Below are 72,089 nucleotides of genomic sequence, written 5' to 3'. Positions count from 1 at the left end.
GGGAAAAAAGTATTTAGTCAGCCACCAACTGTGCAAGTTCTCCCACTTAAAAAGATGAGAGAGGCCTGTAATTTTCATCATAGGTACACGTCAACTATGACAGACAAAATGAGAAAAAAAATCCAGAAAATCACATTGTAGGATTTTTAATGAATTTATTTGCAAATTATGGTGGAAAATAAGTATTTGGTCAATAACAAAAGTTTCTCAATACTTTGTTATATACCCTTTGTTGGCAATGACACTGGTCAAACGTTTTCTGTAAGTCTTCACAAGGTTTTCACACACTGTTGCTGGTATTTTGGCCCATTCCTCCATGCAGATCTCCTCTAGAGCAGTGATGTTTTGGGGCTGTCGCTGGGCAACACGGACTTTCAACTCCCTCCAAAGATTTTCTATGGGGTTGAGATCTGGAGACTGGCTAGACCACTCCAGGACCTTGAAATGCTTCTTACGAAGCCACTCCTTCGTTGCCCGGGCGGTGTGTTTGGGATCATTGTCATGCTGAAAGACCCAGCCACGTTTCATCTTCAATGCCCTTGCTGATGGAAGGAGGTTTTCACTCAAAATCTCACGATACATGGCCCCATTCATTCTTTCCTTTACACGGATCAGTCGTCAATGTCCCTTTGCAGAAAAACAGCCCCAAAGCATGATGTTTCCACCCCCATGCTTCACAGTAGGTATGGTGTTCTTTGGATGCAACTCAGCATTCTTTGTCCTCCAAACACGACGAGTTGAGTTTTTACCAAAAAGTTCTATTTTGGTTTCATCTGACCATATGACATTCTCCCAATCCTCTTCTGGATCATCCAAATGCACTCTAGCAAACTTCAGACGGGCCTGGACATGTACTGGCTTAAGCAGGGGGACACGTCTGGCACTGCAGGATTTGAGTCCCTGGTGGCGTAGTGTGTTACTGATGGTAGGCTTTGTTACGTTGGTCCCAGCTCTCTGCAGGTCATTCACTAGGTCCCCCCGTGTGGTTCTGGGATTTTTGCTCACCGTTCTTGTGATCATTTTGACCCCACGGGGTGAGATCTTGCGTGGAGCCCCAGATCGAGGGAGATTATCAGTGGTCTTGTATGTCTTCCATTTCCTAATAATTGCTCCCACAGTTGATTTCTTCAAACCAAGCTGCTTACCTATTGCAGATTCAGTCTTCCCAGCCTGGTGCAGGTCTACAATTTTGTTTCTGGTGTCCTTTGACAGCTCTTTGGTCTTGGCTATAGTGGAGTTTGGAGTGTGACTGTTTGAGGTTGTGGACAGGTGTCTTTTATACTGATAACAAGTTCAAACAGGTGCCATTAATACAGGTAACGAGTGGAGGACAGAGGAGCCTCTTAAAGAAGAAGTTATAGGTCTGTGAGAGCCAGAAATCTTGCTTGTTTGTAGGTGACCAAATACTTATTTTCCACCATAATTTGCAAATAAATTCATTAAAAATCCTACAATGTGATTTTCTGGAAAAAAAATTCTCAATTTGTCTGTCATAGTTGACGTGTACCTATGATGAAAATTACAGGCCTCTCTCATCTTTTTAAGTGGGAGAACTTGCACAATTGGTGGCTGACTAAATACTTTTTTCCCCCACTGTATATAACATGAGCTGCTCAGATAATCCTTGCTACTGCAGATTTTTTTCAAGATATAGCCATGGAGCACTGCAAAAGTGTTGCTACTGCTCTCAACATTGCTGCCCTGAATTTAGCAGGCGCTTTCGACAAAGATCAGTGGGAAAAAGTTGTGATGGACTACTTTCTGGAGGACGATTGTGCCATGCTGACTCTCTCTGACTGAAAATGAATCAGATGACTAGATTGTAGAGTCTTCTGATGACAGGGGAATAAATAGAGTTGACTGAGTTTTGAAATCAGTGGAATGCCCGGTGGAAGCAGAGTATGAGAAGGAGATGGTGAAAATTAGGCAGTTTGAATGCAAATGCAGAGGGAATCGAAAAGAGAACACAGAAGAAGGCTGTTGTATAAAACAGCTGTCTCAGGATTACATCTTAAAACTAAGGGCAACCATGGCCTTCATCCATGTATAGGGGTAAGAGTCTAGCTACATTTTCCGATATTATATGTTTCTCATTTTGTCAAAGTCGTTTTCATTGCAAGTTAAAGTGTACTGTTAGCTAGCTAGCTAACGATAGCTACTACTTTCACCATTTAGTCTTCAAATCTTTGGTTGTTTACTACACTACCTTACTCACACTGTTTAGCACATGACCTCACATGTGTACCTTAAAGAGATGGGTGGGGCTAAGGCTTAAGAGGGTGTGAACGATGCTGAATGGGTGTAAACAATGAAGTGTAAAAACTGAACCCAAAAGGTGCCAAGACTTGAGAGAGAGCAACTTGACAAATTCACAGTGACTATTGTTAGTGGACAATTTGATGCTTTAAAATACCTTTTTTACACACTTGAACCATGTTTCTTTGCTTACTGTTCTAAAAAAAAATTAATTCCGATTTATTTTTTTATATGGTATGACTTTACTCGCATAAAAACTGTGGATGGTAACAGTTTTAATGCGAGTAAAGTCATTGACTGAGAGAACATCCAAGTACATATTCAGAATATTACCTAAAACGTTGTCAATATACATGTTACTCCCGAGTGGCGCAGTGGTCTAAGGCACTGCATCGCCGTGCTAGCTGTGCCACTAGAGATCCTGGTTCGAGTCCAGGCTCTGTCGCAGCCGGCCGCGACCGGGAGACCCATGGGCGGCGCACAAGGTAGGGGAGGGTTTGGCCGGCAGGGATGTGGGTTCGTTTCCCACGGGGGGCCAATATGGAAAAAAGAAAAAGAAAAAAAAAACGTGTATGCATTCACTAACTGTAAGTCGCTCTGGATAAGAGCGTCTGCTAAATGACTACAATGTAATGTTACAACCACAGACTGGCTGCACTGCCCTCAACTCATTGTAATAATTGGTAAATGAGACTAGCAATAGTCCAGGCACAGCCTCCCATGTCGAACAATCATAATTATCCTGCTAATTCTGCTCCTAGCATAACACTGCAATTATCCTTACTGCTCACAGCAACCTAACGTGCATGATTGATGGCCTGTGTGTGCATATTTACTGCGATCTAGAACTCTTTAGTGATCACAATAGAGACGTTTCCTCCTACACACTGTGTCCTCCGCTCCCCCACTCAGTCAGTGACCTAGTTCCATAAATCATGTTATTAAGATAACGTCAGCAGCTGGTCTGAGGGTTGTACATTACAGCACTGACTAAAATCGCCACTAGCCCACCCAACCACTCTCTCCTCACACAAACTGCTTATTAACAGGTAGCCTACAGTCCTCATTTATGCAAACATAAGATATCTATCAAATGGCACAATATCTCCTTTGAGACAAATTAACAACCAATTTACTGCAAAAAATGTTTCGCTATAAATCATGACACAGAAACAAAATTTCCCAAACAATAACATCAGTACGTCTCACATCCAAGACGGCATGAGTTGGTATTTTTACTTAAAAACATGCAGTATTTCAGCTTTGCCCATTTTAGCTGGATATTATACCTATAAGACCACTAGGATGTATCAGATCTTTTTTAGGAAGCACAGGGTCCATGGGTCCATGCTACATTTGTTCACATTACACTTCAAGCCTGGTTGCAGTCAACTTTTTCCCGCCCATTCTAAAATCTAAATGAGGGAGTTTGTCAATTACCCTAGGCTACACACAACCAAATGGCCCCCTATTTGGTCATGTGGTGCACTACTTTTGACCAGGGCCTATGGGACTCCAGTCAAAAGTAGTGCACTATATAGAGCTCCACAGTGGAGGTGTCATAATACCCATAAAACCTAGCGGTCAAACAGGGAAATGGTTCCAATCGTTTTTCCACCATACATTTTTCCCATAGGGAATTTTAGAAACACTTAAAAATAAGGGCTGTGTTTCGTGTAGGGTTACCCTGGCATGACGTTTTGATAACCATGTAAATCTCTCTCAGACAAGGTGACTTTTAACTATATATATATATATATATATATATATATATATATATATATATATATAGATAGATAGATAGTTAAAAGTCACCTTATCTGTATATGCGCCTCTATTTACTCTCAGATTCGAAAATGCTAATCAGGGTCAAAGTAGACATCATGCAAAACTACAAATCCCTGTAAGCTCCTGCACGTCATCTCTAGCTGACACCTTTGCTAACAGATATTGTGTCAATTTAAAACTTGCACAAGACAGTTCACAGAATTGTCAATTTAAAGAAATGTAGCCAATTTATTAATTACTAAATTTAGCTAACATTAGATATTTAATCCAGAGATTCTTTATTTTGCTTCGATTCGGCAGTGTCGTCCAGATCATCAAGGCATTTGTAGTTTTTTATGATAGCCACATTAGCAGCTAATTAGCATTTCATTATTTTATTTTATTTTATTTATTTATTTATTTTTTTGGGGGGGTTGGGTATATACAGGCGAATATATTGATAAAAGTCACCTTGTCCTGGAGAGATTTACACAGTTATCAAAACATCACGCCAGGGTAAGCCTACATTAAACACAATCCTTATTTTAAGTGTTTCTAAAATTCCGTATGGGAAAAATTAAATGGTGGAAAAACTATTGGAACCATTTCCCTGTTTGACCGCTAGGTTTTATGGGTATTATGACTCACACTGTGGTACTCTATAGGGAATAGGGTGCCATTTGGGACACAACCAGAGTCAACAGAGTAACATGCAATAGAATGGCTGCTTCATAAAGGAAGAACATCAGAACACTTTGTAGTCTGGACATCTAATCATCTGTAGATGGCATTCACACAATGTGGTGTTTGTTAGACAAGTCTTTCAGAACTATGTTGATGGTGTGTCATATGCCTCAGTAAGACACAGACACACACACACACACACACACACACACACGAAAATACATATAATACATCACATCCTTCAAGACTGTCATGCTTAATTTTCACCCAGCCATCCACAACCCTACTGACATCTGTCTGTCAAATAAATCTGTTCAGAAACGTAAATATCTCCTCTTCCTCCCTGAGCCGAAACACCCCCCACTCGACTGTCTGTGACCATTCTGAAGGATGTACCTCTCCCCGCCCTCTCTGTCTGAGAAACACAGTCTAGCGAAGCGCTTTGGGGGGTTCGGAGGGAAGGGGGTTGATTTAGAGAAAGAGCGAAGCAGCACCCATTCCAAAATCAACATTACTTCAAACATGAGGTCATCTAAACATCTGTCTACAGCATGTCCGCCGGGAGTTCAATCAAAGCGCCCGCTTAAACATGTACAATTGTTTCTGGAAATAAATATTAGGCCTAATTCAGCTCTGATTGTGGCAGCCAATCCAATCGCGGGCCGGGTCCCGTCTGGAACTGGAAGGAAAGAGAACGCTCATTTGTAGCGACCATCTCTCTCTCTGTCAGTTGAACGATACTCAGACTTCCACCACTCACTCTGTTTATTATATTGATGATATTTTCCCTCTGTTTCTTCCTCTTCTTTATTTAAGCTAAGTGGGATTTATTTGTTCAAATGCCGCCTCATCTTAGGTTCACAGTTTAAAACCAATTAAAATTAAGAGAGTTGGAGTTCGTTTTAAACGAGGTTCTGACAGTCTACTACACAGACGTCGTCGGGGACCGTATGTAATCATACTTAGGGCGTCTGTCTAGTATCGACACACTCCGTTTTCTAGGGAAGGGTTGGTTTACTCAGCCACTAACGAAAAACAACAAATGTTATGAAGTTCCATTGTCAGGTGGGAAGGAAAAGGAAATAATCAATACTAGAATAACAAAATGGCAGCTGATATTTTTTTCCTTCAGACATACGAGTAGTTATACAATATTCACTTCTGGGGGCACCTTGGGGGGCAACATTGCTACTTCTGTTATAACATCAATATTTGATATATAATATTATCAGTAGTTCTCACATCATACATTTGCATTACTTCAAGTCAGACAAAAGTCAATGTAATTTTGCAGTTTGTACAACCACACAATGATCCTGCACAAACATATAGCTATGCTATAGACATGAACTTAGTGTCAATTTTGAAAGGCCAAACTCTCAGCTTTTAAGAATCAGCAGAAAGTTGTCCTGTATCCTCATCTGTTGTGAAAAGTGAAAGAGTAGGTTACTGCTGCCCCCTTGTGGTGTGAAGACTTAATTGAAACCATGCCACTTCTAGTTGCCAGAACTTTGGCGACTAGTAGTATTTTCTTTAATGTCAATGTGTAGTTCATACATCTATGAGCAGAATTACCTCAATTAGCCACGAAATCCCTACTTTGAAAGCAACTGTTTTTCTGGAAGCTATAATGCGCCATTTATATAATTATGTGACGTAATAAGCAATTTTAGGGGACCACCTTTGGCTAGTGAGTGCTACTTTCAGAACTACTGGCTAAAAAAGTATACAAAATTACCAGATCCCTTTAAGTCAATCTACAGCAGGGCTCACTAACCCGGTTCCTGGAGAGCTACCTTTGGCCTCCTGTAGGTTTTCACTCCAACCCCAGTTGTAACTAACCTTATTCAGTTTATCAACCAACTAATTATTACAATCAGGTGTGCTATATTAGGGTTGGAGTGAAAATCTACAGGGCGGTAGCTCTTCAGGGACAGTATTTATTAAATACATCTCCCCAGTAGCCTACATAAAAATGTGTCAGGGATTACACAATAAAGCCAATTACTTATTTCCATTGTGGTCCCTTAAAGTGCATGGTACAATAGCCAATAGTTTCACTGTATCCTTTTTAGACTAGAGGCACAGTTTGGAGAACAACCAATCAGAATAAACCCAAGTGTTGTCAAGCACTCAGGACAACATGGAGGAATCTAAGTTGTACATGATACAGTGAATCAATGAATGTATAGAAACTAACCACATTACTCAGTCACTATATAAACCTAAGAGGGGCTGATCTCTGTCCGAGCGTTGACCTCAGCCTCCAAAAGGTCAACATAACCAAAGCTTGTCCAGACTGAATAGACAGCCAAGAGTACCAAAGTCCACACGCATGCAGATTGCAAAGAGTACCAAAGCCAAGACAGATTGTATAGAGCACCAAAGCCAAGACAGATTGTGTAGAGCACCAAAGCCAATAAAGATTGTGTAGAGCACCAAAGCCAAGACAAATTGTGTAGAGCACCAAAGCCAAGACAGATTGTATAGAGCACCAAAGCCAAGACAGATTGTGTAGAGCACCAAAGCCAAGACAGATGGTAAAGAGCACCAAAGCCAAGACAGATGGTAAAGAGCACCAAAGCCAAGGCAGATGGTAAAGAGCACCAAAGCCAAGGCAGATGGTAAAGAGCACCAAAGCCAAGGCAGATGGTAAAGAGCACCAAAGCCAAGGCAGATGGTAAAGAGCACCAAAGCCAAGGCAGATGGTAAAGAGCACCAAAGCCAAGGCAGATGGTAAAGCGCACCAAAGCCAAGACAGATTGTATAGAGCACCAAAGCCAAGGCAGATTGTGTAGAGTACCAAAGCCAAGGCAGATTGTATAGAGCACCAAAGCCAAGACAGATTGTATAGAGCACCAAAGCCAAGACAGATTGTGTAGAGTACCAAAGCCAAGACAGATTGTGTAGAGTACCAAAGCCAAGGCAGATTGTATAGAGCACCAAAGCCAAGACAGATGGTAAAGAGCACCAAAGCCAAGGCAGATGGTAAAGAGCACCAAAGCCAAGGCAGATGGTAAAGAGCACCAAAGCCAAGGCAGATTGTAGAGCACCAAAGCCAAGGCAGATTGACTAAATGTATTGTATACACCACACACCTCCTCTGGGTCTGTGACCGGGCCGGTTTGCACATAAATTAACACTGATCTCTGCTCCAACCTCGTTAACAAGGAAGTCAGGACGCTAACGACACTCACGGGAGGCACACACACACACACCGTGGTCACACACACACACACCGTAGTCACACACACACCTTGGTCTCACACACACACACCGTGGTCTCACACACACACACACACACACCGTGGTCACACACACTCTCTGTGGTCACACACACTCTCTGTGGTCACACACACTCTCTGTGGTCACACACACACCGTGGTCACACACACACATCGTGGTCACACACACACACCGTGGTCACACACACCATGGTCCCACACACCATGGTCCCACACACACACCATGGTCACACACACACCGGGATCACACACACACCGTGATCACACACACACACACACACACACATACACACCGTGGTCACACACACTGCAGTTAGGGAGGATTACGGAAGGTGAGAAGGGGAAACACTGAGGTCATTCTACTCAAGGTGCAGCAGTGCAGCCTCCTAGAGTCCAGCTCCTGGCTTACTAAGTCCTCTAGCTACATGGAGGATAGTGACAGGACTCCAGCCCCTGGGCGAAGGAGGCCCGGCCAGGCAGGACAGGGTCCCTAAGGCAACGTTTTCCAAACTCAGATCTGGGGACCCCAACAGGTGCACATTTCGTTTTTTGCCCTAGCACAACACAGCTGATTTGAATAATTGACTCATCATCATCGAGCTTTGATTATTTCAATCAGCTGTGTAATGCTAGGGCAAAAAATGAAATTTGCAGCTTTGGGGTCGCCAGGACTGAAAACGCTTCCCTACGAGTTAGTGAGTTTTGTGCAGGGAGAGCGACATGGCAGTGATGCTGGAGTATACATAAGACTTAATTTGTTATAAAACAGAGAGGAGAGGAAGAGCCGGCCCTGCTTCTTCATGACTGAGAGGCTCCACACTAGCTGGACCCTGTTTTCCCTCTGGTTGGCTACTTTATTAACAGCCTGTCCTCTTCTGGTAGGCTACTGTATTAACGGGCTGGGGCCCCGTCTGTCCTCTGGTAGGCTACTGTATTAACGGGCTGGGGCCCCATCTGTCCTCTGGTAGGCTACTGTATTAACGGGCTGGGGCCCCGTCTGTCCTCTGGTAGGCTACTGTATTAACGGGCTGGGCCCCGTCTGTCCTCTGGTAGGCTACTGTATTAACGGGCTGGGGCCCCGTCTGTCCTCTGGTAGGCTACTGTATTAACGGGCTGGGCCCCATCTGTCCTCTGGTAGGCTACTGTATTAACGGGCTGGGGCCCCGTCTGTCCTCTGGTAGGCTACTGTATTAACGGGCTGGGCCCCATCTGTCCTCTGGTAGGCTACTGTATTAACGGGCTGGGGCCCCATCTGTCCTCTGGTAGGCTACTGTATTAACGGGCTGGGGCCCCGTCTGTCCTCTGGTAGGCTACTGTATTAACAGGCTGGGGCCCCGTCTGTCCTCTGGTAGGCTACTGTATTAACAGGCTGGGGCCCCGTCTGTCCTCTGGTAGGCTACTGTATTAACAGGCTGGGGCCCCATCTGTCCTCTGGTAGGCTACTGTATTAACGGGCTGGGGCCCCATCTGTCCTCTGGTAGGCTACTGTATTAACGGGCTGGGGCCCCGTCTGTCCTCTGGTAGGCTACTGTATTAACAGGCTGGGGCCCCATCTGTCCTCTGGTAGGCTACTATAATAACGGCCTGGCCATCAAATGATCTGATCATTATTGGTAGGTACAGATAACTCATTCTTCCATGTCATGAGATGTTACATTGAACATACAGCAATGCAACATATGCTAGGGGGCCTCGCAAGCGCACATTTTCATAAACCAGCCAGCAGCCTATGATTGTAGACCTACAGTCTAGGAGAAGGAATTCGGGAAAGAGGAACAAAACAACTATTCAGATAGACATTGTGGAAGGTGATATTTCCACGGAAACAGACATTTCTACAGCAGGCATGTTCGATAAAAACTTAATCAAGCGCAGCCGCTCATTCATTTGAATCAACCCATATTAGACAATCTTTGATAAACAAAATTGTTACAAAGTCTAGTCTTACCTGCTGATCCACCGGCAATGATCTGGTGAAAAGCCTCCCGTAATAACCCTTGCTTTTTGGGGGAAGTCATTTTCTTATTTCTCACAAGGCTACCTGCAAAAGCAAGCACACCTGTATCAACATGAGTTCACTGCCTAAACGCTATTCATGCCGTCAAATGGATCAAGATTAGATTATGTATTTATTATTATGTTTATTAGATTATCAAGAGCCGCTCGAGAAAATCTAAATCGGTTGTTGAATATATGCCTAATTCAACATAGGGAACTGTGTCAATTCGATATGCAACCGGTAGCTAATTGCATGACCAGTCTTTTGTCAGGGGAAGGCTACTTTGTTTCGCAGCCGAGGTAGGTAGGCACAGCACAGGAGGCAAAATTACTAATAGATGCAGGATTTATTAAATAAAGGTGCAGAGCGTTATCATCATCGACTACTGCGTTCATGTGCTCACGTGCCTGTACTGTTACCCCTCTCATCGGTAACTCTCGAACTAACTGACTTGTGTCAGGAAGCTCGCGCTATTGGAATATAGGCCTACCAGAGGAAGAGGCGAAGCGAGAGGTTTTACTCCGCCAAAACTCTGTCCACGAAAATAAACACACGAAGTGGGGAATTTTGTATTGAGGTCAATGAGAGTGTCGAATTTGGTCAACAAAAAATGTAATTGCTTAATTTGCTACGTGAGGCTTATTTGATCAAATATAATTTTCGTTATGGTTAGGTTGTTATAAATGCACTGATATAAGTCAAATTTGAAAAAAACGAGCCTACTTTATTTCAGAGTTTTGCCTGTTGTCATAGAGATAGAGGAGTCATCATGGATATAACCTGTTTTAACATGGACATTGCCATTGAGGGCTTCAACCATTTTTAAAGTAGTCAACTGGGTGGGGATTTGTATGAGTTGGAAGCAATCAGGCAATGAAGAAGAAGAAAATGTACTACTTTAAAATGTAGATAGCCTCAATGGCGCTGCCCATGGTCACAGACGCTATAATGGCAGAGACAAAGATGAGTCCTCTATCTCTATGGCCTGTTGTTCACACACATATCTGCAATTTCATTGGCTAGGATGGTCCCAACCTGGTGTCGGCTCCTCTCGCCTGCCTTCCCTCTTTGAGGACATTAATTTCCATTGTTAGAGTGGTCACTTGACTACCTTGTCAACATAATAGACACTCTTTGGGTCTACTATCCCCATATATAAACAGGTGGCACCTGGTCCCACTGTTACATTAAGTTGTTGGTACAAAACCACTCAATACATGAATGTGTGCCTGAAAAGGACAACAGGTATAGGTACAGTGCAGAACCCAATGGTCACTCTGACAGAGCTCCAGAGTTCCTCTGTGGAGATGGGATCTCTGCAGCAATCCACCAATTATGCCTTTATGGTAGAGTGTCCAGACGGAAGCCACTCCTCAATAAAAGGCACATGACAGCCCGCTTGGAGTTTGCCAAAAGGCACCTAAAGACTCTCAGACCATGAGAAACAAGATTCTCTGGTCTGATGAAACCAAGATTGAACTCTTTGACCTGAATGCCAAGCATCACCTCTGGAGGAAACCTGGCACCATCCCTACAGTGATGCATAGTGGTAGGAAGGTAGTGGGTTCGATCCCCGGGACCACCCATACACAAAAATCTATGCACGCATGACTGTAAGTCGCTTTGAATAAAAGCGTCTGCTAAATGGCATATTATTATTATTATAAGCATGGTGGTGGCAGCATCATGCTGTGGGGATGTTTTTCAGTGGAAAGGACTGGGAGACTAGTCAGGATTAAGGGAAAGATGAACGGAGCAAAGTACAGAGAGATCCTTGATGAAAACCTGCTCCAGAGCGCTCAGGACCTCAGACTGGGGTGAAGGTTCACCTTCCAACAGGACAACGACCCTAAGTACACAGCCAAGACAACGCAGGAGTGGCTTCAGGACAAGTCTCTGAATGTCCTTGAGTGGCCCAGCCAGATCCCAGACTTGAACCCTCTGAAGAGACCTGAATATAGCTGTGCAGCGAAGCTCCCCAGTCAACCTGACAGAGCTTGAGAGGATCTGCAAAGAATGGAAGAAACTCCCCAAATACAGGTATGCCAAGCTTGTAGCATCATACCCAAGAAGACTGGAGGCTGTAATCGCTGCCAAAGGTGCTTCAACAAAGTACTGAGTAAAGGGTCTGAATACTTAAAATGTACATTTCCAAAAATAAAAAAAAATGGATACTTTTGCTTTGTCATTATGGGGTGTTGTGTGTAGATTGACGAGGGGGAAAAAACAATTTAATCAATTTTATAATAAGGCTGTAACGTAACAAAATGTGGAAAAAGGCATGATATTTTCATCTGTTGTCAGACAAATCACTTCACAAAGTAGGCCACCTGTGCATGTTCCTCCATTCCAAAATAATTACAGCATCCAAACTGAATGGAAATAGACATCTGTTACAAAACACCAAAAAGTTTGCCTAATGACATTCAGCGCATGCCATTTATTAGGCTTACATTAATTGATGTGTCTTGCTGACAAATGTACCTTTTTTGGTGGGCTGTGATGCAGAAAAAAATTGACCGTGCTAGTGTGAAAATTGTTTAAGTAAATGTATTTCTATGTGAGTGTTTACCAGCATTCGTAACTTGAGTCTGATAATTATCTGTACAAAACAGTTAATCTGATAATACTTGTGGAATAGAAAAATACTTGCTTGATATATGTTTTCCAGTTTCTTGAAATACTTTGCAATTGCAATTTATTCATATATGAAAACTGAAATAGTCTATTCATTATTTTTACATTTTAGTAGAAGCTCTTATCCAGAGCAACTTACAGTAGTGAATGTATGCATTTTCATACTGGTCACTGGTGGGAATTGAACTGACAACCCCATGCTCTAACAACTGAACCACATCATCACAAACCACTTGATGTCTCAATATACTCAATTACTGTATTGTGTATTGACTTTCAAGGTGATGGAAAGTCTACAGGTACAAACCTAGATGACCAGCCTATGTATGTCCAATACAATAAGTGGTTTGTAAGGATGGTAAATTAATGCTCCACAAAAAGTGATTTCCTATGTTATTTTATCAAGAAAAATATTTAATTTGATGTGGATAACTTTGCACCCTTTGATGTAAATGTTTGAGGACAGGGTTTTCTTCTTTCTGGATTCCATTAGAATGACAATCGCAGAGAAAGGGACAGGGCAACAACTCTTACAAATCCAAATACTGAATCCTACAAGATACTGTTCTTAATTATACAACTATCTTTTTTTGCCAAAGTGGAGATGCTGAAATTATTTTTTTTGCCCCGGCTACAGACGTCTATATAGGTCCGCTAATACAGGTTTATGGCTGAGGCATTAATATTTTTGGCCAAATAGCAGCCTGCTGTCAAAGTGCCTGCATTCACAAACTGCATTGGCTAAATGTATGCAATGCTGCTTAATCTAGACATGACTATAGAGCAGGGATGGGGAACAATTTCACTTTTATTATTTTGATTTTTTTTACTCAGTCTGGGTCTCAATTTACTGTTGAGATTTAGAATAGGAGAATACACAAGATGCAATTTCGAAATTTGGATGTGCATCAGCAGTTTTTCTGTTGTTATGTCAGTGACTGACAGTCAAACAATTAGCCCATGTCAGTTAACATTTTTTAGATTGGTAAGTTAGTCTAGCAAGCTATCTGAACTTGTAGTAGCCTAAACACTGTCATATTACTGACCGGGGCCCCCATTGATTTTGTTAGACACTTTCTCTCAGATATCATACTAAAAACTGAAAACATTTCTCTCCACTCTGTCAAAAATGTGTAGAATTGCAGGATATTAACTGTAAAACTGCCACTGCGGCCCCTCATTAGTTAAGCATTTTAGTGGCCCCCACCCCAATCAAAGTTGCCCATCCCTGCTTTAGGCAACAAACAATGCAAAACACTTAACAATATTTTTTCAGTGTGGGACGTAAAGAGAATGTCCGACTGCCTTTGGTAACGTTAAGAGAGTTTCCATGGAGAGGAACTGGCGGGCTACCTTCACAGGGCTCATCGTCACAGCCTATATGAAGGCCCTAGATTACTGTGTTTCTTGTTCCAGTGCTCTCGCTCAACCTCTTACCAACTTTCTGCTCCCAAATAGGCTTACACCTGTTGATCTACTGAGTTTTCCAAAAATCAACAGCTCACCTATTTCCTGCTTTTTTTAAATAGGGACGCTGTTAAACAGATAAATAAATTATGCCCTTTGGTGAATTTATGCTGTGCTGTAATTTGTTGGAGGGCTTCAAAAACTTTATTTGAATTCACATCAAGCGTTATTTAAAATCTCAGAAGGCTAAAATAAAGATAAACATAAGCACCGTTAAGGAATGGCCAAACCTCAAACAAGCCATGCTACCCTTCTCTTCAACATTTTTCCTGAAGAGTAACCGTAGGCCCTAGGGCAGGGGTAGGCAACCCTGGTCCTGTTTTTGGTTTAACCGACCTGGAAGACCAGGTGTGTTGAATTTAGGCAATCACTGAACTGATCAATTAGCTCAGTTGGTCAGGTGTGATGCCTAGTTGGAACAAAATCCTGCAGTACCTGTGGCACTCCAGGAACAGGGTTGCCTACCCCTGCCCTAGGGCCTATGATGCACAACAAGTTAGCAGAGTTTCCAATAATGAGTATTTTTGTTCATAATAGAGTAACTACAGTTTTTGAGAAATCATTAAAAAAAGAAAAAATGTGTATAGCAATACTGTTGGCAGGAAAATATCATTACCACTTTGATCCGTTTGGATGAAGCAAGTCAGCGCAACTAGCATCCTAGCTTTCAAACCCCACCTACATCAACATACGCACAATGCTGAGCCTACCTGACATCACACTGGCACATTTGCCAAAGTATGGGGATAGTCTGTGTGTAAAAACATAATGAGAGAAAATAACAAGCATATTGTAAGAGCTTTAGTATTCACCAGAATGTTGAGTGTAAATGTTTATAGGCCAAAGCCATGCCAAATACCACCATACTCTACTGTATATATGCACTTTTTTATTCATTTCATTTTAAAACACAACATTTCATAACAGCTAAGCACATTGTCTATAATCTGTTTCATTAACCTAACATCCCTATTTCACAAATCATACAGCATCCATACAGCGTAAAACTGTCAAGTTAAAATATTTAGCTACTTGAGACAAACAAAGTCAAGGCCATTTTGAATGTTTCAGTTCAACATTTAACAGTTCTGCCAAACACTTTTCAGCATACAAAAAAAGTCACAAAATACCAGGAAATTAAATAAATAACACGAAAATGACCAAGACAGTGGTTTGATCCAAAACAATTCATGTCACTAATAACATTTGAATATCTCTAATCATACCAGTCCACCCTTATGTGGCTGGACCTTTCCATGTAATCAGTCCTACCTGGCTGAGTTCCCAGTACCTTCCACTGTGTTGTCAACAAGGTTGGAGGTCAAATTCCATTTAAATTCAGTCAATTCTAAGAAGTAAACTGAAATTCCCATTTCAAATTCTCTAATTGAAAGGCAATGTGGAAAACTGGATTTGGAAATGACATTGACATTTCAGTGTAATTGAATTGAATTTAAAATGGAATTGATCCCAACCCTGGTATTAAGTGGAGGAGTAGGAACATGCCACCAAATGAGTTCATACATCTCAGACTAAGGCTGTCATACAGCGGACAGTATTCCATTTCTATTCATCTCCATCATCTTAAAAAATAGTGTTACTCTGTACTTCACAATAAAAGTATGTGGTCAAAATTGTTATAAAACATTGCTTGGTCAAAACGTTACCATCATCACTTGTACCATAAGTAATAGTACCTTGCCTCCCACTGGGCACAGATGTCAGTTCAACGTCTAGTTTTGATTTACATTTGGTTAAGTTGTCAACTAACTTGAATTCAACGTGTAATCAACAAAAAAATTCAACTTGTCATTGGATTTAGATTAAAAGTTGGTGACTTTTTCCAAATCCAATTAGTTTTCCATGCCGATTCAATGTCATCACATAGATTTCTTGGGGGTTCAAATGTTGTGGAAACATTGATTCAACCAGTTTTTGCCCAGTAGGCTGTTCCTCCTCAGGCCCTGGCCTTCTGTGATCTATAAGTCAAACATTTTGTGCAATTGTTTGATGAAAAAATCAAGTACAATTTGATGTCTCAAATATAAGTATTATTTTGTACTGGCTTAATGCATTGTCTTCTGTCAGATGGCGTCATTCTAACGTGACGGCGTCATTCTAACGTGACGGTGTCTCCAGGAGCCAGTCAGGAGAAGGTAGTGAGCAACGACTAGTGCTCTGTAGTCGAATAGCTTCCCTCAGAAACCGGTTAACCTCTTAAGGATCTGATCTTTTTTTAAATTTTCGCCTAAAATGACATACCTGCCTGTAGCACAGGACCTGAAGCAAGGATATGCATATTCTTGATACCATTTGAAAGGAAAAACTGAAGTTTGTGGTAAGTTTTTTGTTGTTGTGCACTCTCCTCAAACAATAGCATGGTATTGTTTCACTGTACTGTAAATTGTACAGTGCAGTTAGATTAACAAGAATGTAAGCTTTCTGCCCATATAAGACATGTCTATGTCCTGGAAAGTTTGCTGTTACTTACAACAGTCATACTAATCACATTAGCGCACATTAGCTCAACCGTCCTGTATACGGGACACCGATCCCGTAGAGGTTAACGCCACTTCAAGCCTCCTTAGTTTAAGGAATACGTAAATCTTCCTAGCTCCATATTAGGTACCAAAGAGCCAGAACAAAATCAAGTCTTTCCTTTTTTAACAGCTTTTTTTCCCTTTAAAAAAGACAGAGGGTATGTGAAATGGCACCCTATTCCCACAGGGCCCTGGTCTAAAGTAGTGCACTATAAAGGGAATAGGGTGCCATTTGGGACACAGATGTATCTGGAAGAGACGAGTGGCGGGGAAGAGTTGAGGCTGAAGGGAGAAGCTGCCAGATACTGAGGTTATTTCTCACTGTGTGGATAACGACCAGACAGCCAAGGTCAAGAAATAGGGTATGTATCGATCCTTTTTCAAGGCTAAACGGTTTTTAAAAACTATCTTCAGAAATGAAAATGTCCTGTGTATATGGAACAGAATCCACTTCAGGCTAGAGGGGATGAGAGTAACATAGAAGAAGTTTGACATATTCACAGTAGAGTGGGTCCCTTGGTGGTGTAAGTCATGGAGGGGAAGTGTCTGCTGTCCAGGTTCCACATCTTCGCAGCCCCTGTCCCGGCCCCGCGGGGCTCCAGAGGGGAGCCGGGTCCTGGGGACTGGTGCTGGGCTATAGGGGGGCCAGGGAGGCTGGGCGTCCAGTAGTTAATGTAGCTGGCCATCAACAGAGTCAACTCCAAGATCTGGGAGGAGTGGAGAGGAGAGGAGGGAGAGAGGAGGGGAGGGGAGGGGGAGAGGAGGAGAGGAGGGAGGACAGAAGGAGGGGAGGAAAGAGGAGGACAAAAGAGTACAGAGGGGGAAATTGTTTTACCATTTCATATTATTGTATTTCATTAGCTCCTAGGGAGCTGGAGGCCCATTTGCTCACATTTAGAAGTTCAGTTTAAGGCCAATGAGAAAACCATAGAAATGACTTGATACTGATCCGCCTGACATGAATACAGAGGGACCTTATTAGCACGTCCTACAGCTGTAATGTGACTCTATGCTTAGCCCGGGATTCAATACAACACAGATTAACGACTGGCGGCTCAAGCCAAAACCACCTTTTAAATTCAATTTCGGTGCACAGGTAATTTATCTGCAGTTTTTAAAATCTCTCCCTTAGGCTCCTTGGAGGCTGAACACATAAAATAGAGAATCAACCTGCTTTATACATCAGCCCAAGGCAGAGGGTAACCGTCATATATACATATATATATACATACAGTGGGGAGAACAAGTATTTGATACACTGCCGATTTTGCAGGTTTTCCTACTTACAAAGCATGTAGAGGTCTGTAATTTTTATCATAGGTACACTTCAACTGTGAGAGACGGAATCTAAAACAAAAATCCAGAAACGGATTGACATAAGTATTTGATCACCTACCAACCATTAAGAATTCCGGCTCTCACAGACCTGTTAGTTTTTCTTTAAGAAGCCCTCCTGTTCTCCACTCATTACCTGTATTAACTGCACCTGTTTGAACTCGTTACCTGTATAAAAGACACCTGTCCACACACTCAATCAAACAGACTTCAACCTCACCACAACGGCCAAGACCAGAGAGCTGTGTAAGGACATCAGGGATAAAATTGTAGACCTGCACAAGGCTGGGATGGGCTAAAGGACAATAGGCAAGCAGCTTGGTGAGAAGGCAACAACTGTTGGCGCAATTATTAGAAAATGGAAGAAGTTCAAGATGACGGTCAATCACCCTCGGTCTGGGGCTCCATGCAAGATCTCACCTCGTGGGGCATCAATGATCATGAGGAAGGTGAGGGATCAGCCCAGAACTACACGGCAGGACCTGGTCAATGACCTGAAGAGAGCTGGGACCACAGTCTCAAAGAAAACCATTAGTAACACACTACGCCGTCATGGATTAAAATCCTGCAGTGCACGCAAGGTCCCCCTGCTCAAGCCAGCGCATGTTCAGGCCCATCTGAAGTTTGCCAATGACCATCTGGATGATCCAGAGGAGGAATGGGAGAAGGTCATGTGGTCTGATGAGACAAAAATAGAGCTTTTTGGTCTAAACTCCACTCGCCGTGTTTGGAGGAAGAAGAAGGATGAGTACAACACCAAGAACACCATCCCAACCGTGAAGCATGGAGGTGGAAACATCATCCTTTGGGGATGCTTTTCTGCAAAGGGGACAGGACGACTGCACCGTATTGAGGGGAGGATGGATGGGGCCATGTATCGCGAGATCTTGGCCAACAACCTCCTTCCCTCAGTAAGAGCATTGAAGATGGGTCGTGGCTGGGTCTTCCAGCATGACAACGACCCGAAACACACAGCCAGGTCAACTAAGGAGTGGCTCCATAAGAAGCATCTCAAGGTCCTGGAGTGGCCTAGCCAGTCTCCAGACCTGAACCCAATAGAAAATCTTTGGAGGGAGCTGAAAGTCCGTATTGCCCAGCGACAGCCCCGAAACCTGAAGGATCTGGAGAAGGTCTGTATGGAGGAGTGGGCCAAAATCCCTGCTGCAGTGTGTGCAAACCTGGTCAAGACCTACAGGAAACGTATGATCTCTGTAATTGCAAACAAAGGTTTCTGTACCAAATATTAAGTTCTGCTTTTCTGATGTATCAAATACTTATGTCATGCAATAAAATGCAAATTAATTACTTAAAAATCATACAATGTGATTTTCTGGATGTTTGTTTTAGATTCCGTCTCTCACAGTTGAAGTGTACCTATGATAAAAATTACAGACCTCTACATGCTTTGTAAGTAGGAAAACCTGCAAAATCGGCAGTGTATCAAATACTTGTTCTCCCCACTATATATATATATATATATATATATATATATACATATACATATACACACACAGTGCATTCGGAAAGTATTCAGACCCCTTGACTTTTTCCATGTTGTTATGTTACATCCTCATTCTGAAATGGATTAAATAGCTTTTTTCCCTCATCAATCTACGCACAATACCCCATAATGACAAAGCAAAATCAGTTTTTTTTGTTTTTGATTTTTGTATTAAAAATATACAACTGAAATTAGGGTAACCTTCATATATATACAGTGCTCTGAAAAAGTATTTGCCACCTTTCTAATTTTCTCTACTTTTGCATATTTGTGATACTGAATGTTATCAGATCTTCAACCAAAACCTAATATTAGATAAAGGGAACATAAGTGAGTAAATAACACAACAATTACATATTTATTTCATAAACAAAGTTATGCAACACATCATTCCCCTGTGTGAAAAAGTAATTGCCCCCTTACTCAATAACTGGTTGTGCCACCTTTAGCTGCAATGACTCCAACCAAAAGAACGTTCTTCCAAGAGTCTTGATCATCATCCAGGTGCTTTTTGGCAAACTTGAGTCAACTTTTTGGACGAGATGGGTCCCATTATGCCTGGCGAAAGGATATAGATACTTTTGTACCTGTTTCCTCCAGCATCTTCACAAGGTCCTTTGCTGTTGTTCTGGGATTGATTTACACTTTTCGCACCAAAGTACGTTCATCTCTAGGAGACAGAATGCGTCTCCTTCCTGAGCAGTATGACGGCTGCGTGGTCCCATGGTGTTTATACTTGCGTACTATTGTTTGTACAGATGAACGTGGTACCTTCAGGCGTTTGGAAATCGCTCCCAAGGATGAACCAGACTTGTGGAGGTCTACAAAAAAAATTCTGAGGTCTTGGCTGATTTCTTTTGATTTTCCCATGATGTCAAGCAAAGAGGCACTGAGTTTGAAGGTAGGCCTTCAAATACATCCACAGGTGCACCTCCAATTGACTCAAATGATGTCAATTAGCCTATCAGAAGCTTCTAAAGCCATGACATCATATCTTCTGGAATTTTCCAAGCTGTTTAAAGGCACAGTCAACTTAGTGTATGTAAACTTCTGACCCACTGGAATTGTGATACAGTGAATTATAAGTGAAATAATCTGTCTGTAAACAATTGTTGGAAAAATTACTTGTGTCATGGACAAAGTAGATGTCCTAACGGACTTGCTAAAACGATAGTTTGTTAACAAGAAATTTGTGGAGTGGTTGAAAAAATAGTTTTAATGACTCCAACCTAAGTGTATGTAAACTTCCGACTTCAACTGTATAAACTCAGCAAAAAAAGAAACGTCCTGTCACTGTCAACTGTGTTTATTTTCAGCAAACTTAACAAGTGTAAATATTTGTATGAACATAACAAGATTCAACAACTGAGACAAACTAAACAGGTTCCACAGACATGTGACTAACATAAATTGATTGTGTCCCTGAACAAAGGGGGGGTCAAAATCAAAAGTAACAGTCAGTATCTGGTGTGGCCACCAGCTGCATTAAGTACTGCAGTGCATCTCCTCCTCATGGACTGCACCAGATTTGCAAGTTCTTGCTGTGAGATGTTACCCCACTCTTCCACCAAGGAACCTGCAAGTTCCCGGACATTTCTGTGGGGAATCGCCCTAGCTCTCACCCTCCGATCCAACAGGTCCCAGACGTGCTCAATGGGATTGAGATCCGGGCTCTTCGCTGGCCATGGCAGAACACTGACATTCCTGTCTTGCAGGAAATCACGCACAGAACGAGCAGTATGGCTGGTGGCATTGTCATGCTGGAGGGTCATGTCAGGATGAGCCTGCAGGAAGGGTACCACATGAGGGAGGAGGATGTCTTCCCTGTTACGCACAACGTTGAGATTGCCTGCAATGACAACAAGCTCAGTCCAATGATGCTGTGACACACCGCCCCAGACCATGATGGACCCTCCACCTCCAAATCGATTTCGCTCCAGAGTACAGGCCTCGGTGTAACGCTCATTCCTTTGACGATAAACGCAAATCCGACCATCACCCCTGGTGAGACAAAACCGTGACTCGTCAGTGAAGAGCACTTTTTGCCAGTCCTGTCTGGTCCAGCGACAGTGGGTTTGTGCCCATAGGCGACGTTGTTGCCGGTGATGTCTGGTGAGGACCTGCCTTTCAACAGACCTACAATCCCTCAGTCCAGCCTCTCTTAGCCTATTGCTAACAGTCTGAGCATTGATGGAGGGATTGTGCGTTCCTGGTGTAACTCGGTCAGTTGTTGTTGCCATCCAGTACCTGTCCCGCAGGTGTGATGTTCGGATGTACCAATCCTGTGCAGGTGTTGTTACACGTGGTCTGCCACTGCGAGGATGATCAGCTGTCCGTCCTGTCTCTCTGTAGCGCTGTCTTAGGCGTCTCACAGTACGAATATTGCAATTTATTGCCCTGGCCACATCTGCAGTCCTCATGCCTCCTTGCAGCATGCCTAAGGCACGTTCACGCAGATGAGCAGGGACCCTGGGCATCTTTCTTTTTGTGTTTTTCAGAGTCAGTAGAAAGGCCTCTTTAGTGTCCTAAGTTTTCATAACTGTGACCTTAATTGCCTACCGTCTGTAAGCTGTTAGTGTCTTAATGACCGTTCCACAGGTGCATGTTCATTCATTGCTTATGGTTAATTGAACAAGCATGGGAAACAGTGTTTAAATTTAAGATCTGTGAAGTTATTTGGACTTTTACGAATTATCTTTGAAAGACAGGGTCCTGAAAAAGGGACGTTTCTTTTTTTGCTGAGTTATATAAATAATATATGTATAATAGATATATATATATACAGTGAGGGAAAAAAGTATTTGATCCCCTGCTGATTTTGTACGTTTGCCCACTGACAAAGAAATGATCAGTCTATAATTTTTAATGGTAGGTTTATTTGAACAGTGAGAGACAGAATAACAACAACAAAATCCAGAAAAACGCATGTCAAAAACGTTATAAATTGATTTGCATTTTAATGAGGGAAATAAGTATTTGACCCCTCTGCAAAACATGGCTTAGTACTTGGTGGCAAAACCCTTGTTGGCAATCACAGAGGTCAGACGTGTTTGGAGGAGGAGGAATGCTGCCTATGACCCCAAGAACACCATCCCCACCGTCAAACATGGAGGTGGAAACATTATGCTTTGGGGGTGTTTTTCTGCTAAGGGGGCAGGACAACTTCACTGCATCAAAGGGACGATGGACGGGGCCATTTACCGTCAAATCTTGGGTGAGAACCTCCTTCCCTCAGCCAGGGCATTGAAAATGGGTCGTGGATGGGTATTCCAGCATGACAATGACCCAAAACACACGTTCAAGGCAACAAAGGAGTGGCTCAAGAAGAAGCACATTAAGGTCCTGGAGTGGCCTAGCCAGTCTCCAGACCTTAATCCCATAGAAAATCTGTGGACGGAGCTGAAGGTTCGAGTTGCCAAACGTCAGCCTCGAAACCTTAATGACTTGGAGAAGATCTGCAAAGAGGAGTGGGACAAAATCCCTCCTGAGATGTGTGCAAACCTGGTGGCCAACTACAAGAAACGTCTGACCTCTGTGATTGCCAACAAGGGTTTTGCCACCAAGTACTAAGCCATGTTTTGCAGAGGGGTCAAATACTTATTTCCCTCATTAAAATGCAAATCAATTTATAACATTTTTGACATGCGTTTCTCTGGATTTTTTTGTTGTTATTCTGTCTCTCACTGTTCAAATGAACCTACCATTACAATTATAGACTGATAATTTCTTTGTCAGTGGGAAAACGTACAAAATCAGCAGGGGATCAAATACTTTTTTCCCTCACTGTATCAATAATAGATGTACAATAGATGTCACTTTTATCCAAAGTGACTAAAAGTACAGTGAGAGCAAACACACTGTGAGTGTGTGATCCCTGTGGGAATAGAACCCATGACCCTGGTTGCTGCAGCGGACTGCTCTCGGAGCTACACTGAACTGACAGGTGGACAGAGCCACATAGCAGGAGCTCACCATTTACTCGCCACACTGGCTCCCTGATCTGTACAGTAAGATCCTATATCAACACCACCACCCACTTTTTACTTTACAGTCTCTGGAAAATCTAGCCAAAGTAACTGTATGACCTTAACTTAATCTGAGCGCTGACTGAAAGTTGACAGAGCTGTTGTGGTCCGTGATGATTATAATCCACTAATCGTTTTCATTGACCATTTGCACTTGGCCAGTGGTAAAGACCACCTACTTTAAACCTGCCATAGAAATAGACTAGAAAATAGAATAGATTACATTTCAATGGCCTTACCTTGGGTTTAGCCATAGAGAAGACTATATAGACTTTACCTTGGGTTTAGCCATATAGAAGACTATAGAGACTTTACCTTGGGTTTAGCCATAGAGAAGACTATAGAGACTTTACCTTGGGTTTAGCCATAGAGAAGACTATAGAGACTTTACCTTGGGTTTAGCCATAGAGAAGACTATAGAGACTTTACCTTGGGTTTAGCCATATAGAAGACTATAGAGACTTTACCTTGGGTTTAGCCATAGAGAAGACTATAGAGACTTTACCTTGGGTTTAGCCATAGAGAAGACTATAGAGACTTTACCTTGGGTTTAGCCATAGAGAAGACTATAGAGACTTTACCTTGGGTTTAGCCATATAGAAGACTATAGAGACTTTACCTTGGGTTTAGCCATAGAGAAGACTATAGAGACTTTACCTTGGGTTTAGCCATAGAGAAGACTATAGAGACTTTACCTTGGGTTTAGCCATAGAGAAGACTATAGAGACTTTACCTTGGGTTTAGCCATAGAGAAGACTATAGAGACTTTACCTTGGGTTTAGCCATAGAGAAGACTATAGAGACTTTACCTTGGGTTTAGCCATAGAGAAGACTATAGAGACTTTACCTTGGATTTAGCCATAGAGAAGACTATAGAGACTTTACCTTGGGTTTAGCCATAGAGAAGACTATAGAGACTTTACCTTGGGTTTAGCCATAGAGAAGACTATAGAGACTTTACCTTGGGTTTAGCCATAGAGAAGACCAGTTTCTCCACACGCTTCTTCCCTCCACCCTGCTCTTTGGTCTGGCTCACCACCACCATCAGGTCGTCACGGCAACCGCCAAAGGTGATCACTGATTGGTAGGAATACGTGACCAGAAGGTGCTGTAAAGGAAAGGATGATTTATTTCAGTTGTTTAAAAGACGTATGTGAATAGGAAAATGTGTATTACACTTTTCACATTACCGTGCCAACCTGAACCAAACTGTGCTGGCTCTGATCTTTTCTTTTCACTTTTGGTTTGGTTCTGTTCAGTAGTGTGAAAAGCCTTTGTTATCTCTCTTCCTTTTTAAAAATATTTGTTTTATTACTCATAAAAACAAACTTGTACATACAAACAACAGCTTACAGACAGACACAAACAACGACTATATCTCCTCTGCCCAGACCCACATGCTCACACCCCCATCCCTAGTGTCTGCATGTTCACACCTCCATCCCTAGTGTCTGCATGTTCTCACCTCCATCCCTAGTGTCTGCATGTTCACACCTCCATCCCTAGTGTCTGCATGTTCTCACCTCCATCCCTAGTGTCTGTATGTTCTCACCTCCATCCCTAGTGTCTGTATGTTCTCACCTCCATCCCTAGTGTCTGTATGTTCTCACCTCCATCCCTAGTGTCTGTATGTTCTCACCTCCATCCCTAGTGTCTGCATGTTCACACCTCCATCCCTAGTGTCTGTATGCTCACACCTCCATCCCTAGTGTCTGTATGTTCTCACCTCCATCCCTAGTGTCTGTATGTTCTCACCTCCATCCCTAGTGTCTGTATGTTCTCACCTCCATCCCTAGTGTCTGTATGTTCTCACCTCCATCCTTAGTGTCTGTATGTTCTCACCTCCATCCCTAGTGTCTGTATGTTCTCACCTCCATCCCTAGTGTCTGTATGTTCTCACCTCCATCCCTACTGTCTGTATGTTCTCACCTCCATCCCTAGTGTCTGCATGTTCACACCTCCATCCCTAGTGTCTGTATGCTCACACCTCCATCCCTAGTGTCTGTATGTTCTCACCTCCATCCCTAGTGTCTGTATGTTCTCACCTCCATCCCTAGTGCCTGTATGTTCTCACCTCCATCCCTAGTGTCTGTATGTTCACACCTCCATCCCTAGTGTCTGTATGTTCTCACCTCCATCCCTAGTGCCTGTATGTTCTCACCTCCATCCCTAGTGTCTGTATGTTCACACCTCCATCCCTAGTGTCTGTATGTTCTCACCTCCATCCCTAGTGTCTGTATGTTCTCACCTCCATCCCTAGTGTCTGTATGTTCACACCTCCATCCCTAGTGTCTGTATGTTCTCACCTCCATCCCTAGTGTCTGTATGTTCACACCTCCATCCCTAGTGTCTGCATTATTGTTTGCCACTTGGCCTTAAATTGTAACAATTCGTTTTTCTTGGTCGCCCATGCTATTTCAATAATAAATCATTAGATTTTTCTATTGTGTTAATGATGGCGGATTGATTGACTTCCAAGTTTTTAGTATACGTTTTTCCAAGATGAGTGATGAGAAGAGAATCGTCCAGCCCATTGGGTATCTCACTACACCCCTGTATGCCATGTCTTGAAATATGCAGACAGACGGATTAAAAGTAAATTTACACTGTAATATTCTGACAGCCAACTTTCTAGCTCCGCCCACAACTTCCAGACATTATAGCATTCCCAGAAAGCATGGATTATTGAGCCATTATTAGTTTTACACTTGAGACATGACTCTGCCGTTTGTGCTGTAAAATTTGTGAATTTTGTCTCTTGTATAATACATTCTACACGTCATCTCTCTTCCTGTTACAGGCCACAAGATCCTTGCTTTGGAAATTGGTTTCTTGTTATTGTTTTCTCAAGAGGCAAATTCAGCATGAAGCAATGTAGCAGCATAACATTATTTCTGATGCTTTATTTTGAATGTTGCTTATCCCCCCCCTAAGGACTAGTGAATGTATTGGGAGCATGAAAGGATGCCAAACCAGAAATGACATGGAGGAATAAGGGTAAGATAATTATAGTGCTTTAGGTCTAACTTTGTTTATATCTCAGTCAGCGTTTGGACCTCTCAGGGTAGACCCAAACCTGGGTTCAAATACTATTTAAAATCTTTCAAATACATGAAGTGTTTGTTCTAGCCTACCAGGAGTGCCAGATGGGCGGGATTTGCACTTTTTTATATTTTCTATTGGTTCCTTTAACCCAGGCAAGGTGAATCAAGTCCAGTTTATGTATTTTAAATGATTTAAAATAGTATTTGAACCCGGGTATGGGTATGAAATCAGAGGTTGGCGTTGGCCAGTTTCTGTTTCCCTGTGGGGATCTGGTGTTTCTAACGTTGTAGCAGAAAATCATTCCAGACCAGTAGTTCAACAATTCTCTGCGTCTGTGGCCTGGCCACAGCCAGACTGGTAAAGACTTGTAAAAATAAATCCCAAACCTTAAGTTTGAGTGCTCTGAATCTAATACTTTTTTAAACCTGAAAAATAAGAACAGAGAATAACAAAACAATATACATCTGGTTGGATTCTGAGAGGTTGCTGCCTTATATTCTATTCAGATTCCTAGAGCTCACATCTGATGGCGGTCCCTTGATCACTGGCCGTACTGAATCACTGAAATACGCCCTCTTCTGGACACATTTAGTACCAGTAATAATACATATTAGTAGGATTTTAGGCCTACATGCTATGGAACCTTTGAATCATCAGTTGAACTATGGTAAATGCACTAAGGAAGCAGACATTTAAACAGCTACCTAAACAGACACTTACCATGGTATAGTCAAGCACACACAGTCCATCCTCGTTGACAGCTAGCCAGACCTGGGACTGCTCTACAGACGAGGGGGGTAAAGGCTGCAGACAGAGACAGGGGAGAGGTATGGACTTTTGTAGGGACAGATAATACTAGATACAGGTACACTACCAGTCAAAAGTTTTACAACACCTACTCATTCAAGGGTTTTTCTTTATTTTTACTATTTTCTACATTGTAGAATGATAGTTAAGACATCAAAACTATGAAATAACACATATGGAATCATGTAGTAACCAAAAAAGTGTTAAACAAATCAAAATATATTTTATATTTGAGATTCTTCAAATAGCCACACATTGCCTTGATGACAGCTTTGCACACTATTGGCATTCTCTCAACCTGCTTCCTTCACTCCGCGGTCCGACTCATCCCAAACCATATCAATTTGGTTGAGGTCGGGGGATTGTGGAGGCCAGGTCATCTGATGCAGCATTCCATCACTCTCCTTCTTGGTAAAATAGCCCTTACACAGCCTGGAGGTGTGTTGGGTCATTGTCCTGTTGAAAAACAAATGATAGTCCCACTAAGCCCAAACCAGATGGGATGACGTATCGCTGCAGAATTCTGTGGTAGCCATGCTGGTTAAGTGTTCTAAATTCTAAATAAATCACAGACAGTGCAGCAGAGGTAACTCTGGGTCTTCCATTCCTGTGGTGGTTCTCATGAGAGCCAGTTTCATCATAGCGCTTGATGGTTTTTGCGACTGCACTTGAAGAAACTTTCAAAGTTCTTGAAATGTTCCATATTGACTGACCTTCATGTCTTAAAGTAATGATGGACTATCATTTCTCTTTACTTATTTGAGCTGTTCTTGCCATAATATGGAATTGGTCTTTTACCAAATAGGGCTATCTTCTGTATACCCCACCTACCTTGTCACAACACAACTGATTGGCTCAAACGCATTAAGAAGGAAAGAAATTCCACAAATTAACTTTTAAGAAGGCACACCTGTTAATTGAAATGCATTCCAGGTGACTTCCTCATGAAGCTGGTTGAGAGAATGCCAAGAGTGTGCAAAGCTGTCATCAAGGCAAAGGGTGGCTATTTGAGAGATATAGATAGATATATATATATATATATATATATATATATATATATATATATATATATATATATATATGATTTGTTTAACACTTTTTTGGATATTACATGATTCCATATGTGTTATTTCATAGTTTTGATGTCTTCACTATTATTATACAATGTAGAAAATAGTAAAAATAAAGAAAAACCCTTGAAACTTTTGACCGGTAGTGTATATCTGCATTACTAAAGGTTTCTATGGGAATGGGGTTCTTCTCTGAGTAAATACTGAAATACTAGTCCTTTCAAAAAGAGGGAAGAGGAACGCAACATCTATTTGATTATAGAGAGATGTTCCAAGTCACTGGAGACACCGAACTCAGATTCAGCAAAAGCTGGAAACATACAGTAGACATACACTCTATACTGGATTATTCTAGTAGAATACAGATTCAGGAAAGCTGTAAAGGTTTTTCAGTCTTGTTCCATCCCCACTAACCTTAGCATGGAATAGCTTGGCACCAAACAACGGCCACTTCCTAGTGACGGTCAGGTAGATTCTGACACACTCTGAGGCACTGCAGCCGCGCAGGACTGACCACTTAGTGGCCAGACGCTCCGATAGATCTCTGAGGGGAGATAGAGGATCAATTATTAATTTGTAAGTAGTTTATAACTCATTATTGAATATATAACAGTAGAGCAAATTCAGCTCCCTTTTTGTCAAGCATGTGCGTGTGTGTGTGTCCCCAGCATTACCTGAGCTGGTCAATGCTGCAGTCTTGTTTGTAGCGCTTGGGGTAGAAGCGTTCCAGGGCCTGTAGGAGGATTTGTTGGGTTTTGGGCTGAGGAGAGCTGCAGCTAGTGGAGGAGGAAGGGGCTGGACGGTCCAGATCACCATGCTCCACCTGAGGAGGGAGGAAGGGTAGGTCATTTTAAGTATTTGTTTAATTATAATTGTTTTATTTGTAGTCATTTTTAAAAACACACGTGTGCAAAAACTAAATAATAGACACAATAAGGTCAAAGATCATTGTAGTCACAAACAAACCTTAACGTACAGGTATATCATCTGCTGCTCACACAGCATAACCCACAGACATATACTGCCCCCATCAGTCCCCTCCATGCTACCTGTAGCATGATGTACTACAGTACCCATAATGCCCCTCTCCTTACCAAAACACTACCCACCTGTGCCATGAGAGCAGCCACCTCCAGAGCCAGCTCCTTGTTGACAGGGAAGTGCCCCTGGTGGACCTCGTCATTCACCTGGTAGGCCAGCAGGAGGCGCTCACGCTCCGTCTCTCCTTTAGCCTGGGCCCGGAAAGACAACCTACACAACAGACATCACACTGGTCAATGCATGATGTGTGTGTATGATGTGGTCTGCAGCTCATCTTCAGCTCTATGGATGGAGCCAACTAAAACAAGGTCAAGCCTACCTGCTCTTGTACGTCAGACGGACGATGCGTGTACCCTCGTATTTTCCAGGATGCAGTTCTTTCAGGGCTTGTTCCCACTTGGAAATGACATCACAGATCTGTTGGCAGGGGTGAGAGGTCAATCAGCAAACAGGCAGACACTGGTCCCTTGTACATTTTTCCCTAATCCCTTTTCTGATTCCACTCTACCCTCTGTTTACTGCCATACTTAGTGACAGGCACCAAAAAGTGAGGTTGTGTGTGCTGCAATGCATGGGCAGCTACAGTCATGAGTGTGTTGGTCCACACGTACTTTGACGCTGGGCTGCAGGCAGTGCTCCAGGTCATTCCCCGAGGGGTCGTCAGTGAAGAGAGCAAAACCTGACAGGTGTGGTTTCCTCATGCCCACCCTCTGGTTTAGGGTGCTCAGGAACTCTTCTACTGTGGTGGAGCCATCGAAACCTACCACCTAAAGAACAGGACGGATAGGACAGGAGGGGGATCACTGAGACATGGCATGATAGACAAGTGTGTGTGACTGTGTGTGACTCTGTCGTTGTGTGTGTGTGACTGTGTGTGACTCTGTCGTTGTGTGTGTGTGACTGTGTGTGACTCTGTCGTTGTGTGTGTGTGACTGTGTGTGACTCTGTCGTTGTGTGTGTGTGACTGTGTGTGACTCTGTCGTTGTGTGGGTGGAGGAACTATTGAATCCCACCACCTAGGAGACAGGGCTCACTGAAAAGTTATTACTAAAATGTGTGTGTGTTACCTGGTAGGTGAGAGTGTGTGTGTTACCTGGTAGGTGAGTGTGTGTGTGTGTGTGTGTGTGTGTGTGTGTGTGTGTGTGTGTGTGCGTACATGTGTGTTACCTGGTAGGTGATGTTCTTGAAGTGGACAGGGATGCTGAAGGGTAGTGAGTGGTGGTAAGGGTTCCTCAGTAGGATAGACAGGATCTCCATACGTGATGGTTTTGCCTCTCTCTCTCCGTTCTGTAGGGTACGCTCCACAGACCTCTGACAGTACACAGCATACTTCCCCACCTCACTCCTACACAGAGAGATAGAGAGAGAGAGACAGCGTGTGTGTGAGAGAGAGAGAGAGAGAGAGAGAGAGAGAGAGAGAGAGAGAGAGAGAGAGAGAGAGCGTGTGAGAGAGAGAGACAGCGTGTGAGAGAGAGAGAGAGAGACAGCGTGTGAGAGAGAAAGACAGCGTGTGAGAGAGAGACAGCGTGTGAGAGAGAGAGAGACAGCGTGTGAGAGAGAGAGAGAGAGAGAGCGAGAGAGCGAGAGAGATGCAGAGAGAGCGTGTGAGAGTATGTATGTGTGTGTGTACCTGGGGTCTGCATGACGCTGCAGATACTGTCTGAGGTACCACAGGAAGTGTTGCTGAGGCAGAAACAGAGCCACACACACAGCCAACAGCTGCCAGCACTGAGGAGAGGACAGACAGATAGACAGACAGACAGACCGACAGATCACTACAACGTAAACAATACCTGAGAAAAAAAACAGAAACTATGACAGGTAACACAAAATAACTAGATACAAAGTGATAAGTGGGAGGAATATTGGATAGATGAAACCAATAATGTTGATCCTCCCTCTTGCCTTCTGAAAGGCCAGGTGTTATTGTAGCCATATTACTCATACCCATCGAATCCTCTCAGATTTCCACAAGTGACTAGGGGCTAGGGGCTAGGGGGTCATTTGAGCTTCAGGGACAGGCTTATACCGACATGAGTGAGGGAGTCGTGTGGTGTGTGTAACGTACTTCAGTGAGGGAGGAGTGGTGGTGTGTAATGTACCTGAGTGAGGGAGGAGTTGTGTGGTGTGCGGCGGTTGGTCTGTTTAATCAACTGACAGTACATCTCGTTCTGGAGCTCTGGGTGCGTCAGACACACCTGCAATGCATTCTGGGCCAGGGACATGTGGTAGTCGATGGAGGGAGACTCCACCAGCACGTTGATGAACAGCTGACAGGACTGAAGGAAGGAAGGATGAAAGAGGGATGAAGAAGGTTTTACCTGATCGTGATACATGTTGAGAAACAATAGAAGCAGCGTGTTCGTGGGGATCAGTTTAAGCAAGGGGCATATCACTAGTCTTGATCACATAATCACTAGTCTTGATCACATAATCACTAGTCTTGATCACATAATCACTAGTCTTGATCACATAATCACTAGTCTTGATCACATAATCACAACAACCATAAGACATAATAAAAGATAAGAATATGAACATAAAGTAAATGATGTTCGTATTGTAGACCACCCCTCAAGCAGAGCTACAGTAATGAAAACCCGGATCTGGCCGTTCTGTCGCCCTAGGCGAGACAAAAAAACATATATCATCTCCGCCCTCCTCATATAACCCCGCAAAACTAGAATAGTCCCAGTAAGCAAAATGACGTTGAAAATACATATTTTACAGACATTGAAAAATACCTATTTTCCGGAAGTTGAAATGAGGATCATCTTCGGTTCTGAATGAAAGTCGAAAAATACATAATTTATAGACGTCTATGTTTGAACCAAATCAAGGCCGGTCCAGACCGAACCAAATCTTAACCAAAAATAGACGTCTATGTTTGGTTCAGATTTGGTCCAGACTGGACCAAAAATCTACATCTGTGGACGTGGAAATCAAGGCCGGTCCGGACTGCAACAAAAAAAGATGGCCGGTCCGGACAGGACCAAAAAAGATGTCCAAATGACGTCGGCGTCGGTCTGTACTTACTGGGGTGTAGCCTACAGTGTCGGCCGCAGTGGAATGTTACGTGGAATGCCTATTGTTTGTTAAACAGGCAGTTGCATTGGCTTTATTAGTCGTGAATGATTCCTGTGACTAATCAATTTGGCTTTTTAACTTCTGAATATCAGCTAGCCAACATTATCAGGAGTTATCCTGAGCCTATTTGCAATGAGAATCAATGTGTTTACACAACGGGAAATAAAGGTATTTTCTTTTTCGCTATGATCAGCTTGTCAAAAATGGACGGATACAAACACCACTGATCATGACATCCTGCCTTTGGGGTGAAACTCCTGGACAGCAGTTGTGAGTAGCCTGATTGTCCATTCCATACGGTCCATTTTACTTTGACCTGTCCTGTTTTTAGGATATGGTGTTTGTTAACATGTCAGCAATTTTTTTTCTTTGATTGGTCGCCATTTAGGTTACTATATTTGGTCGGAGAAACCTGCATAATGTAAAAAGTGTCTGTCTCATTACATTGTCATACATTTTATCTCCAGCCTGTAGGCTACAGAAAAGGCCACATACTCTTTCTACCATATCCTATACCTATATGATTTATGTTAGATGATTTTTTGACAGAACGTTGGTGGAGGGCCGCAGTGATGCGTCTCTCCAACACCACCCTGGAGAGGCGGGCTGGGAATGGACAAGATACATATTTTGGGTCCCTGCCTTTGACAAAGTAGGCACTGCTTACCAAAGGGCGCCATTGGCGCTCACCTAAAAAGCCCATATGCCACTGGTTGAGAGAAATTGTCATTGTTTTTGGGCAGAATTATGTGAGTTGTTTTATGTTGTTGGAGGTGCGTCTTGGTCAGTTTAGCTCAGAAAATGCTGCCCTCCTCAATCTGCTGCCATAGGCAGCCGCCTAATCCTGCCTAATGGGCGGCCCGGCCCTGCATGCAGCATCATGAATGTGTTTCCTACTTGGAAACACATTCCAAGTTTGACAGGTTCATCCAAGTCAGGATGAAGCTGTCAAACTAGTCTGTCATTGTTCAAGGAGAATAGGAAAATGTTACTAGGATCAAGGCTCTGTATGAATACTGTGTAAACAGTTTCATGACATCTTTCACTAACACAGCCATGTCAGATCAGGGACTATAAGAAGGGTAGGACGGACGGGAAGGGTGCATGTTCAAAGTCTTTGAACAGGAACAGAGACTTTAAAGGGTTGTGAGTGAACTCTATTCATTTATATACTGTATGTAGCACCAATCAGACAAAAGCAACCCAAAATATGGGGAAGAGGAAGAGCTCACTGAAGCATAGAGAGAAGGGGAGGGGTGAGGCGGACTGGGAGGCCGAGTTGAAAAGAGAGGAACAGGATATATCAAGGTCAAGGTCCATCCTCCTCCAGATCCACTTCATTACTTCCCATCCCTTTCCCTTTCCTTGTCCCACTCCCTGTCCCACTCCTATTCTCACTCTCACTCTCACTCCCTGTCTCACTCTCACTCCCTGTCCCACTCCCACTGTGCTGTTTGTCTGTCCCACTACCTCCTCCCACTATTATATCCACAGAAACTGTCTCTGACCTCCCAACAAGGACAAGGACTAGAGGAACGCTTAGCTTCAATCACAGGAGATAATCATTATCTCTCTTCCACACTTCTAATGAGCCGGGGACCCCTACACAGAGGCTTTGATCTGTGAGTGGCGGTAGGGTAGAGGGGCATGGAGTGCATCCAAGAGGGCCCCTACACCGAGGCTTTGATCTGTGTGGCAGTAGGGTAGAGGCGCATGGAGCGCATCCAAGAGGAGAGGAGGGGATGATGGACAGAAAGGGGATGCCCCTAACAGACAGACAGTGAGGCTGGGGGCCTCAGATCAGCAGACAGGAGAAGAGAAAAAGAGAAGGATTTGTAGAAACACAAAGGAAGAGTAAGTAATAAAGGGACCGACCTTGAAGAGTTTGAGGGCTTCAGTCTGCAGAGCTTCAGATGGTAGAGTGGTGAGAGGGGAGCGCAGGCCCTCTTTACAGAAACATAGAGCCTCACTCCTCCACAACGCAGAGTCTGAGAGAACACACACCCACACAGATTTACCAGGAACAGCCTTACTAGAGCCCAGTCATAAACACCATCTACAGATTGCAGACTGCATCAAGAGATTTCAGTAGTCTGTCCTGGTTGAAAATAACATGAAAGAGCTACTGACTGAATCTGGAACCTTGTGTGATACAGTATAGCACGTGTTAGACCAGTCTGGCAACCACTGGTCTATCTTCAAGGCAGTCCTTGTCGCCCTGTGAGACATTAACCTTCTCATGTACCGTACTTGTCTTTGTGTTGACAGACAGACAGACTGAGTTGATTGATTGATTAGATGAATATAGATGTCTTACCTGGATCTCCCTCTACGTCTAGGAGGTTCCCGACCAGCTGCTCGTACTCTGTGCCCACCTTGAAGCTGGCACTGCTGCCTGCCGCGACTGTCAGGTGGTACAGCCAGGTGTCCTGGACAGGAAGGATGGAGGGAGGGGAAAATGGAAACAGGTAAGTGGGTTGTAACTTACAATTAAGGGAAATATGGAGATAGATAAGTGCCAATATTTGAGCATTTATTTTCCTGTTTACGAATCATACTGCACATTAAATATGTGCACATTTTGTGAGTTGTATTGTACTCATTTACATAATATTGCCAATTATCAATCTTCATAGGAAAAGGTCCGAAGTAAGGTTTACTCATACCCCATTGTAGTGAAATGTGTCATTGAACAGAGCTGAGATGTAACCTTTCATTCTTTATACATTAAAAATACTGGTTTTAGAATTGGTTGTGGGGTGTTTGGGTAGTGTATTTTTAGAGTGCTGTACATTCTCTTGCTTGGTGCTGATGAGCAGGTAGGTGAGGGGGTTTATGGGTGGTGTAGTTTAGGGGTGAAGTACCTTCTCTTGCTTGGTGCCTATGAGCAGGTAGGTGGGGCTCTGCTCTCTGGGGTGGACCACTAGGGTACAGTGAGATGACAAGAAGCCACGCCCACCGGCTTCGTAGTCCTCGTCCGAGTCACATGACCTGTCCACCTCCTTCACCACCGCCTCACGCATCCGCAGCTGGCCTAGGGGGAGCTGAGACGTGACACACACACACAGAATGATATTCAGTTATACTACAGATACAGACTGTCAACAGTAATGAGGGTGACATAATGAGTGTAAATTTAGGAGGAGAAAATAAGGAATTTGAACCTTGTCATCCTGGTTTCTGTAATAATAGAACACCTTGCCGACCAGAGAGCACCACACCAGCTTAGAGTGGCCATGCTTCACCTGAGAGAGAGGGAGACAGACAGACAGACAGACAGACAGACAGACAGACAGACAGACAGACAGACAGACAGACAGACAGACAGACAGACAGACAGACAGACAGACAGACAGACAGACAGACAGACAGACAGACAGACAGACAGACAGACAGACAGACAGACAGACAGACAGACAGACAGACAGACAGACAGACAGACAGACAGACAGACAGACAGACAGACAGACAGACAGACAGACAGACAGACAGACAGACAGACAGACAGACAGACAGACAGACAGACAGACAGACAGACAGACAGACAGACAGACAGACAGACAGACAGACAGACAGACAGACAGACAGACAGACAGACAGACAGACAGACAGACAGACAGACAGACAGACAGACAGACAGACAGAGAGAAAGAAAGAAAGAGTGAGAGAGAGTGAGAGAGAGAGAGAGAGAGAGAATAGTCAATGTGAGGTTTATAGACTCAATACCACTGACTGTATAGCATATTTCTCATTTGAACAATAGGCGGCAGTAGAGAGCGGGTGTGTGGACTACTGGCTACATCTCATGACTCATAATCCTAGCTGTACATCTCTTCATCAGGGTCCAAGGTCAAATATGCAGAGAGAGAGGTAGTGAACCAACAGTACATCACTACAGAGCTCTGAGGTGCATAACGTCATAGTGTAGAGATCAAAGCCTCTTTACAGGAAGAGAGGGTTCATCTGTCAGTCAGCCGTCACACACACCCCTGTGATCTTAGAGGGTCTCCTAGCCCCAGTCTCAACCATACTGACAGATACACCTCTGTAGAGGAGGGGGGGTATCACTCAAACATCATCATCCCCTGATCAGTAAGGGGTCCTAACTCTAGCCGTGTCACAACGTGAATTAGCTGTCCAGGAATCTGCCTGAAGTGAAAGCCTTCCGTCAATCTGTGACAGTCTCTTTTTGTTACAGTGGGAAGAATGGCTAGTTTAAACTTTACGGTGTCCTAATAAGAAACATATTTTTGATATAATAGATCTCTATATTGGGTGAGAATAGCTGTATTTTTGATATAATAGATCTCTATATTGGGTGAGAATAGCTGTATTTTTGATATAATAGATCTCTATATTGGGAGAGAATAGCTGTATTTTTGATATAATAGATCTCTATATTGGGTGAGAATAGCTGTATTTTTGATATAATAGATCTCTATATTGGGTGAGAATAGCTGTATTTTTGATATAATAGATCTCTATATTGGGAGACAATAGCTGTATTTTTGATATAATAGATCTCTTTATTGGGTGAGAATAGCTGTATTTTTGTATTTCCTTTGTAATAAGAGTTGTCCTTCCATTAAAAAGGCAAGTTAAAAGCTTCCATTAAAACTGTGTGTTTTGAGAGGATCGGCCTGAGCGAGATCATGTCCAGAATCACTGATCTACAAATCACCTTGCTTACATCCCAATGAACCACTCATTATGTGATCAAGATAAGCACTTCTATACCTCGTCTTGCTCAGGCCAATCCCCCTAAACATGTTGTCTGTTTCTCATCTCCATAACCCTCATCTCTTAGGCCCCCAGCCCAGTGACCCCTGACCTTAGTGAGCCAGCCCCTCACGGTGGGTTTGACGGCAGTGGTCTCCATGGCGACGGGGCTGCTGGCCTGGACCTTGAGGATGTTCTGTAGAACTCTGATCCACTCCTCCAAGATGTTGGGAGAGTCAGCCGTCAGGAAGAATGTCTTCTTCTCTGTTATCAACTGATTAGAGCAGGAGAAGATTAGAGCAGGAGAAGATTAGAGCAGGAGAAGATTAGAGCAGGAGAAGATTAAAACAGGAGAAGATTAAAACAGAAGATTAGAGCAGGAGAAAATTAAAACAGGAGAAGATTAGAGCAGGAGAAGATTAGAGCAGGAGAAGATTAGAGCAGGAGAAGATTAGAGCAGGAGAAGAATAGAACAGGATAAGACTAGAACAGGATAAGACTAGAACAGGAGAAGATTATAGGCTGCAACGTTCTTTTTTACCCAGTTTGGTGCTAGGGGTGGGAGGGCAGGATGTGTGTGCGTGCGCGTGTGTGTGCGCGTGTGCATACCGATAATCCCTGAACCTACAACCAAATGTTGCGTGCTCTAGCGAACTAGCTAAGTCAATTTACTTCTGGGGGTGAAAGTGGCTGAACTAGCAGTAACAGTAGATTAAGCCCCTCTTCACCAGTGGAGGCTGCTGAGCCAAGAACGGCTCATAATAATGGCCGGATGGAGTCAATGGAATGGTATCAAACACATGGAAACCACGTGTTTGATGTGTTTGATACCATTCCATTGACTCCATTCCAGCCATTATTATGAGCCGTCCTCCCCTCAGCAGCCTCCACTGCACTTCACTGTCACTCACCTGGAAGGTCTGTGCTCCTTCTCCACGGGCGATCCGACAGGAAGAGTTCAGCTCCATCTGACCCTGAGGCTTCCGTATCACATCGCTCTGAAAGACCAGGACAAAGACCATAGGAGTTGGCAATACAGAATAAACCATGGCTCTCCAACCCTGTTCCTGGAGAGCTACCATCCTGTAAGTTTTCGATCCAACCCCAGTTGTAACTAAACGGATTCAGCCATAGACTTAGATATAGACATTGCATTATTGTATCGGTCCCATTATGATGTCTGTGAGAGCATGGGTAGCGTCAGAGGCCATCTCCATTTTGAAGTAGTCAAGTTTCTTCTTCTACTACTTCTATGAGTTGGCAAACAAACTGAAAGTGTGCACACTGCCACCTAGTGTGTGTTGTTTGAACATGTATAAAGCCAAGGTTGCCGATTTACTGCCACCTGCAGTTCTGGAATAATTCTGTCAGAGAAGAAGATAGTAATCAAGCAGATAGTGATGACGCGTGGAGACTCACTGGAGACTTGTAGTAGAAGATCTCTCCATTCCTCAGGATGAACCAGCGTCTCTTCCAGGCTTTAACCTGACTGCCCATCTTCAGCAGGTAGCCTGACTTCTCCAGCATCTCCTGTATATGGGGACACACACAGCACATGACTCACTTACCATTTTCACAGTGTCGTGCCAACCTGAACCATACTTTGCTGGCTTGGATAGTTTCTTTTCACATTGTCCTTTACAGCTGCTCAGTACACCTGGTTTGGCTTGGCTCTGTTCGGCTCAGTAGTGTGAATACTCCTAGTGAATCAACAGTGAAGTAGAAGGGGTCCTTGTATCTTATATTCTAATGTGGCTAGTGCATGGTACCGTACTGCACTATATCGTACTGTAAATGGTCACTCACAGGCTCTCGCAGGCTCTCACAGGAGTATGAGGATGTTCTCTGGACTTTGTGTTCTGGCTCAGAGTAGTCAGAGTCCAGGGAGTAGGCATCAGGAGGGATGGCATAGTCACTTTCAGAGCTGATGGAAGACATGGACACACCTGGAGGGATCAAAGGTCAGAAGTCAAAACAGGAACAGGTCATTCAGGTGATTCACAGCTGATGGTCTTATTTGCACGTACCTTGTGTTATATTTTATGTTGTACTTTTTAAAGTGTGCAAAAAAAGTGAATTAAAGTAAAGTAAACCCTCTCACCCCTCTTGACGGCGCGGGGGCTCCCGGGGGTGCTGCCCTTCCTGTCTGGGCCCAGGGTGGAGGTCCTGAGGCTGGCCAGAGAGCCACTGTCATCCTCCGAACCAGAGTCATCATCATGCAGGGGCACACTGCTGATCTGAGTGGCTTTCTGCAGACAGACAGGAGATAGATATTCCTTGGCACATACCACAGTCCATAGGGAGTTGATATGTTATTGTCAGTTTGTCACAGTTCGAGCTGCTATAGAGTAGGGTACTTACCCCTTTCAGGGTGGTATACACTGGCACAGTGATGTTCCTGTAAATCAGGTGAGTAAATGGTCCTGCAGCGGGGTACTGTGGTAAACTGGATCCTGCAGAAATCATGTGATGTAGAGAGAATGATAATTATAGACTGGGTAGTTCGAGCCCTGAATGCTGATTGGCTGACAGCCATGGTATATAAGACACATATACCACACACCCCCCTGGCCTTATTGCTTAATTATAGCCTGTCTTACTGTGTGTGCGTCCTATCCTTTCATCACAGCTGATTACAAAGCAGGGTTCTGATCTTACACATCTATTTAAAGAGCTCCTTAAAGCTTCCTAGATCACACCTGCACAGGTGTTACTTAGCCTCCTCAGGTAGGAGGATGTGACATCAAAAGGAGCATTGACAGACCCCATAATGTATCCCCCACAGACACAGAGGGAGAATCCCAATTGCATTTCCTTGATTTCTCGTGAGGAAACATCAGCAGGGTAGGTAACTCACCTGGACCAGGACCTCTGGCTCCTGCGGTCACCTCTGATACTGTCATCCCTGACTTGGCCACCGCATAGATACGGCTCTCCTGTAGAGCACATATATAATTGTGTAAGCATGAGTGTATGTGTGTGTGTTTTGTCACATTACTTTGACTGCTCACAATAACTCGACAGGAACACACACACATATGAGACTATGGCAAAGAACACTCCACCACCAGCACTCACTCACTCACCCAGGAGGGGAAGCGGTGCAGAGGAGGGGTGGGGGGTTTCAGGACCTCCCGATCCAGCAGTTCCAGATCCTCAGCCAACCCAACAAACGACACACCTTCCTGGGGAGGACCATCTGCCCCGGCCTCCTCTACCACCCCCTCCATACCGTCAGGCAGCCCGTCATCTATATCTGTCTCCACCAGGACATGACTGCAAGTGGAGGGAGACGCAGGGCCCTGCAGGAAGTGACTGCAGGTGGAGGGAGACACAGGGCCCTGCAGGAAGTGACTGCAGGTGGAGGGAGACGCAGGGCCCTGCAGGAAGTGACTGCAGGTGGAGGGAGACGCAGGGCCCTGCAGGAAGTGACTGCAGGTGGAGGGAGACGCAGGGCCCTGCAGGAAGTGACTGCAGGTGGAGGGAGACGCAGGGCCCTGCAGGGTGCAAAGATGAAAATAAAATAAATTGTTACTTCAATTGCAACTACATCAAGTGAGCGCAGCCGGGTACCCTTTTATCGTTGTTACGTGACTGACTGTTGACTTTAAGCACCCAATCACTGTTTTTACACAACAAGATAACGTTGAGCATGCTCCCCCCTTTACCTGGGTGCTGGAGGCAGTCATGATGTCTCTGGGGACATTGAGGTGGTGCAGCCAGTCCAGACCTCCAGGCTGGGGCTGACTGTAGTGTTTCTTCACCAGCTGGATGCTGTCTCGGGGGGTCAGAGGCGTCCGCACCTGTTAGTTCACAAACAAAGATAGATTACATGATTGATTTATATTTGATTGATTGATTGATTGATTGATTGACTGATTGATGTGGTTCAAGTTCAACTAAGTTTACTGACTGATAACATCACGCTCCAGAGCGGCCATCACACATAGGTACAGTCAAACAGTAACAAGAATCGTATATATATATATATATATATATATAAACACTACCAGTCAAAAGTTTGGACACACCTACTCATTCAAGGGTTTTCCTTTATTTTTACTATTTTCTACATTGTAGATATTTTTATATATATATATATATATAACTATACCTGTATATACAAAAGTATGTGGACACCCCTTCAAATTTGTGGATTCGGCTATTTCAGCCACACCCATTGCTGACATGTCTATAAAATCGAGCACACAGCCATTGCAATCTCCATAGACAAACGTTGGCAGTAGATGGCCTTACTGAAGAGCTCAGTGAATTTCAATGTGGCACCGTCATAGGATGCCACCTTTCCAACAAGTAAGTTCGTCAAATTTCTGCCCTGCTAGAGCTGCCCCGGTCAACTGTAAGTGTTGTTATTGTGAAGTGGAAACGTCTAGGAGCAACAACGGCTCAGCCACAAAGTGGTAAGCCACACAAGCTCACAGAACGGGACCGCCGAGTGCTGAAGTGCGTAGTGCGTAAAAACCGTCTGTCCTCGCTTGCAACACTCACTACCGAGTTCCAAACTGCCTCTGGAAGCAACGTCACCACAATAACTGTTTAGTCGGGAGCTTCATGAAAAGGGTTTCCATGGCAGAGCAGCTGCACACAAGCCTAAGATCACCATGCGCAATGCCAAGCGTCGGCTGGAGTGGTGTAAAGCTCGCCGCCATTGGACTCTGGAGCAGTGGAAACGCGTTCTCTGGAGGGATGAATCACGCTTCACCCTCTGGCAGTCCGACAGACTAATCTGGGTTTGGCGGATGCCAGGAGAACGCTACATGCCCCAATGCATATTGCCAACTGTAAAGTTTGGTGGCGGAGGAATAATGGTCTGGGGCTGTTTTTCATGGTTCGGGCTAGGCCTCTTAGTTCCAGTGAAGGGAAATCTTAACGCTACAGCATATAATGACATTCTAGACAAATCTGTGCTTCCAACTTTGTGGCAAATGTTTGTGGAAGGCACTTTCCTGTTTCAGCATGACAATGCCCCTGTGCACAAAGCGAGGTCCATACAGAAATGGTTTGTTGAGATCGGTGTGGAAGAACTTGACTGGCCTGCACAGAGCCCTGACCTCAACCCCATCTAACACCTTTGGGATGAATTGGAACGCCGACTGCGAGCCAGGCCTAATCGCCCAACATCAGTGCCCAACCTCACTAATGCTCTTGTGGCTGAATGGAAGCAGGTCCCCGCAGCAATGTTCTAACATTTAGTGGAAAGCCTTCCCAGAAGAGCGGAGGCTGTTATAGCAGCAAAGAGGGGACCAACTCCATATTAATGCCCATGATTTTGGAATGAGATGTTTGAGGAGCAGGTGTCCACATACTTTTGGTCATGTGGTGTATATATACAGTACCAGTGAAAAGTTTGGACACACCTTCTCATTCCAGGGTTTTTCTTTATTTTTACTATTTTCTACATTGTAGAATAATAGTGAAGACATCAAAACGATGAAATAACACATACGGAATCATGTAGTAACCAAAAAAGTGTTAAACAAATTAAAATATATTTTATATTTGAGATTCTTCAAAGTAACCACCCTTTGCCTTGATGACAGCTTTGCACACTCTTGGCATTCTCTCAACCAGCTTCAGGAGGTAGTCACCTGGAATGCATTTCAATTAACAGGTGTGCCTTGTTAAAAGTTAATTTGTGGAATTTCTTTCCTTCTTAATGCGTTTGAGACAATCAATTGCGTTGTGACAAGGTAGGGGTGGTATGCAGAAGATAGCCCTATTTGGTAAAAGACCAAGTCCATATTATGGCAAGAACAGCGCAAATAAGTAAAGAGAAACGACAGTCCATCATTACTTTAAGACATGAAGGTCAGTCAATACGGAACATTTCAAGAACTTTGAAAGTTTCTTCAAGTGCAGTCGCAAAAACCATCAGGCGCTATGATGAAACTGGCTCTCATGAGGACTGCCACAGGAAAGGAAGACCCAGAGTTACTTCTGCTGCAGAGGATAAGTTCATTAGAGTTAACTGCACCTCAGAATGCAGCCCAAATAAATGCTTCACAGAGTTCAAGTAACAGACACATCTCAACATCAACTGTTCAGAGGAGACTGTGTGAATCAGGCCTTCATGGTCGAATTGCTGCCAAGAAACCACTGCTAAAGGACACCAATAATAAGAATGAGACTTGCTTGGGCCAATAAACACGAGCAATGGACATTAGACCGGTGGAAATCTGTCCTTTGGTCTGATGAGTCCAAATGTGAGATTTTTGGTTCCAACCGCTGTGTCTTTGTGAGACGCAGAGTAGGTGAACGGATGATCTCCGCATGTGTAGTTCCCACCGTAAAGCATGGAGGAGGAGGTGTTATGGTGTGGGGGTGATTGCTGGTGACACTGTCTGTGATTTATTTAGAATTCAAGGTACACTTAACCAGCATGGCTACCACAGCATTCTGCAGCGATACGCCATCCCATCTGGTTTGCGCTTAGTGGGACTATCATTTGTTTTTCAACAGGACAATGACCCAACACACCTCCAGGCTGTGTAAGGGCTATTTTACCAAAAAGGAGAGTGATGACCTGGCCTCCACAATCCCCCGACCTCAACCAAATTGATATGGTTTTGGATGAGTTGGACTGCAGAGTAAAGGAAAAGCAGCCAACAAGTGCTCAGCATATGTGGGAACTCCTTCAAGACTGTTGGAAAAACATTCCAGGTGAAGCTGGTTGAGAGAATGCCAAGAGTGTGAAAAGCGCTCATCAAGGCAAAGGGTGGCTACTTTGAAGAATCTCAAATATAAAATATATTTTGATTTGTTTAAAGCTTTTTTGGTTAGTACATGATTCCATATGTGTTATTTCATTGTTTTGATGTCTTCACTATTATTATATAATGTAGAAAATAGTAAAAATAAAGAAAAACCCTGGAATGAGTAGGTGTCCAATCTTTTGATTGGTAGTGTATATACACACATACATACAGTGGGGAGAACAAGTATTTGATACACTGCCGATTTTGCAGGTTTTCCTACTTACAAAGCATGTAGAGGTCTGTAATTTTTATCATAGGTACACTTCAACTGTGAGAGACGGAATCTAAAACAAAAATCCAGAAAATCACATTGTATGATTTTTAAGTAATTAATTTGCATTTTATTGCATGACATAAGTATTTGATCACCTACCAACCAGTAAGAATTCCGGCTCTCACAGACCTGTTAGTTTTTCTTTAAGAAGCCCTCCTGTTCTCCACTCATTACCTGTATTAACTGCACCTGTTTGAACTCGTTACCTGTATAAAATACACCTGTCCACACACTCAAACAGACTCCAACCTCTCCACAATGGCCAAGACCAGAGAGCTGTGTAAGGACATCAGGGATAAAATTGTCGACCTGCACAAGGCTGGGATGGGCTACAGGACAATAGGCAAGCAGCTTGGTGAGAAGGCAACAACTGTTGGCGCAATTATTAGAAAATGGAAGAAGTTCAAGATGACGGTCAATCACCCTCGGTCTGGGGCTCCATGCAAGATCTCACCTCGTGGGGCATCAATGATCATGAGGAAGGTGAGGGATCAGCCCAGAACTACATGGCAGGACCTGGTCAATGACCTGAAGAGAGCTGGGACCACAGTCTCAAAGAAAACCCTTAATAACACACTACGCCGTCATGGATTAAAATCCTGCAGAGCACGCAAGGTCCCCCTGCTCAAGCCAGCGCATGTCTAGGCCCGTCTGAAGTTTGCCAATGACCATCTGGATGATCCAGAGGAGGAATGGGAGAAGGTCATGTGGTCTGATGAGACAAAAATATAGCTTTTTGGTCTAAACTCCACTCGCCGTGTTTGGAGGAAGAAGAAGGATGAGTACAACCCCAAGAACACCATCCCAACTGTGAAGCATGGAGGTGGAAACATCATTCTTTGGGGATGCTTTTCTGCAAAGGGGACAGGACGACTGCACCGTATTGAGGGGAGGATGGATGGGGCCATGTATCGCGAGATCTTGGCCAACAACCTCCTTCCCTCAGTAAGAGCATTGAAGATGGGTCGTGGCTGGGTCTTCCAGCATGACAACGACCCAAAACACACAGCCAGGGCAACTAAGGAGTGGCTCCGTAAGAAGCATCTCAAGGTCCTGGAGTGGCCTAGCCAGTCTCCAGACCAGAACCCAATAGAAAATCTTTGGAGGGAGCTGAAACTCCGTATTGCCCAGCGACAGCCCCGAAACCTGAAGGATCTGGAGAAGGTCTGTATGGAGGAGTGAGCCAAAATCCCTGCTGCAGTGTGTGCAAACCTGGTCAAGACCTACAGGAAACGTATGATCTCTGTAATTGCAAACAAAGGTTTCTGTACCAAATATTAAGTTCTGCTTTTGTGATGTATCAAATAATTATGTCATGCAATAAAATGCAAATTAATTACTTAAAAATCATACAATGTGATTTTCTGGATTTTTGTTTTAGATTCCGTCTCTCACAGTTGAAGTGTACCTATGATAAAAATTACAGACCTCTACATGCTTTGTAAGTAGGAAAACCTGCAAAATCGGCAGTGTATCAAATACTTGTTCTCCCCACTGTACATACATACATAGAACTGAACACACCTTGGGTAGGGTCATGCTGGTCCCAGTATGGGAGGGTAGTGCCAGGGGCTGGGTGTGGGCCTGGAAGGGATGGGAGTTAGATGGAGAGCGGCAGAGGAGAGGGTTTTTGGGGGTGGAGGTGGAGGTAGGGATATCAGGGGTCCTGGGACCCCCGTGGGTTGTTTCACAGGCGGAGGAAGATGAGGAGGAGGAAGAGGAGGAGGAGTGGAGACGTTGGGAGCGGAACCTGCTGTTGAGCTCGTCCGAGGAGTGATCTCTGGGAGTAGCGCCACCTTCTGGTTGGTCCTGACCTCCAGTGGTTGGAACAGGACTACCAGGTCCAGCCCCAGCCTCCCTGCCCCTGCTGCCCAGAGAGGGAGTGTCTGGCAGGGTTACTGTCACAGTGCCGTGGCCTGTTGCGTCTCCTCTGTCCCCTCTGGGTTTACAGGGCTGCTCTGCTCTGTCCCCTGGACATGTCTGTATCCCCCAGCCTGTCTCCTCCTGGGCAGGCGGGGTCCCAGGACAGCATGGGTGGTACAGAGGGCTAGAGGGTACTTGGTGGGTGTCTGTGGATGGAGAGGTGGGGGGTAGGGGAGATGAATGCTTCTCCAGGAGAGCTATTGGACAAGAGGGGAAAAGATAGTCACATCAGCAACTTTTGACGATATCACAACATGTACTGTAGAACATAGGCCCACACTTGACTACTATCTAGCACTAAGGTGATAAGGCTCTGATACTATCAAAGTAACATAGACTGTGGTGAGCCGCAGGGCTCTGTGCTGGGCCCCCTACTCTTCATCATCTAGATACTCCCACTCGTACAGATCCTACGCCACTTCAACCAGGCCATTTGCATGACTTCAGGTGGATAACAACTGAAAACTGTGATGATAGTTGTTAATGCTGTCACAACAGCTGGCTAGCATCGTGTTGGTTTGTTAAAATGGAGTGTGGTACTCTCAGAGGGTGAGGTGCTGGGTAGATTAACTAAAGTTCCCAGGCTTTTTGTACATCTGTGGTGGAAGGAGGATCAGGATCACCTTGCAGTTTGTCCTGCAGCATCATAATCTGTTCTGCCTGCTTCAGGTTAGACATCTTCAGCTGCTGGTTCTCAATCTCCATCTGAAACACAGAAAGAAGATGACAATTAGTGACAGTTTGGGGTTAACTGTTCTCTTTGTCTTAAAACAACTGATCATAAGCTGTGTTTGGGTTTGAGTTAAGATAATGCAAAGAAAGATTCATCTTTGACGTGGCTGGTCCCTATAGGATGTATATGTCACAGTACATACTTTATCTGAGCTACGCTTACCTCTCGTAGCTTAAACGTAACCCAGTCTTTGATTTTAGCAGCCTTCTCCTCAATAATCTTAGCCTCCTGGGCTCTGACTAAGATCTAGAGGCCAAGAAAACAGGGTTTATGGTTAGTGACTCATCATAACCTACAGTACATATTATGAACGCGAATGGACATGTATGTTTCTTATCTATGGTTGTGTCCCAAATGGTACCCTATTCCCTTTATAGTGCCATACTTTTGACCAAGGCCCGTAGGGCTCTGGTCAAAAGTAGTGCACTATAAAGGGGATAGGATACCATTTGGGTCTCACACTATAACTTCCATACCTGTTTTTCCAGCTGCACCTCTAATCTCTTTATCACTGCATCTTTCTCCTGCACCTGATTGGTCAGGTCCTGGTACCTTCTGTACAACAAGTTCTCTGATTCGCTGGGTTGTATGTTTGCAGATTTCAGCTTCTCTTCCATGACATGGACCTGTAATACATCATCAACTATGCTCACATCACACACTCACACGATAGATGGGAATAAATGGACTCTTTCTTTGACCATCAGTAGGAGGAGACTAAATCAAGTTTGCAAGATGAGCCTCAACTGTTATAGAGAGGGAAGTGCAGAAATTATGAGAGCGAGAGAGAGCTGCAGCTACTCGAGCCTAAAGAAGCTGTGATTGTAAAATGTGGTTGGCAGACTGTTACTGTACTGTACCTGTTTCTCAGCGCTCTCAGCCCTTTGGTCAGACTCGGTCACCCTCAGCTCCAGCTCCTGCATCTAGGGGACAAAAGGGTTGCCATGGTTACTTCTTCCTACGGGTCAGCTGTCTCAGTATGGGGTTGAATGGGGTCATGGGAAAATCCAGTGTGTGTGTGTCTGTTTGTGTGTGTGTGTGTGTGTGCGCAATGTAGGCTAGCACACACACTCCTCTGTTAGATCTATAGACTACCATGATGGACAGACATGTCTCAGCTATATTTATGGTCTGTAACACACACAGTACACGCATGCACTCACACACACACACACACACACACACACACGTACTAATCTCCCACAACAATAGTTCTTAAGCGTCGTCCCCCTCACAGGATATTTGAAAGGTGAGCGGCGAGTGACTGTGGGTGGTAGGGGAGAGAGGGGAGAGCGAGTAGAGGAGGGAGGAACCTTGGTTTGTCAACCTTGAGTCCCATTCCTCAAAACCCATTCAACTCAGACATTCCTCTTCACAGCATGTAGTCATACTGAATAATGAGTCATTGAACATTATCAGGCAAGGTCATCAGAGGGTTTCCAGGAAAACCACCTGAAACTAAGTTGATCCTCCAGTGGAGCAGGGCCAGACATTTCCCTATACTGAGCTGGTGTGTGTGTGTGTGTGTGTGTGTGTGTGTGTGTGTGTGTGTGTGTGTGTGTGTGTGTGTGTGTGTGTGTGTGTACCATAAATATAGCTGAGACATGTCTGTCCACCATGGTAGTCTATAGTCTGTGTGCTAGCCTACAGTACTATGCAGGAAGTGAGTATGTGCTAGCCTACAGTACTATACAGGAAGTGAGTCTGTGCTAGCCTACAGTACTATGCAGGAAGTGAGTCCGTGCTAGCCTACAGTACTATGCAGGAAGTGAGTCCGTGCTAGCCTACAGTACTATGCAGGAAGTGAGTCCGTGCTAGCCTACAGTACTATGCAGGAAGTGAGTCCGTGCTAGCCTACAGTACTATGCAGGAAGTGAGTCCGTGCTAGCCTACAGTACTATGCAGGAAGTGAGTCCGTGCTAGCCTACCAGCCTGATCACTAGAAATAGACTTCGATTTCTGACGTTTGAAAAGGTCCTGAGAACGTCGATATATGCCTTCCTTGGCAAAAAAAAAGATAAACAATTGCCTGCCACTGGGTGCAAACTCATGATGCTCGGAGCCAAAGCATGCTGCTCAGACCACTGCCCTACCGCAGTTCACAATGCTATAGCAAGCTATGAAAATACTTGATGATACTTGATGGTAATAGCGCATAGTTTTTTATTATTTTGTTTCAAGCCTTCCCCAAACTATAGCCCTAACCTTAACCACTCAGAATGAATGCCTAAACTGTTCATCTTTGACTTGTTTCTGTTTTAACCCTGTAACCACGTGGAATTAACCCTGTAACCACGTGGAATTAACACTGTAACCATGTGGAATTAACCCTGTAACCACGCAGAATTAACCCTGTAAGCACGCAAAATTAATAATATGTTGAATTTCGAAAGGGAAACTATGAGATCGTGTTGCAGTACAGCCAGCCTGCAGTACAGCCAGCCTGCAGTACAGCCAGCCTGCCAGCACAGCCAGCCAGCCAGTACAGCCAGCCAGCCAGTACAGCCAGCCAGCCAGCACAGCCAGCCTACAGTACAGCCAGCCTGCAGTACAGCGAGCCTGCAGTACAGCCAGCCTGCAGTACAGCCAGCCTACAGTACAGCCAGCCTGCAGTACAGCCAGCCTGCCAGCACAGCCAGCCAGCCAGTACAGCCAGCCAGCCAGCACAGCCAGCCTACAGTACAGACAGCCTACAGTACAGCCAGCCTACAGTACAGCCAGCCTACAGTACAGCCAGCCTGCAGTACAGCCAGCCTACAGTACAGCCAGCCAGCCAGTACAGCCAGCCAGCCTACAGTACATTGCAGGATGTGTCTTGCCTGAACCTATGCATGGCAGCGTCTCTGAGTGGAGTGGCTGAGTTTGTCTAAGGTTTAATTAAAAGTTGCAATTGTGACGGGGAAGGCTTAAAATCCCCTCTCAAAAGGAGGGCATTGGAAACTCACTCTTACACACACACACACACACACACAGTGTGACCCAGCATGTCCTCTCTTCCCTCAGGTTCAGTTCAGTAACCTGTAAGAGGGACAAACACACTAATGGAATCCCACTGCTTGAAAGAGAGGAGACGAGAGGAGAAGAGAGGAGGAGAGGAGAGGAAAGGACATTGTTTAGAAGCATTCTACTTCCATTGCTCATAAACTCCAAAGGGCACAGAACAGATTCCGGGAATCCACTCACACCAGTTGGACACTCAGGGTCCATCCCAATTGGCACTATTTCTTTTACCAGGGCTCATAGGGCTCTGATCAAAAGTAGTGCACTATTTAGGGAATATGATGCCATTTAGGACACTGCCTCAGTCACTCACGCCTAGAATAACACTGATTAAAGCTAGGGTAGAGATGGAGAACACAGGGAAGGAGGTTGTTGGTGGTGGTTAGTGGTTGAATGACTCCTCACCTCAAGGTCAAAAGACCTGGCCAAGTGGGAGAGGAGTCAGAGGAGTAAACAAAAGTCTTCACCACTTTACTTTAACCTTTAACCGTAAAAATGGTTAGCATACAGTCTCTCAGCAAGTTTTTTAGCAAGCCAAGATGACAACTAAGGGCCGTAGGCGGTACTTATAAAATATTATTTCCATTAAAGTAGCTTGCACATCCAAGTTAGAAAGCAGAGGAGGTCAGAGGTTAGAGGTCAGAGGTCATGGGATTGAGACTTGAGCTGTATAAGTTCCTCGTAGGCTGACGGCTGACACAGTACTGTGTGTGTGTGTCTGTTTTATGTGTCTTTGTCTGTGTGTGTGTGTGTCCTTAAGTGTGTGTCCCTAAGTGTGTGTGTGTATATGGCCGTAAGTGTGTGTGTGTGTGCGTGCATGTGTGTCTGTAGGGCTCTGTGCCCGTCTCCAGCCCCCCTGGTTACCACAGCGATCAACAGGTGCTGACCAGGCATGAGACAACTATGTCAAGTATCCAGAAACTGTTGTTCACTCTGACTGACTTCAGAATCTGCTTACTGCTGCATTTAATAAGCTGTCATATTTCACCAAGCTCCTCAATTGTAAGAGCATAGAGTCTAAGATGAATCTAATCATTTAAAATGCTCCGTTTTTAAGTTATTAAGATCAAAATGGCCTACATTTCCCTTTCAAAAGTGTTTAGAAGGTTAAGCAGAGAGGAGTAGTAATGATGTAAGGCAGGAATGACACTTCTCTCCTTTCTACATTGAGGAATCCACGGGGGGCTGATAGTATCCAGGGAGGGAGGTGGACAGACAGAGAGATAGTGACAGGAAGGATAACAGACCGGACGAGAGACAGACAGCGGGTCATCTCATCCACTAACAGCTGATAGCTCGGTGATAGACAACAGTGCTGTTAATACCTGTTAAGAAATTAACTGTGAGAACTGTTACAGCACCCTGGATTGATGTTGAACTGAAAATGTTTTGCAAAAGAGGTGGCCAACAAGTCAGGCTGCTCAGCTGATTGGTTGACATACTGTCAATTGTGAAATGTTGTGACTAAACTTAACAAAAATAAGAAATTATATTACCCAACCAAGATAAATTACATAAAACACAATGGAAAAATACTTCGGAGAACCTTAAAATGATATCATGGGCAGAAAACCCAATTAAACTCCATCGTTCATTGAAGTTGATGGGTCATTTATAACAAAACCTTTCGATATTGCCGATCATTTCAATGACTATTTCACTAGTAAAGTGAAAAAACTTAGAAGTGAAATGACAACATTAGCCAGTGAACCATCATATTTGAGTATAAAAAAATCTAATAATGAAGAAAAAAGATTGCTGTTTTGAATTTGGCCAAGTTAGTGTGGAAGAGGTGGAAAAACTTTTGTTATTCATCAATAATGATAAGCCACCAGGTATAGACAACCTTGATGGGAAACTATTGATAATGGTAGCAGACTGTATTGTCACCCCTATTTTGATATATCTTTAACCAAAGCCTAAAGGAGTATGTGTGTCCATAGGCGTGGAAGGAAGCTAAAGTAATTCCACTACCAAAAAACATTAAAGCACACCTGCCCAATCATTATTTTATTTTTTTGTGTCATTTAGCAGACGCTCTTATCCAGAGCGACTTACAGGAGCAATTAGGGTTAAGTGCCTTGCTCAAGGGCACATCGACAGATTTTTCACCTAGTCGGCTCGGGGATTAGAACCAGCGACCTTTCGGTTACTGGCACAACACTCTTACCCACTAAGCTACCTGCCAGTTTGCTGCCTGTTCTCAGTAAACTGATGGAGAGAATTGTGTTTGACCAAATACAATGCTATTTTTCAGAGAACAAGTTAAGGGCACTCAACTTTTACTGCACTGACTCAGATGACAGATGATTGGTTAAAATAAATGGATAATAAGATGATAGTTTGAGCTGATATGTTAGATTTCAGGGCATCCTTTGATATTATTGATCATAAATTGTTATTGAAGAAACTCACTGGCTATGGCTTTACATCACATGGTTGCAGAGTTATTTATCCAATAGTCTGTATCAGAATGGGTGATTAATAATAAACTGGTCTTAAATACATCTAAAACTAAAAGCATTGTATTTAGTTCAAAACATTCTCTAAGACCTAAACCTCAACTGGAGTTGTGCATAAAAGGTGTGACAATTGAGGAAGTTGAAGAATCTTAACACCTAGGTATAACATTGGATGGTCAAATACAGTATCAAGATCAAGTCATACTGACAAAGTTGTTGTGAAGATGGGGAGGGGTATGTCTGTTATAAAAAAATGTTCTACGTTTTTGACACAAAAATCACCTGTACTAGTTATTAAGGGTCTGGTCTTGTCCAATTTGGATTACAGTCCGGTAATATGATCAAGTGCAGCAAAGAAAGATCTAGCAAAGCTGTAGCTGGCTCAAAACAGAGCAGCACAACTTGCCCTTAACTACACATACATTTACATTTACATTTACGTCATTTAGCAGACGCTCTTATCCAGAGCGACTTACAAATAGGTGCATTCACCTTATAGCCAGTGGGATCACCACTTTACAATGTTTTTTTTTTTTTTTTTTGGGGGGGGTTGGGGTTTGGGTTGGGGTAAGGGGGGGGGTAGAAGGATTACTTTATCCTATCCCAGGTATTCCTTAAAGAGGTGGGGTTTCAAATGTCTCCGGAAGGTGGTGAGTGACTCCGCTGTCCTGGCGTCGTGAGGGAGCTTGTTCCACCATTGGGGTGCCAGAGCAGCGAACAGTTTTGACTGGGCTGAGCGGGAACTAACATCAACAACATGCATGCCAGTCTTTCCTGGTTAAGGGTTAACGAGAGATTAAAGGGATATGGGATTTGATCTACTTCCCCAGAGTCAGATGAACTCATGGATACCATTTTTATCTCTGTGTATGAAGTATGAAGAAAGTTAGAGGCAGTTTCGCTAGCGTTAGCATAATCATTGAAAGTCTATGTTATATCCTAGCATGCTAGTAGATACCCTGCTAGCAGATACCATAGTCACTACGCAAAACTACATCTAACTTCCTTCATACTTGACACAGAGACATGAAAATGGTATCCACGAGTTCATATGACTCTGGGGAAGTATATACTGCTTATCTTCTAGTTGTCATGAGAAATATTACTGTGATGAAAATTCCAGATTGTCTGCACAATCAAATAACATTCAGCTCAGACACCCATACATACCCCACAAGACATGCCACCAGGGGTCTCTTTACAGTCCCCAAGTCCAAAATGAATTCATAGCAATGCACGGTATTACACAGAGCCATGTTTGCATCGAACTCCCTTCCATCTCCAAAAACAGCAAAATGGCCTTTAAAAATCTGATTAAACAACATCTCATGGAACGGCGGGGACTGTGAGGGGACACACACACAAACACACAGACACACTAACAAACACACAGACACACACACAAACACACAGACACACTAACAAACACACAGACACACTAACAAACACACAGACACACTAACAAACACACAGACACACTAACAAACAGTTTTTAGTTGTATTTGTGTGACTGTCCTTGTCTATCAGTGTTTTGTTACTTGTCATGTTTTGTGTTTTTTGTGGAACCCAGGAAGAGTACCTGATGCTTCTGCAAAAGCTAATGGGGATCCAAATAAAGAAATAAACATACTTCTACTACTACTACTACTACTACTACTACTATCTGACAACTCTAAGTAAACACATGGTGAAACCTGAAAATGCAGCTAGCAGTAACACACAGGCAGCTAAGCATCCTCCCATGACTTTGTACTTTATACCTGCATTCTACACCTTTTTGCAAAGCCTCAGAAATCTGCTGATGGTCAGCAGGTTAGCCATACTGCTATACTGTCTTAATGAGAGAGAGAGAGAGAGAGAGAGAGAGAGAGAGAGAGAGAGAGAGAGAGAGAGAGAGAGAGAGAGAGAGAGGGCTGTTCTCCCCCAACCATCTACCTCAGTGTTTCAGTTGAGACTGACTATAATCATTAACTGTTAGTGATATGGCTGTTGATGGTTAGTGAGAGCTGTTGTTACTGTTCATAGAGTAGTGAAAAGCTGTAGCTCAATCATTAATTGGACATCCAGAGGTTCAATTGTTACAAAAGGACAGATGGTCAAGAGAAGAGGGGGTGGGAGAGAAAGAGAGAGAGATATATAGTCCTTTCTCTTTAAACTTCAAGCCCAACAGCTTATTTCACAGCTTCCAGCGTCCCTTGCCCTGTCCTCATTCTATGGTTGTAGGCTCCACACGCTTCCTTACAGTATTAGGAAATCAACAACCTAACCCAACAAATCATGTTTAATGCAGTGCACTCAAAGACAGTAGCCTTTTGCCATCTATTGACTGCCTCTCTAGGTGACCCCATTGACCAGAGTCACATGACAGAGCAGTCTGCACTCCTCAGGGTCATGCTTTAGGAAGATATTAATTTAATTACGTACTCAGGGTCATGCTTTGGGAAGATATTAATCTCGTTATGTCCTCAGGGTCATGCTTTAGGAATATATTAATCTCATTATGTCCTCAGGGTCATGCTTTAGGAATATATTAATCTCATTATGTCCTCAGGGTCATGCTTTAGGAAGATATTAATCTCATTATGTCGATATAGGACTCGTTTTACTGTGGATATAGATACTTTTGCACCTGTTTCCTCCAGCATCTTCACAAGGTCCTTTGCTGTGCACCAAAGTACGTTCATCTCTAGGAGACAGAACGCGTCTCCTTCCTGAGCGGTATGATGGCTGCGTGGTCCCATGGTGTTTATAGCTGAGTTGGTAGAGCATGGCGCTTGCAATGCCAGGGTTGTGGGTTCGTTTCCCACGGGGGGCCAGTATGAAAATGTATGCACTCACTAACTGTAAGTCGCTCTGGATAAGAGCGTCTGCTAAATGACTAAAATGTAAAAATGTAATACTTGCGTACTATTGCTTGTACAGATGAACGTGGTACCTTCAGGCGTTTGGAAATTGCTCCCAAGATGAACCAGACTTGTGGAGGTCTACAATTTTTTTCTGAGGTCTTGGCTGATTTCTTTTGATTTTCCTATGATGTCAAGCAAAGAGGCACTGATTTTGGAGGTAGGCCTTGAAATACATCCACAGGTACACCTCCAATTGACTCAAATGATGTCAATTAGCCTATCAGAAGCTTCTAAAGCCATGACATCATTTTCTGGAATATTCCAAGCTGTTTAAAGGCGCAGTCAACTTAGTGTATGTAAACTTCTGACCCACTGGAATTGTGATACAGTGAATTATACGTGAAATAATCTGTCTGTAAACAATTGTTGGAAGAATTACTTGTGTCATGCACAAAGTAGATGTCCTAACCAACTTGCCAAAACTATAGTTTGTTAACAAGAAATGTGTGGAGTGGTTGAAAAACAAGTTTTAATGACTCCAACCTAATTGTATGTAAACTTCCGACTTCAACTGTATAATATACAGTATATATCTATTATAGAATGATCTACCATGACAATCCTCCTTACTAAAACAATGCAAAGATAATTGGTTTTATTATGAGTAGTGAAAACCCCATATATATAGCAGCTAGCAAGAAGCAGTCCCTGAACAAAGTGAGTTTCATTTGGTTGACATTTGGTTGCTTACTAACAACGTTACTCTGAACATTATTAGAATGTTTCGGAACAAGCATGACATTCTGACAACGTCAAAGGAAAACTTTAATTTCATGTTACAATTCAATAATAATAATAATAATAATTACAATTCAACATTCTAAGGATGATCCCTCGTAAATGTTGCTATACTGTTCCTGGAATTATTTTATGAGGATCTTTCTCAGAACACGTACTGTAGAGAGACTGGACAAATCTAGAGAAAGCCTATTTCCACACGGGGACACACCTGTATTTTCACTCAGGCACTCATTCACACGAGTCAGTAGTTTCCCTGCTTTCGTGCAGGGCTGTCTGCCAAGGACCAGACAGTTAACCGTTTGTTGCAACACAGAGGTCAATGCAGCATGACTGACAGAGTCTAGAAGTAGAACAGGGGATAGAAGGAGGGAGGTTTTAGGTGGCCAATCACAGGTAGTCTTTTATGTCAGTGTCACAACTGGAGGAGGAATAGCCCAATGAAAATCATGTTCCTAAACCAGCCTACTGTTCTACTAGATCAGCACAGAGAAATGTCACCATAGCATTACCAGTTCCAACACTGTGTGGGTCTGTTGGCTGTAAAACGGTGAATAACGCAATACAGTTCATTCATGCACATCAAATCAATGTAAGGTCAAAACAAACATTGGCAAGGCTGCTCCGTGGGTGGAAAACTTAATCCCATACTTTATGATTTGTGATGCTAAAATAGATTTGCACTACAGTTCTTACTTTCCTCTTACACCTGTGGTTTCTTAATCCTGGTCTTGGGGACCTAAGAAGGTGCACATTTTTGTTTTTGCCCTAGCACTACACACCTGATTCCACTAGTCACAGGTTTGATAATGACTTGATTAGTGGAATCAGGTGTGTAGTGCCAGGTAAAAAAAACAAAATGTGTGTTTCCTTGGGTCCCCAGGACCAGGATGAAGAAACACTGCCTTAGACAGTACAAAGTAGCATTGGCACATGACGTTGATGCCCACAACTTGGAATCAACGTTGTGTGGAGGTTGTGTGTTTGCTGGGACTTTTCCCTTAGATAGTACTACATTCCCCATGATGCCCCTCTCTCTCTCACCTTCTCGGCCAGCAGCTCTCGGATCTTCCCCGCCTGCAGACGGAACCTGAGCAGCTGCATCTCCAGGGCAACGCAACGCTTCTGCCAATCCACGCTGCCCGCTCCTACTACAGAGCCTGCACCCGCCCTGCCACTCTCCAAGACGTCCGCCATGTTGACCGCACCGCTGTCCGCTGGATGGATGGACCCTGTCAACTGGTAACTGACCGACTGACCCGAACCTGCAGAACAACACACAGTGATTAATACACACTGCACACACACACACACAGAGCCAGAGCCAGGCCACGGGAATGGAGCAGCAAACAGTTACAATACGTGTAACTTTTTTAACGTTTTTTTTTTATCGAGTGAAATCAAGTGAAAACAAGTGAAATCAAGTGAAAACAAGTGAATACAAGTGAAAACAAGTGAAATCAAGTGAAAACAAGTGAAATCAAGTGAAAACAAGTGAAAACAAGTGAAAACAAGTGAAATCAAGTGAAAACAAGTGAATACAAGTGAAAACAAGTGAAATCATGTGAAATCAAGTGAAATCAAGTGAAAACAAGTGAAAACAAGTGAAATCAAGTGAAAACAAGTGAATACAAGTGAAAACAAGTGAAATCATGTGAAATCAAGTGAAATCAAGTTAAATCAAATTAAAACAAGTGAAATCAAGTGAAAACAAGTGAAAACAAGTGAAAGCAAGTGAAATCAAGTGAAATCAAATGAAAACAAGTTAAATCAAGTTAAATCAAATGAAATCATGTGAAATCAAGTGAAATCAAGTGAAAACAAGTGAAATCAAGTGAAAACAAGTGAAAACAAGTGAAATCATGTGAAATCAAGTGAAATCAAGTTAAATCAAATTAAAACAAGTGAAATCAAGTGAAAACAAGTGAAATCAAGTGAAAACAAGTGAATACAAGTGAAAACAAGTGAAATCATGTGAAATCAAGTGAAATCAAGTGAAAACAAGTGAAAACAAGTGAAATCAAGTGAAAACAAGTGAATACAAGTGAAAACAAGTGAAATCATGTGAAATCAAGTGAAATCAAGTTAATTCAAATTAAAACAAGTGAAATCAAGTGAAAACAAGTGAAAACAAGTGAAAACAAGTGAAAGCAAGTGAAATCAAGTGAAATCAAATGAAAACAAGTTAAATCAAGTTAAATCAAATGAAATCAAGTGAAAACAAGTTAAATCAAGTGAAAACAAGTGAAATCAAGTGAAATCAAGTGAAAACAAGTGTAAAAAAAAGTGAAAACCCTTTTGAAGATCTTTGTGGGGAAAGAGTGTTTCACCTCACAACTCATCCCTACTTCACTTCCCATGACTCAGTGGGACAATGTGAGAAAAACAAACACTCACCACTCAGCGATGACTTCATGATGACACAGTTAAATACACGTTTCCTCTTTGAACCTCAAACTGTCGCTCTCTCACTACACACACAGCAGGGCAGGCTCTGCTTTTTAACCAAATCACCTAATAATTCCTAACCCTGTGCCCCACCCCCAGCATCAGTCCCTCATCAAGATCTCCCTAGCTTTGGAATATGTGTTGCCGAGGCATAGCCAAGCCATGAAATGCCTGGATCCCACCCCCATCTCCAGCCCCAGCCCCCAACCCAGCTCTCCCCAGCCCAGCCCAGCTAGGCAATCCCTTCTTAATTACAGGGCAGGAGTGAAACAGGATCCAAGCCGGCACAATAGTGTCTTTCTGCATGACAGTCCCATCACGGATGTGGAGGCTGGAGGGGGGGCTGTGTGTGTGTGAGTTATAGCCTAGCTAGGCAAAGAAAGACGGGAAAATAATGTGTGAGAGTGTGAATGGACAGAGCTCTGAATGTGGGAAACTGGGGCGCTCAAGTTATTTTTACCTGAGAGAGAGGGATCAGAGATTGACTAGTTGCCATTTTCTCTGACTAGACAGATATTCTCACATGTTTTATTCACAATGGCTCAAGCGTGAATTCAATGGGAGACAAAGATGATTATAGTAATCATAACTAAAAGTGTTGAATGTATAGCTCATCTATAACAATTGTTGTAGTGGTGTCTAAAGACAAACGGACAAGACAGACAAGACAGTCATCCAGTCAGCCAGCCAGATAAACAGCAAGCCAGTCAGTCAGTCATTCAGCCTGCCAGCTAGACAAACAGACAGACAGCCATTCAGTCAGCCAATCAGCGAGCCAGCCAGACAAACAGCCAGCCAGTCAGCCCACCAGCCAGCCCGCCAGCCAAACATCCCGCCAGCCAGTCAAACAGCCAGCCAGACAAACAGCCAACCAGCCAACCAGACAAACAGCCAGCCAGCCAGCCAGTCAGTCAACTAGCCAGCTAGCCAGCTAGACAAACAGCCAGCCAACCAGTCAACCAGCCAGCCAGACAAACTGCCAGCCAGACAAACAGCCAGCCAGCCAAACTGCCAGCCAGACAAACAGCCAGCCAGCCAGCCAGCCAGCCAGCCAGCCAACCAGACAGCCAGACAAACTGCCAGCCAGACAAACAGCCAGCCAGCCAGCCAACCAGACAGCCAGACAAACTGCCAGCCAGCCAAACATATAGCCATGGTCATCCACTGTCAGCAGCAGTACAGCAGACGGTCAAAGCTCAAAGACCCAGCGGCTATAACTGAGCCATGTCTCTCTGTACTCTCTACAATTAGCCTGCTCATAAATACAGGGCTAGCACTGGCTAGCAGACTAATTACAGAAGCCATACATCCAGAGGTTCCTCTGGCGACCACAAGGCCCAGACCCTGGTTCCGTTCTCTCTCTGGAGCTTGAGGTTTAGGCGAACCAGCCAGGCAGAGGTAAACCGGGGTTGTGAGGGAGGAGAGGTCTGCCCAAAGCAGACAGCCATGCTCGGCCCTGCCAGGCTAGCCTAGAGCAGCCCTGCTACGGTATACCCAGCTAGCTAAGGCCAAACCAGGCCAACCCTGCTATGGTAGGTCCTGCTAGCTTAGATCAGCTGCTATAGTAGGTCCTGCTAGTCTATTCAGTCTAGCCCAGACCAGTCCAAAGCAGCCCATCTATGGTAAGGGAGAGAGAGAGAGAGAGAGAGAGAGAGAGAGAGAGAGAGAGAGAGAGAGAGAGAGAGAGAGAGAGAGAGAGAGAGAGAGAGAGAGAGAGAGAGAGAGTCAAACACACACTCCCCAGCCATCCGTAACTCTTCAATGCTCACATACACAGTGCACCCACCCACACACACAAACACCCTCACTCTCTCTCTCTCTCTTTCTCCCTCTCTTTCTCGCTCTCTCAATCAATCAATCACTCACTCACTCACTCACTCACACACACAGTGCTGAGCATGCAGCTGGTGTGATTGAGCGATTAGGTGATTGGACCATCCAATCATCCCAGTAGACATTTGAAATCCCACTGGATTGTAACCAGAATGACTCAGATCTGGGAGCACCAAGTGTCTAAATCTGGGTCAGTGTGTGTGCATGTGTTAGAGAGAGAGAGAGAGAGGAGAGAGGAGAGAGAGAGAGGAGAGAGAGAGAGAGAGAGAGAGAGAGAGAGAGAGAGAGAGAGAGAGAGAGAGAGAGAGAGAGAGAGAGAGAGAGAGAGAGAGAGAGAGAGGAGAGAGAGAGAGAGAGAGAGAGAGAGAGAGAGAGAGAGAGAGAGAGAGAGAGTGTGTGTGTGAAATAGAGAAAAAAGAGAGTTGTGCTTATAGATGTGGTGAAGAACAGGTTACATCAGATAGATAGATAGATTAGATAGATTAGATAGATAGATAGATAGATAGATAGATAGATAGATAGATAGATAGATAGATAGATAGATAGATAGATAGATAGATAGATAGATAGATAGATAGATAGATAGATAGATAGATAGATAGATAGATAGATAGATAGATAGATAACAATAACTGTAATTACTTTTTCTCATGCTAGCAAGTACATGCTAGCAGCTATAGAGCACTTACAACTTGTATCACAACAAAGATAAGTACAAGTACAACTACCTGTACTACATACCTGGTGTAACATAATTACATAGGTTATTTCTTTTTATTAACCTTGGAGTAACATAATTACATAGGTTATTTCTTTTTATTAACCTTGGTGTAACGTAATTACATAGGTTATTTCTTTTTATTAACCCTGGAGTAACGTAATTACATAGGTTATTTCTTTTTATTAACCCTGGAGTAACGTAATTACATAGGTTATTTCTTTTTATTAACCCTGGAGTAACGTAATTACATAGGTTATTTATTTTTATTAACCCTGGTCTAACGTAATTACATAGGTTATTTCTTTTTATTAACCCTGGAGTAACGTAATTACATAGGTTATTTCTTTTTATTAACCCTGGTGTAACGTAATTACATAGGTTATTTCTTTTTATTAACCCTGGAGTAACGTAATTACATAGGTTATTTCTTTTTATTAACCCTGGAGTAACATAATTACATAGGTTATTTCTTTTTATTAACCCTGGAGTAACATAATTACATAGGTTATTTCTTTTTATTAACCCTGGAGTAACATAATTACATAGGTTATTTCTTTTTATTAACCCTGGAGTAACATAATTACATAGGTTATTTCTTTTTATTAACCCTGGAGTAACGTAATTACATAGGTTATTTCTTTTTATTAACCCTGGTGTAACGTAATTACATAGGTTATTTCTTTTTATTAACCCTGGAGTAACGTAATTACATAGGTTATTTCTTTTTATTAACCCTGGTGTAACGTAATTACATAGGTTATTTCTTTTTATTAACCCTGGAGTAACGTAATTACATAGGTTATTTCTTTTTATTAACCCTGGAGTAACATAATTACATAGGTTATTTCTTTTTATTAACCCTGGAGTAACATAATTACATAGGTTATTTCTTTTTATTAACCCTGGAGTAACATAATTACATAGGTTATTTCTTTTTATTAACCCTGGAGTAACATAATTACATAGGTTATTTCTTTTTATTAACCCTGGAGTAACGTAATTACATAGGTTATTTCTTTTTATTAACCCTGGTGTAACGTAATTACATAGGTTATTTCTTTTTATTAACCCTGGAGTAACGTAATTACATAGGTTATTTCTTTTTATTAACCCTGGAGTAACACATTTGTCATGTGAAAGATTGTCCAAACACCTACCATGTCTCTAGTTATAAATATACATGAATACACATTAAGCAGCTCAAGGGTCCGTAACAGCTGTACTTTCAAAAACTGGCATGTGCAGGGGCTCCTAAGAGCCAGGGTAGGACCCCTTATCTTCCTCTCCTGTCTCCTCCTCTTGTCCCCTCTTCTCTCCTCTCCTCTCCTACCCTCCCATCCTCTCCTCCACCTTTCCTTTCCTCTCCTCTCACTCTCATTTCCCCCTCTCTTCTCTTCTCTCCTCTCACTCTCTCTTCTCCCCCTCTCTTCTCCCCTTCTCCTCTCCTCTCCTCCCCTCCTCTCTTCTCCTCCCCTCTTCTCTCCACCTCTCCTCTCTACCTCTCCTCTCTACCTCTATAGAAAGCTGAGTGTGCAGGCAGGGTAGTCTAATGACAGGCTGTCTGTAAACTGACCACACTCATTATCAGTCTCTGCCGTAAATACAGACCAGGACATTCCTCTGTGCTGAGGTGTAAACATCCTATCCCATCACTACACACACACGCATGCATACACACACACACACACACACACTCAGACCTGTCTCGTCTCAACAATGCATGACTAACAACAGGAGATGAGAGAGCAGGACTGTGCTGTGGGGAAAACGTAAGTTACCCTCTACTGCAAATATAATCCATTGCTCAGCAATACGGTGAAGAGAGACCTATACACTCTTAGAAAAAAGGGTTCTAAAAGGGCTCTTCAGCTGTTCCCATAGGAGTGTAACCAGTGTGAAATGGCTAGCTAGTTAGCGGTGCGCGCTAGTAGCGTTTCAATCGGTGACATCACTCGCTCTGAGACCTTGAAGTAGTTGTTTCCCTTGCACTGTAAGGGCCGTAGCTTTTGTGGAACGATGGGTAACGGTGCTTCGAGGGTGTCTGTTGTCGATGTGTGCAGGGGATCCCTGGTTCAAGCCCAGGTAGGGGCGAGGAGCGGGACCGAAGCAAAACTGTTACAGCCGTACCATTTTTCCCCCCAGGTAGAACCCTTTTTAGTTCCAGGTACATGGAACCCAAAAAGGTTCTACCTGGAACCAAAAGGGTTCTTCAAAGGCTGTCCAAAGGGTTCTTTGGACAGCCAAAGAACCCTTTTAGGTTCTAGATAGCACCTTTTTTTCTAAGAGTGTAGGAGCACATGCATCTATCAAAAGTTCAACATCAGTAGGTATCCAATAACCAGACTGCATGATTCTGAATTGGCCTATAACAGCAAATCTGCAATGTTTTGGATTCTGTCTGTAGGGGCTGTAGCTTACATATTTAGAGTTTGGCATGGGTATTCAAAACTAGCATGGAAATAAAAAAATATAAAATATTATCATGGTTTGGTTTATGACCCATGTCATAACTAAGACCCTATGATTTACAACTCACATCAAATAGATGCTACCTTATACACCACGTTCCAATTCAGCTGGTTGCAACAGCTGAATTCCCAACACTCAACAGAACGCATTTGGTGTAGAAGTGGCAAAATGGTACTGTCCCTGGTGCCCTTAGATAACACCTGGACTGTTTATCTATTTGTATCAGCATTAATATGGATGTGAATATGATACAGACAGACGGCTGCCCCCCCTTCAATAAAGTTGATAGGTTTATCTCTTTGAGGTCATCCAATCCAATGACATTTCTGTTTCAGCTAACAGTTTGCAACACATCTTCTATATTTCTTTTTCTGGCTTTGCAAGACGACGTCAACATTTCACCCGCATTACTGGTCACAACACACACTGGACTAGAAACCACCATGAACAACGTCTACAGAAAATCAGCAATGTGGCTCAATCCTAAACTCATCCAATCCTAAACTTGTGTTGCATTTCTCTTCCAACGAATTCAAAACGAATAGAAGACTACATACAGTAGGCTAGAGCAGAATCGTAATAACTAGCCTATGTCCCTGTGATGACACAAATCAAAACAGAGGACTAGTAGCCTAGGCTACAATCGGAAAAAGAAAAACACGTATGCGTTCCTGGTTAAAGCGGAACTATTTCAAATACCTCTTACCTTGTGATTTTCTAGTCTCTCTCTCTCTCTCTCTCTCTCTCTCTCTCTCTTTCTCGCTCTCTCTCACTCTCTCTCTCTCTCTTTCCTCACGTAGTAAATTGCCCCGGTAAATCACATCACGACTCTCGGCTGCTATTCTCATTAACTTTCTGACTGTAGCTTTCCTACTATTCCTCTTCTTTCAACGTGTCATGATGTAGTATCGTCCTGTATAACTCTGCTTCCCCGTGTCTCTCGTGCACGTAGAGGAGAGGTCAGGAGACGGTGCCGCCTTGACGTGGATCCCATTCCTAGGTTTATCCCTAATTCCTATTAAAGGGCCAAATGCAGGATCACATTTCGCCGGGAGTCAAACCCCCTTGTTTCGGAACTATGGTAGGAACTGCACAGGATATTGCATCAGAGCTTAAATTGGATTGGATAGTGTTCTATGTGGTACATTTGTTATTACTATAGTATAAACAGAATATGAAGACTAAACGTTGTACATAGTAGGCTAGCAACCTGAATTATTAAATAAATCAGACTATTGTTTTTGTTTGTACTTGTTTTATAAACATTTTCTGTCCTGTGTGTTTCCAGAATCTCTAGAATAACAAAAGTCTTATTTCTCGTATGTCCAATTCTAGTTATATCCCTAATTATGCTTATTCAGAAGCAATGGGCTTTCTACCGCAAATTTTACTAGAATGAAAAGTTGTTACAGCGTGGTGTGAGAGTTTGCAACTATTAATGGGTCATTAGCCAGGCTGTAAAAGGTTTGTGAGGGGATAATTAGGCTGGTTTCAGACTAGGGTTTCTACCTTCTAAACACTACTACATTCCACCTCCGAGTCAGATACACACAGTAGCCTACTATACATTGACTCTCCTAGCTTCAGTAGATAAACAGTTTCAGATATGTCTGATTTGAGATATTCAATTGTTTACAAACCATTGCAGTCCCATCCCATCCCATCAGATCTGGGACCAGGCTAGAGCAATGGTAGAACTCCAGGCATCTGTAAAATGTTATTGTGTCTGAGCGTTTGCATTGTTGCATTGCGTGCGTGATACGCCCCAATAAATAATTCACAGTTTTGGTGCCAGAGTGGAATACACAAATGCCTGAAGCTGTGCTATTGTAAAATACAAGTTAAAAACTGGATGGTGCACACACACACACACACACACACACACACAGGCACTGATCGATGGTCAACGCAGAGGGTATAAATAAAGAGAACATAACATTACATGGTCACTAAAACACACAAACAACATATGTAACACAGATATAAAGTCCTGATAAACTCCTCTCTCCCCTCTGCACCTCTAAACACTCCTACTTACCCAAGTACCCATCAGCCAGCTCACCAGTCCTGCTCTCTCTCTCTCTCTCTCTCTCTCTCTCTCTCTTCTCTCTGTCTCTTCTCTCTCTCTCGCTCTCTCTCTCTCTCTCGCTCTCTCTCTCTCTCTCTCTCTGTCTCTCTTTCATTGTTGGTATAGTAGCTCAATTCAATTCAATTTCAATTCAAAGGGCTTCATTGTCATGGGAAACATATGTTTACATTGCCACATTACATCTCTGTCTGTCTGTCTGTCTGTCTGTCTGTCTGTCTGTCTGTCTGTCTGTCTGTCTGTCTGTCTGTCTGTCTGTCTGTCTGTCTGTCTGTCTGTCTGTCTGTCTGTCTGTCTGTCTGTCTCTCTCTCTCTCTCTCTCTCTCTCTCTCTCTCTCTCTCTCTCTCTCTCTCTCTCTCTCTCTCTCTCCTCTCTCTCCCTCTCTCTTCTCTCTCTCTCTCTCTCTCTCTCTCTCTCTCTCTCTCTCTCTCTCTCTCTCTCGCTCCTCTCTCTCTCTCTCTCTCTCTCTCTCTCTCTGTGTCTCTCTCCACCCCCCCCTCTCTCTCTCTCTCTCATCCCCCTCTCTCTCTCTCTCTCTCTTCTCTCTCTCTCTCTCTCTCTCTCTCTCTCTCTCTCTCTCTCTCTCTCTCTCTCTCTCTCTCTCTCTCTCTCTCTCTCTCTCTCTCTCTCTCTCTCTCTCTCTCTCTCTCTCTCTCTCTCTCTCTTTCATTGTTGGTATAGTAGCTCAGCTGCTGCCCATCTACAACAGTGGTACTGGATGGTGTATGTCTGTTGGAGCTGGAGAGGAGATAGGAAGGTTCAGAGGAGTGTTTAGATGGCTGGCCTGGCCAGAGCTGCACAATGTGCTCCCAGTCACAACAATTTTGCCTGTCAGGCCTACAGGTTGACTTGGTCTCTGCTGTAGAGTTGCCAGTGCTTTTAGGAGGAGACTGACAGGGCAGTCAGGGGGGTTTAGAACCCACTACACCAGGACCAGTACCTCAGCTGTGGACATATACTGGACCAGGCCTGAAGATAGAACTGCAAACTATTTTCACAGTACTGGGCAGAGCAGGCTGTCCAGCAGAGCACCTATTAATACAGACAATGTCCACTGATAGTTGGTCTGAATGGCACGGTTTAATGTTGTGGTCATTTCATTGGTCATCAACACCAGTGACCTGGATTGAAAGAATATTGTTTTTCCCTCTCTGATGTCATGTAAGCCACGTGTATGTGTGTTCCGTGAGCCTTGTTACAGCCATTTGGGCAGGCAGAGTGGAACCAGAGAGAGAGAGAGAGAGCGAGAGAGAGAGAGAGAGAGAGAGAGAGAGAGAGAGAGAGAGAGAGAGAGAGAGAGAGAGAGAGAGAGAGAGAGAGAGAGAGAGAGAGAGAGAGAGAGACAGAGAGAGACAGAGAGAGAGAGAGAAGTTTAACAACATGATGGAAAGGCACTATAAAAAGAAAATAAACCAAATCCCATTTTACAGTTTTTCTCAGTCGCTTTGGTGCATTTTTCACATCATCCCTAACATGTGCAAAATAATAAGTGCATTTCTCAGAACAATTTGTACAAACTGCAATATACAATAGATATGTTTCTAAAGCTAGTCAGTCACTAAAAATCCTTAGTACATCTCTCAAAAGTAAATATTCATGCCAATGATCATGTCAGTTGTCATCAGAATGATAAGTCATTGAGTCATTGTTCACGAACAAGGTTGTCAAAATGTTTAGGCGTGTTGTCAATGGAACTGTGTACTTTGACAGTATTACCTGATGTAAACTTAGGCTACAGTTTGGATGACAGTTACTGTATTGAAAATGCACAAGGCTGCACTTCTATGGCATATATCAATTTCAACAGTACTATTTACATATTACTGTATGTGGGTTATTGATTGAAAGAGACTGGACACCCAAGGGGCACAAAGGAAAAAAAACTAAATTAGAAAGAAACACAGGAAACCACCCCTAAGGCACAACTTTGCCCACAGCACTGTTCTAGTGCTGTCTCTACACATCCAGACGTTCCTGTCTGTCAGCCCACATATTCTCATCCACATCACACCGGATATTTTCCCTTCCAATGCAACGTGGAAAGAATCTTTTGGAATGCCTTATCCATCCTCTGCAGGCGTCTACTGTGGTGTCCTCACATGCTGCATCCATTGCAGCCAGCAGGGTCATCTGTGTGTGTGGCTGACGATCGTACACCTTCCACCTCCATGCTGAAAAGAACTCCTCAATTGGGTTAAGGAATGGTGAATAAGGTGGGAGGAATTCTATGAGCATCCTCGGGTGGGTCACAAACCATTGCCTTATGATGTTGATCGATGGAAACTCACATTATCACAAATGACCACATACTTTGGCAAATCCTCTCTAAACAGACCCCTCTCATCATCAGGGATGAGAGCCCTGTAGAGAGTCTCTAAAAAGTTGAGTAGATGCTGGGTGTTGTATGGCCCTAAAAGGGGGATATGGGTTAGGACACCATGCTCCGAAATAGCAGCACACATGGTGATATTTCCTCCCCGTTGGCCTGGCAAATCCACAGTAGCTCTGTGACCGATGATATTCCGACCCAGCCTTCTGCATTTGGTCAGGTTGAAGCCAGCCTCATCCACGTATACAAAGTTGTGAGAGGGTTCACTTGATTCCAACTCCATTATACGCTATATCCCAGAACACACAGTTGAATTTGTTTTGGTAAGGAAGAGTGACATAAAATGTACATATATTGCATGTTCCTTCCACAGCAATGGAAATGTGTGCAGTTTATGCTTACTGTACTATGTAACACTATAAAATGTTGCTGTAAAGTAGTTACATAGATATATGTTTTACCTGTACATACTGGTACCGTAGCTCCTTAACTCTGTCCTCATTCCTTTGGAATGGTACACGGTACAGCTGTTTCATACTCATCTGGTTTCTATGCAGCACCCTGTCGATGGTTGAGATGCTAACCGTATGGATGTTTTCAAAGACATCGTTGTCTTCTATAATGGTCCTTTGTATTTCCTTGAGTCTCATGGCATTGTTTGCTCGGACCATGGTGCAAATAGCCTCCTCCTGTTGAGGTGTGAAAAGGCGTCCTCTGCCACCGGTTTGAGGTAATCTTGCAGTCCTATGTGTGGAAAAATGCAGTGATGCATCGCACACTTTCACATAGACAAAAACTATGCGAACACACATTTTACTGTAAAACATACAGGTGGGTGCATGTAAGGTGCAGTATGTATCTGTATAGAGTATATTTCTGTATGCTGTGAAATACAAGTGGACTACTGTAATATGAAGCATTGTAGGAAGTAGACAGTATACTGCTTATATACAGTAACAGTGCACTGTACATTGGTGGACATACCTGTTCTCTCTTCGAAACGTTTGTACTATTGAGGACACGGTTGATCTCCCAATATTCGGCTGCACCCTTCGACCCGCCTCAGCCATTGTAAGGCCATGATTGACAACATGGTCTACAATAGTGGCCCTTATGTCATCAGATAAGCGCCTATGTCCTCTTCTGCCTCTTCCTCTGTTTTGCCTTCCACCACGCATCCTTGCTCCTCTTCTTCCTCCTCTTGGCTGTTGACCCTGTTCGTTTCCTGGTCCATCCATTATTGGAAAATTGCAACTCTGTGTTGTGGTCTGTCTATATATGCTTGCCAATTGATTCTTCATGAGATGCACCTTTGAGCAATTTAGACAACTGGTTGATTGTTGGTTGAACTAACACTTTACATTCCTTCATGAGTGAGGGTTAATTTCACCTGCACGATTCAGCAATTTACGTTTTTGTACAAAAGGTCTAATAGAAATGTGTAAAACTATGCTTGACAGTTTATGACAAATAGTTCAACAATTTTGCATGTAATGGCTTATGCAAGGAACTAATGCCTAGATGTTTTGAGGGGTAAGACTATTCAACAGAGAACCATCTACTATATTTTGATCAACATGACATGAGCAATTGAAAATGTGGAAAAAAGCTGACACTTGTACATTATCAATTGCAATATGTACAAAAGCAATTGCAATTTGTTCAAAGGAATAAGAAATTGCTTTAATGATGTGCACAAGTGACTAGATGATTTGGAATTTGTACAAGTAGTATCAAGAATTGCACTTTTGATCTAAGAAATGCACCAAAGCGACTGAGAAAAACTGTAACAGCAGCAACATGAACAGGAGAAGGAAAGAGAGAAAGAGAGAAGCACAGGAAGAGAATAGGCAGTGTTCATAAATTATGTTATTTTCCTTCTTACTGTAAGACATGGCCATTAGCTTACCTCTTCTCCTTCTCCTTCTCCTCCCCCTCTTTTTCTCTGTCGTTCCCCTCCTCTCCTCTCTCTTCCTAGTAACTCTGTGTGTGGTCTGTTTGGCTGTGGTGTTGTGCTGGTGCTGACGAAGCAGACACCTATGGGTGAAGGCCAGTTCACTCGACGAGGGTCGATGGCACTGCAATAGAAACAGGAGAATCTCTGTCCTCCTCCTACACTCTAACACTCTTACACACAATATTTATCATATATTATAATAATATAGTAATATATATTTAATATCCACATCTCATGATTCAATATTGCCCATTTGTAACATGGCTTAAAGTGAGTGGTTTAGTTGGCTGTTTACATTTTCAACATCTACTCCTCTTTCCACCAGCCTGGTGAACTCTGGTGACTATGAGTGAGATGTAGGCCAGCACATCGTGGCAGTGGCTTTGGATGCAGACTGTGTGTGTGTGTGCGTGCGTGTGTGTGCGTGTGTGTCAGTGGCTTTAGATGCAGACAGGATGAGTGTGATCTTTAAATCACTGGGCTAAAGGATGAATGGCTGTTTATCTACTATACATCACACTAACACTCATTTCAGGAAAGGCTTCATTTTAAATTGGGTGTTTGTTTATGTGTGTGTGTGTGTGTTTGTGTATGTGTGTGTGTGTGTGTTTGTTTGTGTGAGTACAGTATGCATCTCCTCCTGCGTTCTTGATGATTGCTGTATGAAGAAAGATGCTCATCTTTCTATGTGAGGAGGACTGACCAGAATAACCCCATGCAGCCAACACATTTACACTCTGGTGGTCTGCGCTGACCTCTGTGTGTGTGTGTGTGTGTGTGTGTGTGTGTGTGTGTGTGTGTGTGTGTGTGTGTGTGTGTGTGTCTGTGTGTGTGTCTCTACCTCAACCATCCACAGCTGATCTAGGGACCACTGGCCAAAATTGTTAAGTAGTGTTTTCTATCCTGCCTAACTCTGTGAAACTAGCCACATTCACAGCATGCTGTCATCAAGCCCCAGACAGACAGACAGACAGAATCTGTGAAAGTAGCCACGTTCATAAAGCCCCAGACAGACAGACAGACAGAATCTGTGAAAGTAGCCACGTTCATAAAGCCCCACACAGACAGACAGACAGACAGAATCTGTGAAAGTAGCCACGTTCATAAAGCCCCAGACAGACAGAGAGACAGACAGAATCTGTGAAAGTAGCCACGTTCATAAAGCCCCAGACAGACAGACAGAATCTGTGAAAGTAGCCACGTTCATAAAGCCCCAGACAGACAGACAGAATCTGTGAAAGTAGCCACGTTCATAAAGCCCCAGACAGACAGACAGACAGAATCTGTTAAAGTAGCCACATTTATAAAGCCCCAGACAGACAGACAGACAGACAAAATCTGTGAAAGTAGCCACGTTCATAAAGCCCCAGACAGACAGACAGAATCTGTGAAGGTAGCCACATTCATAAAGCCCCAGACAGACAGACAGACAGACATAATATGTGAAAGTAGCCACGTTCATAAAGCCCCAGACAGACAGACAGACAGACAGAGAGAATCTGTGAAAGTAGCAATGTTCATAAAGCCCCAGACAGACAGACAGACAGAATCTGTGAAAGTAGCCACGTTCATAAAGCCCCAGACAGACAGACAGACAGACAGAATCTGTGAAAGTAGCCACGTTCATAAAGCCCCAGACAGACAGAGAGACAGACAGAATCTGTGAAAGTAGCCACGTTCATAAAGCCCCAGACAGACAGACAGACAGGATCTGTGAAAGTAGCCAGGTTCATAAAGCCCCAGACAGACAGACAGACAGACAGAATCTGTGAAAGTAGCCACGTTCATAAAGCACCAGACAGACAGAGAGACAGACAGAATCTGTGAAAGTAGCCACGTTCATAAAGCCCCAGACAGACAGACAGACAGAATCTGTGAAAGTAGCCACGTTCATAAAGCCCCAGACAGACAGACAGAATCTGTGAAAGTAGCCACGTTCATAAAGCCCCAGACAGACAGACAGACAGAATCTGTTAAAGTAGCCACATTTATAAAGCCCCAGACAGACAGACAGACAGACAGACAAAATCTGTGAAAGTAGCCACGTTCATAAAGCCCCAGACAGACAGACAGAATCTGTGAAGGTAGCCACATTCATAAAGCCCCAGACAGACAGACAGACAGACATAATATGTGAAAGTAGCCACGTTCATAAAGCCCCAGACAGACAGACAGACAGACAGAGAGAATCTGTGAAAGTAGCAATGT

The 72,089-nt window shown here is 43.5% G+C and overlaps 2 protein-coding genes across 2 annotated transcripts in view; both read right to left on the bottom strand.

Moving 5' to 3' along the window:
• Nucleotides 1-9,970, bottom strand: part of LOC311102990 (mitochondrial 2-oxodicarboxylate carrier-like) — a gene marked incomplete at both ends in the record, with an annotated part of 231,889 nt that extends 221,919 nt beyond the window's left edge. Inside the window, one exon of the mRNA XM_084144490.1 lies at nucleotides 9,901-9,970. Within this exon, the coding sequence (XP_084000616.1) occupies nucleotides 9,901-9,970 (70 nt within the window). The remainder of the gene's footprint in view (nucleotides 1-9,900) is intronic.
• Nucleotides 9,971-14,938: 4,968 nt separating this feature from the next.
• LOC311102926 (pleckstrin homology domain-containing family H member 1-like) lies at nucleotides 14,939-58,639 on the bottom strand. The gene is made up of 31 exons (XM_084144416.1): nucleotides 58,435-58,639; nucleotides 57,082-57,302; nucleotides 47,792-47,854; nucleotides 47,408-47,557; nucleotides 47,094-47,177; nucleotides 46,822-46,903; nucleotides 45,800-46,395; nucleotides 40,894-41,028; nucleotides 40,312-40,722; nucleotides 40,083-40,161; nucleotides 39,587-39,678; nucleotides 39,327-39,474; nucleotides 39,032-39,171; nucleotides 38,645-38,755; nucleotides 38,137-38,223; nucleotides 37,338-37,499; nucleotides 35,671-35,751; nucleotides 35,371-35,550; nucleotides 34,824-34,935; nucleotides 34,382-34,494; nucleotides 31,522-31,698; nucleotides 31,050-31,147; nucleotides 30,587-30,764; nucleotides 30,031-30,186; nucleotides 29,739-29,836; nucleotides 29,488-29,629; nucleotides 29,053-29,201; nucleotides 28,793-28,922; nucleotides 27,222-27,305; nucleotides 24,418-24,564; nucleotides 14,939-17,302 (listed from the first exon to the last, which is right to left on the bottom strand). The coding sequence occupies exons 1-31, from the start codon at nucleotides 58,451-58,453 to the stop codon at nucleotides 17,093-17,095; spliced, it is 4,635 nt and encodes a 1,544-aa protein (XP_084000542.1). The 5' UTR covers nucleotides 58,454-58,639; the 3' UTR covers nucleotides 14,939-17,092.
• Nucleotides 58,640-72,089: the final 13,450 nt, after the last annotated feature.

Source organism: Coregonus lavaretus (assembly GCF_964263955.1).
Source record: "Coregonus lavaretus genome assembly, chromosome: 27".
NCBI lineage: Eukaryota > Metazoa > Chordata > Actinopteri > Salmoniformes > Salmonidae > Coregonus > Coregonus lavaretus.
This window is presented reverse-complemented; position numbering and strand designations above follow the sequence as displayed.

Coding starts and splice junctions, on each gene's coding strand:
- LOC311102926 (XM_084144416.1), bottom strand. Junction 47,558..47,791: donor CTGAGAGCGCTGAGAAACAG/GTACAGTACAGT, acceptor GATGTATTACAG/GTCCATGTCATGGAAGAGAA. Junction 27,306..28,792: donor CCAAGCTATTCCATGCTAAG/GTTAGTGGGGAT, acceptor CTCTGTCTGCAG/CCTTTACCCCCCTCGTCTGT.